The sequence below is a fragment of the Zea mays genome, chromosome 5 (assembly GCF_902167145.1).
Source record: "Zea mays cultivar B73 chromosome 5, Zm-B73-REFERENCE-NAM-5.0, whole genome shotgun sequence".
In the NCBI taxonomy this organism is placed as follows: domain Eukaryota; kingdom Viridiplantae; phylum Streptophyta; class Magnoliopsida; order Poales; family Poaceae; genus Zea; species Zea mays.
In genome coordinates, this window is record NC_050100.1 from 210,835,629 (window position 1) to 210,905,961 (window position 70,333).

General features: G+C 46.1%; 5 protein-coding genes and 1 non-coding gene across 8 annotated transcripts; all 6 read left to right on the top strand.

Annotated features, from left to right (window-relative positions):
* Positions 1-14,525: 14,525 nt before the first annotated feature.
* Positions 14,526-20,308, top strand: LOC109940000 (trafficking protein particle complex subunit 11-like). The gene is given in 10 exon segments (XM_020538673.3): positions 14,526-15,089; positions 15,490-15,551; positions 15,677-15,791; positions 15,908-16,031; positions 16,578-16,658; positions 16,850-17,191; positions 17,284-17,450; positions 17,541-18,373; positions 20,102-20,149; positions 20,152-20,308. Coding segments are annotated over 10 exon segments (2,145 nt in total). The 5' UTR covers positions 14,526-14,742; the 3' UTR covers positions 20,178-20,308.
* Positions 20,309-24,307: 3,999 nt separating this feature from the next.
* LOC100280644 (ribose-phosphate pyrophosphokinase 4) lies at positions 24,308-27,576 on the top strand. 2 transcript variants are annotated; one of them, NM_001153562.2, is made up of 6 exons: positions 24,308-24,522; positions 24,620-25,031; positions 25,123-25,191; positions 25,316-25,444; positions 26,841-26,940; positions 27,009-27,576. In NM_001153562.2, the coding sequence occupies exons 1-6, from the start codon at positions 24,389-24,391 to the stop codon at positions 27,140-27,142; spliced, it is 978 nt and encodes a 325-aa protein (NP_001147034.2). In that variant the 5' UTR covers positions 24,308-24,388; the 3' UTR covers positions 27,143-27,576. The 2 variants fall into 2 exon arrangements, with proteins under 2 accessions (NP_001147034.2, NP_001395025.1); NM_001408096.1 differs by having other exon boundaries at positions 27,018-27,575.
* Positions 27,577-29,374: 1,798 nt separating this feature from the next.
* On the top strand, positions 29,375-31,296 carry LOC103627649 (cysteine protease XCP1). The gene is made up of 5 exons (XM_008647944.4): positions 29,375-30,150; positions 30,275-30,510; positions 30,595-30,615; positions 30,756-30,875; positions 30,995-31,296. Exons 1-5 carry the CDS (start codon positions 29,682-29,684, stop codon positions 31,223-31,225), a joined length of 1,077 nt encoding a protein of 358 aa, XP_008646166.1. The 5' UTR covers positions 29,375-29,681; the 3' UTR covers positions 31,226-31,296.
* Positions 31,297-31,619: 323 nt separating this feature from the next.
* On the top strand, positions 31,620-31,691 carry TRNAQ-CUG (transfer RNA glutamine (anticodon CUG)). Its single transcript has one exon. It is a non-coding gene; the product is annotated as a tRNA-Gln (tRNA).
* Positions 31,692-31,818: 127 nt separating this feature from the next.
* Positions 31,819-36,442, top strand: LOC100193755 (uncharacterized). Of its 2 annotated transcripts, none has more exons than NM_001138841.1 (5): positions 31,819-32,190; positions 32,618-32,960; positions 33,250-33,521; positions 35,136-35,335; positions 35,638-36,341. In NM_001138841.1, exons 1-5 carry the CDS (start codon positions 32,001-32,003, stop codon positions 36,070-36,072), a joined length of 1,440 nt encoding a protein of 479 aa, NP_001132313.1. In that variant the 5' UTR covers positions 31,819-32,000; the 3' UTR covers positions 36,073-36,341. The 2 variants fall into 2 exon arrangements, with proteins under 2 accessions (NP_001132313.1, XP_020408666.1); XM_020553077.3 differs by having other exon boundaries at positions 31,851-32,190; positions 32,604-32,960; positions 35,638-36,442.
* A 1,867-nt stretch (positions 36,443-38,309) lies between these two features.
* On the top strand, positions 38,310-39,406 carry LOC100278506 (uncharacterized). The gene has a single exon (NM_001151762.2). The coding sequence runs from the start codon at positions 38,535-38,537 to the stop codon at positions 39,108-39,110; it is 576 nt and encodes a 191-aa protein (NP_001145234.2). The 5' UTR covers positions 38,310-38,534; the 3' UTR covers positions 39,111-39,406.
* The last annotated feature ends 30,927 nt before the right edge of the window (positions 39,407-70,333 follow it).

The following is a 70,333-nucleotide window of genomic DNA, read 5'->3' on the forward strand; positions in this document are numbered from 1 at the left end:
AAGTCTATCCTCAGGCGAGGCCGATCCGGCAAAAGCTGCGTCGTTTCACGCCCGACAAGAGAGAGGCCATTCGTGCCGAGTTAGCTCGCTTGGTCGCGGCCGGATTTATTAGAGAAGTATTACACCCCGAGTGGTTAGCCAACCCTGTTCTTGTACTCAAAAAGAATAAAGTGGATTGGCGCATGTGCGTCGACTATACTGATCTCAACAAACACTGTCCGAAGGATCCCTTCGGGCTCCCGAGGATAGATCAGGTGGTGGATTCCACCGCTGGATGTTCTGTGCTGTCTTTCTTAGATTGCTATTCCGGGTATCATCAGATTAGTTTGGCAAAAGAAGACGAGGAAAAAAACGGCGTTCATCACCCCGTTTGGTGCTTTCTGTTATACCTCCATGCCGTTCGGCCTCAAAAACGCTGGAGCGACTTATCAGAGAGCCATTCAAACATGCTTAGCCGATCACTGGGGCAAGCGTGTGGAGGCTTACGTAGACGACGTGGTGATTAAAACGGAGAATCCGGAAAACTTCATCGAAGACTTACAGCTGGTTTTCAACAGCCTGAGAAGATATAGATGGAAGCTCAATCCTGAGAAATGCGTCTTCGGGGTACCAGCAGGAAAGTTACTCGGATTTATTGTCAGCCACCGGGGAATTGAAGCTAATCCAGATAAGATTGAAGCTATCATGAAGATGGAAGCCCCTTGGTCGCAAAAGAAGGTTCAGCGACTCACTGGATGTATGGCAGCCCTGAGCAGATTCATATCCAGGCTAGGAGAAAGAGGTCTGCCATTTTACAAACTGCTCAAGAAGGTGGATAAGTTTCAATGGACGACAGAAGCACAAGAAGCTCTAGACGCACTGAAGAAATTCCTGACAACACCACCAGTACTAAAGCCACCCCGGCGAGCTATGCCAACTCAACCAGCTGAAGATTTGCTGCTATATATCTCTTGCACGACTCACGTGGTAAGCACTGCGTTGGTAGTCGAGCGAGTGGAAGAAGGGCATGCTTATCCGGTACAACATCCTGTCTACTTCATCAGTGAGGTTCTGGGTCCATCGAAGAAAAAGTATCCTCAAGTTCAGAAGCTATTATATGCAGTACTTCTAACTGCCCGCAAGCTGCGCCACTACTTTGACGACCACAAAGTCATAGTAGTTACTGGTTTTCCAATAGGGGACATTCTTCACAACAAGGAAGCCATTGGCCGAATAGCCAAGTGGGCTTGCGAGTTGGGATCCCATGATATCGAGTTCCGACCTCGCACAGCCATCAAAACTCAAGCACTGGTTGATTTCGTATCAGAGTGGACAGAACAGCAAGTACCGGATAATCCAGAAACGGCAGAAGTATGGCGAATGTATTTTGATGGCTCGCTGAAGCTGCAGAGAGCAGGAGCAGGAATTCTCTTCACTGCACCTGGAGGCGAGCACCTCAAGTATGCTCTCCAGCTGCTATTCCCGGCCTCTAACAACGCAGCCGAGTATGAAGCTTTGATACACGGATTAAACATCGCCATATCACTGGGTGTCAAGAGACTGATGGTGTATGGAGATTCTCTGGTAGTCATCAGTCAGATAAACAAGGAGTGGGATTGTTCAAGTGATTCAAAGGGAAAATACTGCGCCGTCGTCCGGAAGCTAGAAGATAAATTCGAGGGTCTGGAGTTTCATCATATAGAAAGAGATCGGAACACGGCGGCCGATGTACTATCCAAGCTCGGATCCGGTCGGACTCAGGTCCCGCCCGGGGTCTTCGTGCAAGAAATTCTCCAGCCGAGCATCTCGACGGATCAAATAGAAGAGTGCAACATCATAGATCAACTCGAGTCAGACTCTGATGACTGGAGGCAACTGATTATTAAGTATATAAAGAATGAAGAAGAACCAGATGACAAGAACTCGGCAGAGCGCATTGCTAGACAATCAGCTCACTATACACTCATTGGGGAGGTATTATACAGGAGGGGCGCGTCAGGCGTCCTCATGAAGTGCGTTCTCCCGTCCACCGGAAAGCAACTTCTGGAGGAAGTCCATGCAGGGCAGTGTGGAGTACATGCAACATCCAGAACATTAGTCGGGAAGGTTTTCAGGTCAGGATTCTATTGGCCGACGGCGAAGAACGACGCAGCCGAGTTAGTTCAGAGATGCGAAGCTTGCCAATACCTGTCAAAGCAACAGCACATGCCAGCACAGCAGCTACAGACCATACCAGTAACTTGGCCTTTCGCATGCTGGGGATTGGATATGATTGGACCTTTCAAGAAAGCTCAAGGAGGATACACCCACGTATTGGTAGCAATTGACAAGTTCACTAAATGGATAGAGTTCCAGCCCATTGCCTCTTTAACCTCTGCTAAAGCCGTGGAATTCATACAAAGCATAATATTCAGATTTGGGATACCAAACAGTATCATCACTGACTTGGGATCCAACTTCACCAGTTCAGAATTCTTTGACTTCTGCGAGCAAAAAAGCATTCAGATCAAGTATGCATCTGTAGCCCATCCGAGAGCCAACGGGCAGGTTGAGCGAGCCAACGGAATGATATTGGAGGCACTTAGAAAAAGGGTCTTTGATAAAAACGAAAAATTCGCAGGAAAATGGATAAGAGAATTGTCTTATATTGTTTGGAGCTTGAGAACCCAACCTAGCCGGGCCCTGCATGGAAACACTCCTTTCTTCATGGTCTATGGGTCGGAGGCAGTGCTACCTGCTGATCTCAAGTTTGGGGCGCCAAGATTGATCTTCGAAAGCATAGCAGAAGCCGAAGCCACTAGGCTGGAGGATATTGACGTACTTGAGGAAGAACGACTGAATGCAGTGATTCAATCAGCACGATACCAGCAGACTCTAAGGCGCTACCACGACAAAGCTGTGCGGCGACGTTTCTTTTCGATGGGAGACCTCGTCCTCCACCGAATTCTAACAGGAGAAGGACGGCACAAGTTATCACCCTTATGGGAAGGACCTTTCATAGTAGCAGAGGTCACTCGTCCCGGATCATATCGCCTCACCCAGATGGATGGCACAGAAGTTGGGAACTCCTGGAATATAGAGCACCTCCGAAAGTTTTACCCCTAGCTGTATCTCAAAACAGCCGGGGCGACCATGTATTTTGTATAATGGAAATACGTCATCAATAAAGAGAGATTTCAAAGATACTTGGCTCATTTATGATTGACTTGCATTCTTACTTAATTCGGGGTGACCACTATGCCCTACAAACGGAGCAATCGACTTAAGTCGGCAACGACTTAAGGCGGTGCAACATGCTCACGCTTACTTAACTCGGGGTGACCACTATGCCCTACAAACGGAGCAATCGACTTAAGTCGGCAACGACTTAAGGCGGTGCAACATGCTCACGCTTACTTAACTCGGGGTGACCACTATGCCCTACAAACGGAGCAATCGACTTAAGTCGGCAACGACTTAAGGCGGTGCAACATGCTCACGCTTACTTAACTCGGGGTGACCACTATGCCCTACAAACGGAGCAATCGACTTAAGTCGGCAACGACTTAAGGCGGTGCAACATGCTCACGCTTACTTAACTCGGGGTGACCACTATGCCCTACAAACGGAGCAATCGACTTAAGTCGGCAACGACTTAAGGCGGTGCAACATGCTCACGCTTACTTAACTCGGGGTGACCACTATGCCCTACAAACGGAGCAATTGACTTAAGTCGGCAACGACTTAAGGCGGTGCAACATGCTCACGCTTACTTTACCTAGGGGGACCACTATACCCTACTAACGGAGTTATCGGCTAAAAGTCATTTACGGCTTAAACCGGTATAGCATACTCGCGCTTATGCAGTTCAGGGGATGATTTCCATATCCCACAAACAAACTTCATAATCATCATGTAGCGTTACCACAAATTCGAAATTCGGATACAATAAGAAAATGATGATGTCATTCGAATGATAAGCCGATAACCTCTAACGAGTACTTGATCATGCTAACTGCGCGCTCAGAGCACGCGAACTGTTTCTTTATTTTCCAATGTCTTTCTCAGGAACGACTGACGAAGAAGGGCGATTCGAGGAGTCAGGGGCAGCATTCACATCGGCTCTTATATCTTCAGGGACAACCATGCCAGGTCTTCTCATCAAGATTCGTCCCGCCCGAATGGCCTTGTCCAGGGCCTTATCGCGCTGAGCTTTGAAAGTGACAGCAGCTTCTTCGGCAACTTTAACAGCCTGCTGGGCAGTTTCTAACTCTTGAGCAATGGATTTCTTAGAAGCTCGGAGTCCCTTGATGGTGGTATCCTTTGCTGATAGCAACTGTGTAAGGCGGGTCACTTCGTCCGAAGATTCTTGCAGCTGACGACGCTGATTGTCCAGCTCCTCCATCGTAAAACGGTGGCTCCTCTCCAAGATGGTCAGCGAGTTGCTGGAATCTTGGTACAATCTGTCAAGGTTGTCGCGAGAAGCAGCAAGGATGCGTTTTTCTTCCTACAAGCAAAAAATCAACTCATTCAGAATCCAAGAGCATGATAAGGCGAAGCACGGGTTCGCAAGCTACCTTCTCAGAGTCGAGCTGAGCATGAAGAGAAGAACTCAGAGCGTTGGCATCATCCAAAGCCGCAGAGACCTGACTCAACTCGATCTGACTCTGAGAATACTTCTCCTCGAAGTCAGCGCACCGTTGAGCCATTTCAGCTTGATCTTGGGAATGTTTTTCTTCAAGAACTGAAATCTGCCGAGTCATTCCTATCAAGGGGTAATCAAATGAAATAAGGTCAGAAGGTAAAACAATCCACGAGCAAAGGCAAAGAAGAAGAAGGAAAAGAGCACCGACCAGCATTTGTTGCCTCCAACTCGGACACACGACGTTGAAGCGACACTGGATTCCAGCATGCAAGAGACGAAGCCACTTCTGGGACAGAAGCACCCTGCAATCTCAGCTGGCTGGCCATCCCATTCACTAAAGCCTGATGAGAAGAACAGATGAGTAGAATGGCAACAGTTCATACAATGTAGGGATCAAGCTACAATACAGCACAATTACCTGGAGGTTGGAGAAGAACGAAGATATTCCCAAATCAGGAGAGATCAGTGGATAATCAGGTGCAAGACCACCACCCGAAGCAGCTTGCAGTAGACCAGCAGGAACGAGCTCAGTACATTCAGCAGAGCCTAACGCCAGACCAGTGGGGATGCTGCCCTCTAAAGCGACCCCCTGATCCGGAGTTTGGGCCACCACCATGCCGCCAGAGTGTGGAGGTGAACCCGCGTGAACGTCCATGGAAGTGCATGAAGGAGACCCTGCTCGGGCACCCTCGGGGGCTGGGTCACAGTCGGCACTGCCCACTTGAGCCGGATCATCCCCGGCAACACCCTCGGGGGCTGGGCAGTGGCCTACACTCTTCGCCCGAGCTAAGTCACTCCCGACGACATCCTCGGGGGCTGGGCATATATCAGCGTCGTTCTTGGTACCCAGGCTCTCTGCCGTGACCACCTCTAAGGTTGAAGGGCCTTCAGCTACTTCCATGGGATCAGGACGATCCAGGTCAGCATCCCGACCCTCGAGATCATGCTCTAAGGTCGACGAGGCACGGGATGACCTCAACCCAGCATCTGGCACGGCTGCACAAGTTTCTGTTGCATCAGCATCTGCAGGTTCCAACAACAAGTTCTCAGGGACCATATCCTCTAGAGCTTGATCAAAATTGACCATGGACAGTTCTTGCAGACCAATAAGGGCAGACAAGGCAGGAGAAGGAACTCCACTACTTCCACCGCTAGCGACGAACTGCCGACTGTTTTTCTGAGTTAATGGAGTTTCATTTTCTTCCTCCTCATCCTCCACAGTAACAGCACAAACAGCATCCTCATTGGGGTCAGCAGCAGGCGGAGCGCACCCATTGGGATCAATGTCAGCAAGGCCAGTTGCAGTCATTTTTTCGGCAGCAGGAGCTAAGGTACTGGCATCCTCGTCAAAGCTGGATACTCGTCGGAGGCGTCTTCTCTTCTTCTTCTGCTCATCAGCAGAAGGCTCGGGCTGACTGGTTCGGCTAGGGCGCCTCGGGCGAGTACTGACAGGTTTCGGGACATCCAAGGTCGCATCAACCTCTGGAAGGGGCACCACTGCCAATGTACCATCAGGAGCAACATCAGATGAATCCTCAGCTAGCAGATCGAGCATATCATTTATGTCAGCATCACTGGGGTTCAGAGGCACTTCGAAATAAACCTGTCGTTCATCATCAGGAATTGCCCCGAGCGAAGCAACCAAAGCACTGACTTCCTCGGCAGAAGGTCGCACTCTAAGACCCAAATTGCTATTAGTCACGGGTGGATTGGACACAAAAAGGGTGAAAGCTTTGGGAGAAGGAAGGTTCCAAGCCGAGTAAGCCACTGGAGCACCAACGTTTGAAACTTTACCCCTGAGGATCAGTTCGAGTCGGCTTACCAAATCAACAGAAGGGATTCTTCTATTGGTAACTCGGGTTGAGTCGGCCAACCCTCGGTAAAGATATGCCGGATAGGCCCTGTCTTTCAGCGGCTGAATGTTTTTGAAAACGAAATCTGTGACCACAGCTTCGGCAGTCAGACCTCTCTCTTTCAGTAATCCGACTTCAGTAAGCAACACGCCTGCCTCGGCCACTTCTTGATCCGTGGGAGACTCAGTCCAACTCAGAGTACGAACGTCTGGCTGTCTTCCTGAGCGGGGAGGGAGAGAATTTTCATAATTATCAATTATAAACCACTCCAGACGCCAACCTTTAATGCTGTCCTTGAGGGGTATCTCGAGATACTCGGTCTTCCGCCCACGGCGCATCTCCAAACTGGCACCTCCGACCAACTGATGTTGCCCCCCGGCCATCCCAGGACGGCAGTGATACAGATATTTCCATAAGCCAAAATGCGGCAGCACGCCGAGATAAGCTTCGCAAAGGTGAACGAAAATAGAGATTTGGAGAATGGAATTAGGGTTCAAATGAGTCAGGTTGATGTGATAAAAATCAAGGATGCCACGAAAAAAAGGAGATATGGGAAGGCCGAGGCCGCGAAGAAGGAAAGGAGTGTAAACTACTGACTCGTGGGTATCTTCGGTTGGGACAGTAGTCCCGTGGCAAACCCGCCAAGAACAGAGTTCCCGCGGAGGAAGAACCCCGATGGAGACAAGGCGGAGAAGCTCAGCTTCAGAAATTACAGACATGTGGTTACCTGCGAAGGGTAACTGGCTGTTGGGGTCGATTGCGGGGATCACTGCAGCAGACGAGTTCGCAGTTTTTCTCTTGGGCGCCATCTTGCTTCTCACTGGCGAAACAGAGTAGGAGGCGAGTGGCAGAGAAGATTCAGATGCGGAAATGCAAGAACTAGGGCACGGAAAGCAAAGGCGGCTAAAAGCGCGACTCTTAGGGAATATTCTTGAGCCAGATACCCTTTCAAAAAGGCGCCCAGTCATCACCCGGCGGTCATTTCCGAAATTCCAGCATGCCACGTGGATATCCGACAGTTATTTCCAAGAAAGCCGACGTGCCACCTCATCATTCGGTTATTTTCCTCAAAGTAACTTGAAAAGCTGGCTATCACTCGGCGTTGCCTCTAAATGCCGACCACGTGTTCAATCGCTCGGCATTATTTCTAAAATGCCGACGCCGACCTTCAAATCACTCGGCGTTGCCTCTAAAACGCCGACCACGTGTTCGATCGCTCGGCATTACTTCTAAAATGCCGACGTCGACCTTCAATCACTCGGCGTGTCCTCTAACACGCCGACCACGTGTTCAATCGCTCGGCATTACTTCTAAAATGCCGACGCCGGCCTTCAATCACTCGGCGTTGCCTCTAAAACGCCGACCATGTGTTCAATCGCTCGGCATTACTTCTAAAATGCCGACGCCGGCCTTCAATCACTCGGCGTTGCCTCTAAATGCCAACCACGTGTTCAATCGCTCGGCATTACTTCTAAAAGTGCTGACGCCGACCTTCAATCACTCGGCGTGTCCTCTAAAACGCCGACCACGTGATCAATCGCTCGGCATTACTTCTAAAAGTGCTGACGCCGACCTTCAATCACTCGGCGTGTCCTCTAACACGTCGACCACGTGTTCAATCGATCGGCATTACTTCTAAAAGTGCCGACGCCGACCTTCAATCACTCGGCGTTGTTTCTAAAACGCCGACACCGTATTCTGTCGCTCGGCATTACTTCTAAAATGCCGATGCCGACCTTCTATCATTTGGCATTGCCTCTAAAACGCGGGTCTTGTGTTCGATTGCTTGGTGTTACTTCTAAAACGCTGATGTCAACCTCCACATCGCTCGACGTTGTTTCTACCATGTCAAAAGAATCGGTTCAACACTCAGGAAAGGCAACGACAAGTCATCGAAAAGGGGGGATCAACGACAGTCCTTCGTTAAAGGGAAGTTAACGAGTTTACAAACCAACTCTTCAAGAGTTGGTACTTCCCTACTTCTACTCTACATTACTACTACTACTAAACTACACTAATTACTACTACATTATTCTAGTTATACTAAACTATACTAACATCTAAGAAGACCAGTGGCATCTAGCCACTGGCCCTGCCCCTGCCGCTGCCGCCGCCCTTGGTGCTGCCTTCGCTGCTGTCGCCCTTGGTGCTGCCCCTGCTGCCGTCGCCGCCGCCCCTGCCACTGCCGCCGCCGTCACCGTCGTCGTCGTCGTCGTCATCGTCGTCATCGCCGTCGTCCTCATCCTCGTCGCCGCCGTCCGAGTCCTCCTCATCCGAGGAGCACTCCGACTCATCCGAGCCCTCGAGCCCGGAGCGCTCGACGGCCCGGATGTACGTCCAGACCTCCGCGGCTATCCCCTGGGAGTCGTCCGAGTCATCGGACGACGCCGGGGGAGAGACGGGAGCCGGAGACCCCTCGGACTCGGAGGAGAACTCCTCCTCCGAGTATTCCGAGTCACCGAAATCCTCCGATGGAGGAGTCGGCTCGCGCTTGCGCTTGTTGTTCTTGCCCATGGTGGAAACAGACAAAGGGGAGGAAAAGAAGGCAGTAAGGAGCAGCGAAGAGATGTGAAGAAACCAGAGAAGCAAAGGGGTTATTTATAGAAGGGAAAGGCAACCGCTCACTTCTAACCGCGGTCACTGAACAGTCGCAAGGCATTCAATAAGCACTTCCACTCATCTGAAGACACGTCAGACGGCGGACGCCGTTTCATGCAACACTACACCCATTGGGACTCTAGTCAACAGCGCAAAGGATATGATTACACTAGCCGTCCCATCGCATTACTACTCAGAGGCAACCGGCTAAAACACTCAGCGTACCAAGCCGTCCCTTGCCCACACCCATTGGGGGGGGACGCCCAGGAATTATCAGTATATTTTTCAAAACGGTCACATCCGTGCAGGGCATGCAGTGAATACCTCAAGACAAAAATGAGATATCAGTAAGGATCAGAGGAAAGCCAAATATAGCCAGCAAAGTATAAGATATAGCCGACAGAAGCGACGTGAAGACTAGACAGAGAACGTCTGTCAAACGTCCAATCAATCGCAGAAGCAAATAAATTGCACTACCTAGCAAGATATGGATGGATTGCAAACTCGGCTGCTAAAGACAAAATACACGCTGACCTCTGCAGCAAAATATTGATGACATAATGCTGACCTCCAAAGCATAATGCAAAATAGCTTCATGCCAGTTTCCACAAGCAAAAGGAAGACCTTCGAATGGATTATCCTTAAAAAATCCATTTGAAGGTCGGGGGCTACACCCATTGGGTGCACCTCCGGTGCACCCCATGGAGTATGATTCTAAGCCGATATAACGCCGACTTCTAAGGCGTAGAGCAAGACTGAAAAGACCGATCCTCAACCGAGATGCAGGAGCGCGAATGGAGATAACCTTGGGAAGAAGACCTTCGAGTAGATTATCTTCTAAAATCTACTCAAAGATCGGGGGCTACACCCATTGGGTGCACCTCCGGTGCACCCAATGAAGTCCAGAGTCTTACAATCCAAAATGCCAACCTCTAAGGCACAAGCACAAAATCAAACTTTGGTCAAACGAGTGATCAGAGCTAGAGAAGACAGCAGGAAGTCATTTTTTGGACTTTGGATCTTTGAGTTGATTACCTCTAAATCAACCCAAAGATCGGGGGCTTGTGGGGGATAGATATCCCCTGGGTCCACTAAAGAAGTAAAAGGCCTCACGAAAGGCCCAAGGGCCCAATAATTCGTAAGGTCATTCTTTCGTGGGCCTAGGGAAAGACAACCAACAAAGAAAAGAAGACGTGAGACTGATTAGTGCAAACCCAGACGGCCCACAACGTCGAACGAATGAATCGCAACAGAGACCCGACTTTCCCGCGCTAAAGCCCACATGCAACAGAGCCATGCGAGGATAAGTCGGCAAGGGTTACGTAGGGATAAACTCAAGAGGTTCACTATCTTTTAGCTACTTGTTGTTATCATACTCACATGTACTGCCCCACGGTCGAGTATATAAGACCTAGGGGGCACCCCTTCAGAACGATCGACCCTGTTCTACTTAGCCACCCACATAAACTCTCTGCGTCCTCTATCCGGAGAACCCTCTTGTAACCACGCTCATATACTCACCAGGACGTAGGGTGTTACGCACATCTAAGCGGCCCGAACCTGCAAATCTTGTCCACTGTCCCTCGTGCGACCGGCACGAACCATTTTGCTACAGTCGTTGACACCGTCCTACTCCTAAAAACACCTTGAGGGGCAACCCCGGGTGTGCGGTCGGACCCAAAACACCGACATTGGCCCCCTCTAGGTGCTCTCAATTGGTATCAGAGCTGTTCTCTTCATCAAGGGACTAACCGCCTAAAGAGATGGATCCTAAAGGAAAGACGAAGGTGAGCAAGGAGAAGGAGAAGGAGATCCCCTCTGGCGACACACCCAATGGAGGATAGACTGTCGACTCCGGGTCCAGCAAGAAGAAGGAAGGCAAGAGGAGAAAGCGCATCAAGAAGATAGTGTACTATGACAGCGACTCCTCTTTCTTGCAAAAGGACAACGACAGCTCCTCCTCCATCAAAAAGACGGGCAAGCAAAACTATTCTAAGACCTCTTTTAATTATTCTCGCATATCTTACAATTTGAATGCTTATTTTTTATATATTCCTCTCAGCAAGCCTCCTCATTTTGATGGGGAAGATTATTCTTGATGGAGTCATAAAATGTGTAATCATTTATTCTCTCTTCATCCTAGCATTTGGGACATAGTTGAAATGGAATGCAATGTGTAGATAATGATGATGAGAATTGCAATGCTATTCACATGCAAGCAATGATTCACAAAAATACCCAAGCCACTAGCATGTTTTTAACTTCCTTGTGCATTGATGAATATAACAAAGTTAGTGGCTTAGACAACGCCAAGGAAATATGGGACGCCCTCAAGGTCTCTCATGAGGGCAACGACATCACCATGATCACGAAGATAGAGTTGGTGGAAGGCGAGTTAGGGAGGTTTGCTATGAAGAGAGGGGAAGAGTCAATTGAAACGTACAACAGACTCAAGACCCTTGTGAACAGGATCTGAAGCTACGGGAGTACAAGATGAACGGATCACGACGTCGTGCAACTAATGCTAAGGTCATTTACCGTAATTGATCCTAATCTTGTAAACCTTATTCGTGAGAACCCAACGTACACCAAAACATCGCCCGAAGAAATTCTTGGACAAATTGTGAGCGGGCACCATTCTGAGTAGAATTAGACATTATAGTGAGAATGTGCTTCTACTGGCTTTTGGTGTTGTGTGTGTTCTCGCTCTTTGTGCAACGTTCTCTCTTCCCTCTTGCTTCTATTAGAGTTGTTAGTCCCATCTAATTGTGTACGACTGCACAAGAATTTGATTTGTGGAGAACCTTGTTAGGAGAACACTGTAAGGAAGATCTATGAACTCAAGTTGATCACTAGATCCCTTGAGAGGGGTTGAGTGCAACCTTTGTCCTTTGGGACACCACAACAAGGAGTAGACTCTTTGGAGTCGAACCTTAGTAAAAAATGATGTGTCCTGTGTGCTTTATTTGTGTTTCATTTTGTTCTTTCTCCCTCACCAGAAGTCCTTGCTAGTTTCACAATCAAGTTGGGCATTAAGTGCAAAAACTTCTCTCCTTCCTCACTCTCTTGGATCTAGTTTTGAACTAATCACTGTTTTAGAATCCAATTTTGTTTTGAGTTGTGAATTTTCTAGGTGTCACCTATTCACCCCCTCTAGATGAGTATCATAACTAGACTAATGTGACCACTTTAGAAGAGAAGTGTACATTGGGGACATTAATCAATTTATCCTAGAGCCTAATAGTCGGTTTAGCGAGGCTCATATGTAGTTGCTTTCTTGTATGTCAGCCTTGGACCCTTCCAACTCCTTTACTTCTTTTGATGCACACAAGGCACACAAGCTAGCAGAGTTCTATCCAAATGACATGTGAAGAAGTGACTTGTTAAAACTTGATTTGCAACTTAACAATTATATTGATTGCATGTTTTGGCACCAGAGAAGGTGTTCAGTGGATTCAGGTAGTTGGTGCACCAGACTAAAGTACTAAAGAGCATGTTTTGGCACAAAATCCTTAGGCACGTCAGACTAAGTCCGGTGGTGCACCAAACCAATATTCTAGAGAGCTCTCTTTGGACAAGCAGTTGGATGGAGCACCAGACCAGCAATATACCCAACAGCTGGATGGGATAGACCAACAGTTGGATAACGTGGTGTCGACATGGCGTGATCTAATGGGTCACCAGACTATCCGATGAGTACTGATGGACTGACAACTTTCCACAGTGACTACTGAAAATACAAGATGTTAGAGGTCTAGTGTGCACCGAACTTGGCAATGTTTGAGGTATGGTGCACAAAATTTCAGAGCATATTTTGAATTGGAATTTTAATGGTTATGTGGGGGTTTGAGGGCATATATATGACCCAACTAGTATTTTAGATATCCAAGAGCTGAGCAAACAAGTGCATACACAAGAGCAACACTTCCAAGTGACCAAAGAGTCCCAGATGCCACAAATCGAGTAGACAACTAGTCTTAGCCATTTTTAGTGATAAAAGAGCTATAACACGCGTGTGAGCTAAAGATTGTGAGTGTGTTGTGATCTTGAGCCTTGGAGTTAAGACTCCTATTGATTGTGTAAAGCAGGCAAGAGTCGCCGAGTGTGTGGAGTGCCTTGAGGAGTCTCAGTCTCTCAAACTCATTGAGAAAAGGAAAGGGGACTCAAGATGATCTTTGTGACCACTTGAGTGAGGAAAGGGGACTCACACTGATCTTTGTGACCACTTGAGTGAGGAAAGAGGACTCAAGTTGATCTTTGTGACCATTGAGTGAGGAAAGGGTTGAAAGAGACTCGACCCTTATGGACTCCTCAATAGAGACGTAAGTTTCGTTGAAAAACTGAACTCCACTAAACAAATTGTCGTGTTCTTCTATTCTTTCGACCACGATTTGGTTTCCTCCCTAAGTTCTCTTGCGCTGATCATCATTTAAATCATACTTTGTTGCTCAAGCTAATTCCGTATATTAAACGAAGCACCAGCCACAAGTTGAGAACTTATTCCAACTAACCCATATCTTTGTTCTAACACTAATATCAGATCAATTTTGGATTGGTTTGAGTCAAATTTCAGATTTTGCTTATTCAGCTTCTCTAGGCGACTTTCAACCTCTCACATAAGTTTTTGAAACAAAGAGAATAAGGTGTTTGATATGTTCACTTCTCAAATTGGTATTGCCTTTTGTCGACGACAACAATAAGTGTTGAAAGGACATTTTTCGCAATGATTTTAGTCAAAACTAAATTGTGAAACACGATATGTGATATTTTTTGGATGTTTGTCTTGCTACAAACGTCGAAAGAGATATTTTATTTAAAGTGGATGAAGAAGACATAATTGAGACTTTCATGGAGTTAAGGAAACGTAGGCCAAACATGCATCATCACAATCTCTGTGTATATTTTGTAACATGTTCGAACTATATATATATTTTAATGTATACAAATTTCATGTATAATTGTTGAATGTTAAACTTTATATCTATTTATCGAATTGTTTAACGAATTCACAATGAATTATATATACATTAGATATAATTGTATATGAAAATTTTGTTGGAGCACACCTTATAATTGTATATGAAAAATCCTAGATCTGCATTATAGCCGACTTACTATTAGTTAGGGATATTCTAAACCTAAAACTAAAAGATTGTTCTGATAGGCTAAATATTTTAGAAATAGGCAGGGGCAATTTGGTCATCAACAATCTATTAGTTGATTTTAGCTGGTTGAGACAATTAACAATTAATAATTATTAGATGTATAACTAACATTTAGCCGGTCCATTAGCTGGCCTGTTGTAACCTCTTAGCTACTAATTATTAGATTTAGAGGTTTGAAACATGGTTATAGATGAGTTGGTTGTCCATAAAAAACACTCCAACACTATTTAACGATGCAAGAGTTTAATCATTTGGCCTACGAATTATCTGAACTGAGGTCCTTGCAATCTTTGCCGAAAACACCCATGGGGAACTCAATATTACACACGTTTTGCTTTTACTTCATCGTCCTCGTAGACGCAGACTCGTCCATGTTTCTCTGAAACGAACCAAACAGACACCGTAGATCCGAGCGCTCCTCCGTCCTCCCGGGCCACGGCGATCATCACCGCCGCTGCGCCACCCATATCCACAGCAGAGCCGCTCGCCCTATAGCTTCACCTCGGCCGCGCGTGGGGCGGCCATGGAGGACTACCCGGAGGAGCTGCGGACGCCGCCGGTGTCGCTAGTGTCCATCGTGGGGTGCCCAGAGCTTCACCCCTCGATCTCGACGGCACTCAGCTCCCAGCAGCCTCCCATGAACACACTGGCCCTCCCGGACTTCGCCAAGGCCTCTATTCTGGCCCGCAGCGTTAAGCCCCGCGACCCTCTCGCACCGCCGCAACCCCCCGCGGGAATCCTCAAGAAGGACTGGCTACTTAAGCACCGCACCCGCGTCCCGGCCGCCGTCGCCGCGCTGTTCCGTGCCGACCAGGTCTCCGGCGACCCCGCCCAGTGGCTCCAGGCCTGCTCCGATCTCGAAAACCTCAAGTATGTTGTCTGAATCGTTGCGTTGTTGATCCCAAGTTGACTTTGCACGGTCAGAGATGTAGTTAAGAGTCTTAAGGTGCAAATGGACAACTTATCAACCATTTGGGGCTTAGGATGCACCTCCCACACTTTGGGGGTGTTTGGTTTAAGCTCCATCCAAAATAAGGTTGTGCATCATGGGTCTATTCCTCAAATTTTGTGCGATGATCCCAATCCTCTTATTAGTACTAACTACGAGGAATGAAGTGGTGATGGATCAACTCATTTCATTTCACAAACCAAACAAAAAAGTGAGGAGTGAGAAAATGATGGACTAGATCATTCTTCAAACCAAACATACTATTTATTGACAACAGCTAGTATAACTGAATTCACGGAGTAATTTTCGTTTGTCGCACAGGTCTGCAATTCAGGGGAAAAACACTAAATCAGTGGTGGTCCTTGTGCAGGCTCAAGCTAATGGTAAGTACCGATTTAGATAATTTGTAGCCTTCTCTCAATGCAGTGACTAGTAGGCTGATTATCTCTGGGTAGTTGGATACCAACAGTGGTCAAGATTTTAAGCTGCACCTAATATTTTTTTGCAGATGAGCTGAGTGAGGATGTAATTGTTGCCCTGAGAAAACGTGCTGAAATCGATTCCAAGCACTTGGTTGTGCTAGTTGAGCACGATGAAGCAGAATGGAACAGATCTCTGAACAAGTCTGTAACTTTTATTTTCCTGTGTTTTTATTGTTGCACTTTGTAGAACAATCCTAACCATTTTCTATGTCAAATTCTTTGGAGGTGTGGATGATTGTAATATTCTGTATCTGCAGATTGAAGAATGTCTTTGTGGAGTTATGTGCAGCATTCTATAAAGAGGAAGGGCGAAGGATAAAGGCTCGCATTGAGAAAAAGAACTTTGCTTCTGTTGAGCTGAGCATCCGGTACTGTTTCAAGGTGAGGACCTCTCTCTCCTTCAATTTAGTGCTATTAATCATTCTAGGTGAAGTGTAAAAGCATGGAAGATAGATTATTTTGTTCGTATTTAAGGGTCTGTTTGGAAGCACCCAGTTTTTAAGAAACCGATTTATAGAAACTAGAGTGGTTCCAAACATACTAGTTTATGCCACAGTTTATAGAAACTGGATTCCCAGATTCTTAAAAACCAATAAGCTACTCTCCCCTAGCTAAAACCAGCTTTTGTTTGTTTAATTACATCATGCCCATGTTAGTTTCATGAAATTTACATCTATTGCCACCGTGTTTTAAAAATAGAGGAAGAGTGTCTAGTAATTGTGTACCAAAAAACTAGAAACTGGTTTCTTAGAAACCGAGTTCCAAACATCCCACCCAACTTTTTTTTCATAAACCAGTTTGTAGAAACTGAGGATAGAAACTGTTTTTTTAAAAAACCGGTATGCTTCCAAACAGGTCCTAAATTTCATTAATCTCTTTTCCATATTGTTCTGATATATTCATTTGCTCCATTATTATAATCATCAGGTTGCTATTTATGCGGAGTTCAGAAGGGATTGGCCAGAAGCATTGAAGTTCTATGAGGAAGGTGTTCGTGTTTTGCGTGAGGTCTGATCACATTCCTTTCCTTATCCTTAATCAACAAGTGGCATACTAAATCAATTATCTCATAAATAAAAGACAAACTATGGCTATCATAAATCCAAAAAAAGTTAACTATTTGCTGATCCACCATTGTTTCTTAAGCAGTTTCTATTGGCTTTGCATCATCCAGTGATAATAAATGTGCTTATATTTAGATGATTGGAACTTCGACAAGGTTGCCTCCAACCCAACGCCTGGTTGAGATAAAAGCAGTTGCCGAGCAATTTCACTTTAAGATATCAACCTTGCTACTTCATGCCGGGAAAGTGGTAGAAGCAATCACATGGTTCCGTAAGCATATCAAAAGCTATGAACGGGTTGTTGGAACACCAGAAGTTGCTTTTCTTCACTGGGAATGGTTTAGCAGGCAGTTCCTTGTCTTTGGTGAGCTGATCGAAACAACATCCACAACTATTCCAGATACACTATCTCCTCGATTTGGCACTGCAGACAACACATTGACTGAGTGGGAATTTCAGCCAGCATACTACTATCAGGTTCAATCTACATCTTTGCACAGCACTATGATAGGCACTCCATTTACTGGATTGCACTAACAATTGACTTCTCATACATTTTCTTCTAACAGTTAGCGGCAACTTACTTGAGGGAGAAGAGGTATGCCATCGAATGCTCGTCATCAATGGCTAACCTTACAACAGAAGTTAATGGAGTACCTGAGTCAGTAATGCCTTCTGTATATGTTGGCCAATATGTGCGCTTGTTTGAGCAAGGAGATACAGTTAGTCTACTACCGTAAGCTCCTTGATACTTGTTTTCAAAAAATTATAACACATTTTTTATATGGATATGAATATGAATAGTTATGCCTCAATCTCATTGCAGCCTTTCTGATACTGAATACACCAGCTATGCTTTGTCAGAAGCTGAAAGGTTTCAAGATTCTTATGAGATAATAGCATTGTTCAGAAAAGCTTATGAATCATTTCAGAGCCTAGGTGCTACAAGAATGGCTTCTGCCTGTAGCAGTGGAATGGCCATAGAATATTATGCAGCTGCTGATTTTAGCAACGCAAAACAGCTTTTTGATAGTGTTGCTGGTCTATACCGTCAAGAGGGTTGGACCAGTTTGCTCTGGGAGAACCTAGGATACTTGAGAGAGTGCTCAATGAAACTTAATTCTCCCAAGGATTTTATCAGCTATTCCCTAGAGATGGCTGCATTACCATTATTTTCTGGTAGTGGAGAGGAAAATCGAGAAAACAAAATTAAGAGTGGGCCTGCAGGTTCCCCTACCATTTCCAGGAGAGAGAATATACAGCAGGAAGTTATTAATGTTTTGGAAAGAAAACAGTCATCAGAAGGAACATATGATGGATTTAATAATGCGATAGAAGAAGTTACTCACCTTGATATTGATCAGATAAGTCCGCTAAGAATGGTGCTTACTGCATCTGTTGCTTTTCATGATCAATCTGTAAAACCTGGTTCACCTCTGCTTGTCAGCGTGTCACTCTTATCTCATCTTCCTTCTCCAGTTGTGGTTGATCAGTTGGAGGTTCAGTTCAATCAATCTGACTGTAACTTTGTGATGCATAGTGCACAGGAAGACTCACTCCCTTCATATTCAAATTTGCATGGCCAAGTTATTCAAGATACTTCTTCTCTTACTCTCTTCACCAATAGATGGATGCGGTTGACACATGAAGTAAAATCAGGTACCATCGGTATATATACTTGTCATGATCAGGAACCTTGAGTCATTGACAATACTTTTATACTTCGTTTCATTAAGCGTTCATCCACTCAGTTGTGTTACCGTGCTAATATCTATTGTAAATTAAATTGTGCTGGTTGCCTGGCCCTGTATTTGATGTAATACGTGAGCTAGGAACTCCATGTGGGGGACCTGGATTAGCAAAAGCTAGATACTTTATGTATTTTAGCGCTAAAGAGAATCAGAAAGCCCAGAAATATTATTTTGATTTGTTTTAGCCAAAATCATTTCTTTTAGGATGTTATTGCCATGCCAAGGGAAGGATAAAAATTCTATGGAAATCACCACTAGCCAGGGAATCTGGGAAAGTAAATATAATGTCAAATTGTCAATTGAAGAGAAATATGTAATCCTTAGGTTATCCGTCATCGTCCAATGAGATTTTTCTTGAAATAAAATAGCATGATCCATACCCATGGCATATTATGGATTCATGATAAATACATAGTGATATGATGTTATTGATGTATCCTGTGACATGTATGATAAAAAGATGTATCATCTATATTTTTATCAAACATGCTGGAGAGCTGCACAACTTCGTATTAGAGATAGGAAAGAAAGAACTGGTCTCATACAATCTGCCAAGGGGCAAAGCTCAAAGTCTAGACCACACATACACACACAATGTGTACCACCACTTGGGCGCTCAGCAAAAAGAGCTCAAACAAGTGAGAAATGGCCTCCCAACTTTCTAGCATCTGCATTATCTAGAGCTGCACCTTTTCATAGATTTCTTGTTGAACCGAGCTAATATTTAGAGTGAACATGCGATATGATGTATGCATATACTGATATACATAAGGTAGATCAAAGTTGGGAAAACAAATCCGGTGAGAATAAAGACTTAACATATTGTATAACAATGAAAAATGGAGGAAATAGAGTAACTATTAGCTATTGAGAAACTCCCCCCCCCCCCCCGAAAACGCAGGAGAGCTCCGCATCATTATAGTAACAAGAAAAGAGTTTTGGCCATAGCGATATGTCCCTTATCTGGTTGTGGTAAAAATGGGATACATCCATTTTGAGTAAAAGATGACATTCTCTCAAAAGAATTGTCATGTTATATGCTATCTTAAGCCAAAACTGCAGTGATTGCTTAACATTTCCATCCATGTGTGTTATTACTCTTAGCATTTACATGTACTGTAAGCATGCCATATGACGTATGCATATACTGTTATGCCTAAGGTTGGGAAAAAATCTGGTGAAACAAATGCTTATAATTTTTGGTAAAAGAAAAACACAAACGCTTACCATTTTCTGTTTAAAAAAGGGAATGCTTAACATCAATTGAATAATAGTAATAGTAATAGTAATGATGATGATAGTAACAATAATAATATTTTTTAAGAAACAAAATCAAACTGTTAAGTTATGAAGGAACCAGCCATGTGATATGTTGACTAGTTACCTAGCTGTGGTAAAAATGGGTATAACCATTTTGAGTAATAAGCATCATATAAAGAATTGTCATGTGATGTTCCATCTTGAAAGCTGAAACTACAATTTGTTTTTTAGTTCGCTTAGTTTTTAGAGGGCTTTGCCTATTTGTTACTTGGTATTCGAACATTTGAGCTGAAAGTTTCCTTGGCATACATGTTTGGTGATGGTTTTCCTACCACTAATTCCACAGCGGAGCTAACATTATGAGTACATCCTGCAGGAAAGAGTGGAAAGCTAGAATGTTTGTCTGTGAAGGCGACAATAAGCAAACACCTTGTGATTTGCTGCCATGCTGAAAGCCCTGCTTCCATGGAAGACTTCCCATTATGGAAATTTGAGAACCAAGTGGAGACACTGCCCACAAAGGACACCACTCTTGCCTTCTCTGGACAGAAACTTATTCAAGTTGACGAGCCAGATGCTCAAGTTGACCTTGTCTTAAATTCTGCTGGCCCTGCTTTAGTTGGAGAGTTATTTACTTTACCAGTGATCATAGAGTCAAAAGGACATGCAGTCCATTCTGGTGAACTGAAAATTAACCTCATTGATGCTAGAGGTGGTGGTCTGTTGTTGAGTCCGAGGGAAGCAGAAGATTCTGAAAGTCATCATGTTGAACTTCTTGGTGTCTCAACTGTGTCTGAGGATAAAGAGTCAAAGGAAGAGGCTGATAGCATAAGAAAGATCCAGTATTCATTTGGGGTTGTATCTGTTCCCACATTGAGTGTGGGTGATTCCTGGTCATGCAAATTAGAAATCAAATGGCATCGAGCAAAATCAGTCATGCTTTATGTTTCACTTGGTTACTCCCTAGGCTCAAGTGAAGAAGAAGCATTGCACCGGCTTAACGTCCATAGAAGCTTGCAAATTGAAGGGCAGATCCCCTTATTAGTTAGTCATCAGTTTTTGAGATCATTTAGGCGAGAACCGTTGTTGCTATCAGGGATCAGGTCCTTAGGAAGTGATGATAAAAAATGTTCTCTTGCTATGAATGAGTCTAACATGCTAATTGTGACTGCAAGAAACTGCACTGAAGTGCCTTTGTGTTTGCATTCAATGACCATTCAACCTGATGGTGATTCAGAGCAGCTGTGTTCAGTGCAACAGATCAGTGGAATTTCCAATCGTCATGCAATTGTTGCTCCTAGGGAGGAATATAAAGGAATATTTTCGGTCAATCCACGGGCTATCAGTACAAACTTCAGACTAGGTGAAATTTGCCTGAATTGGTCAAGAGATTCAAGCCTCGGTGAGGATCAAGATAGGCTTATTATCATGAAAGTACAGTTACCTGAGGTCAACATTGAGGAGCCGCCGCTTGTTGTGGGCATGGAGTGCCCTCCCTATGCAATCCTCGGCATCCCTTTCACTATCTATGTGAAGATTCACAATTCAACGTCTTTGCTTCAGGAAATCAAGTACTCCCTTGTTGATTCTCAGAATTTCGTTTTTTCTGGTGCTCACAATCATGCTGCTTTCATTCTACCGAAATCAGAGCACACTGTTAGTCATAAGTTTGTACCGCTTGGTTCTGGCTCTCAGCAGTTGCCAAGGATCACAGTAACTTCAGTGCGGTATTCTGCTGCATTGACTCCTTCAGCCTCAGCAGCGACTGTCTTTGTGTATCCCAGTGAGCCTAAATTCAACTTGGAAACTAGCCATTCAACATCCGATGAGGTCGTGAGTTGAGACCTAAGCAGCCTGAAGTCTCCCCTCTCCTGACACTTAGCTCGACCCGGGCTTCATGTGAGGTAAGGTATGCTACTGGAAAGACCACCAGCTTGACATTTCATGTTGATTGTTGAAGAAACGAATCAGATTCCTGTCGGCGAGAAGGTCGCTGTGCAAAAGTTTTGGCATTATATTTCGAGGTTTCGATTTTGTAGCGCTTCTCGATTAACCACATATGTGTAACTTATGATTACTTCATTGTTTTTGGTTCAATGGTGCAACATACACAGGAAGATAGGCTCTTGTAAATTACCATCCCACCAGTAAAGTGGGGGAACAAACCAGCCCCATGTCAGTTTTTACTCTTTGATGCTTGCCAACTCGTCAATTTGTCATGGTTGTCGTGTTTCTTTGAAGTCTGAACTTCTGCTATTTAAGTAGAGTCCTTAGGAGATCTACAACCCTATTTAATATAGGGTTTTTAGAAGATCAATTGAAAAAGGTATATTGTCTATTAACTGTATTTATGATCTAGAGCCTTAAAATTGCATCACAGTCTCTTAATTGTCACTTAGATTTGGAAAACCGAACCATCGTTTTAGGACTGTACATGCCCTTAATACACATGAGTCATGATGTTTCTCACTAGTCACTTTAGTAATGATGATTTGACGTATACAGGAAAATGAACTTTATGAGTAATGCCATGGCGTATCTATTCTGAGGCATGACGATGGTCGTATCTATTGAGGTATGGCGATGGTCTTAGGACATGTACAGTAGTACTGTAGATGATTTTAAGGTGTTTAAAGGGAGCATTTGTAAAAAAAAATGGAACAAGCAACAGACGCCTTACTTTATGAATTCGTCCAACAGACCTCCTGCTTGGGTTTTAAAAAAAGAAAAGGTATGCGTATGACGATGGCCGATGGCTGCGTGCTTCATGATGGCAGGGCCATGGAGGAGAACCCGTCTGCTCCGTAGCCGTGTTCAGCCGGCGGCGCTTTCCATGCCGATCCGTCTCGGTGTCGGCGTGTCGCATACGACCTATGCCCGTACGGTGTACGCGTAAAACCGGGAAATTCGCATTCTTCCCCCACACTGTTCGCGTCGCCGTATCTTCACATCGCAGGCCGCTTTGATTCTCTAGCGCGGCTGGGGACTGGGGTCTAGGGTTTAGGCTTCCAAAAAGAGTCAATTCCTTTGCGACCATTATAAAAGATCCAAATTCCATATGAACCACTGGAATTTCTACCGTTCGTTCCATGCCATTGTCCAAGATTTTTCATCCCGTTTAAACCACTGCCGTCCCATTTAGTGCTAACGGATGGTAACAGGATTACGAAAGGACCAGTGTGCCCCTGGTTTGGTCCGTGAAAAAGAAATTGGATCTTCCCTTTCTTGCCACAGGAGGCAGACCCTCTGCTCTGGTTTTGGCGCCAAACCTTGGTGCTAGAACCAATGCCCAGTATGGCATAAACAGTATTCAGATGTATGACATAAACAGTATCCACATGTATGGCATAAACAGTGTCCAGATGTATGGCAAAGTAATGCAAATTGAAAACACAAGTGGTTATACAGACCATACATCAATGTTTTGGCCATCCAGACCATAGCATCACAGTTTTGGTCATAGAATGCCACAGTTTTGGTCATATAGACCACAGCACTACATTAACACAATTCTAGTCAAGTAGACCCAAAAAATAGTACAAAAGACTACCTAGTTCCAATTAGACATTGAGCTTTCTTTTGCTTCTAGTTCCCATGGCAGGACTGCCACTGCAACTGGCTTTGCTTCTAGTTCCCATTGCAGGAGATCCGATGACTTCTGGCTCTCTCTTATTTTTCTTCCCATGTCCTGCCACCTCTTTTTTTGTTTCTTGATTCTCTTCCTTGTCTGCAACCTCCATTGATGGCATCATGATAGACAAAGGCATAGGGACTGACAATGCCAATGTTTGGTTGCACCCTTCACCTGACCTTTTCTCCTTGTACTATGGCACTCATGCAAATGTGGGTTCTTCTTCACCTGCACATAAAAACAGAGTCAAACACACTCAATCAGATGAACACAGAGCCCTGCCCCCGAGGCCTACCAGTTGCCGTGGCCCCAACCCCGAGCCCCCGCCGCCGCAGCTCCTGCCTCGAGCCCCCACCGCCGCGGCCGCGACCTCGAGCCCACAGGCCCCGATCCCCGGCGCCTCCCGCCTCCGCCCTCCGCCCCAACCGCTGGTCAGCTGAGGAAGACTGATGAGAGGCACACTTACCCATCTGGAAGCCATGAAGGCCAGTCGTCGGACCTCATCGGTGCCATGTCGCCCGCCAATCCGGACCTTGGTCCTCCACCATGATTCCCCATCCTCGCTTAACCCATCCTTGGTGCTGTGAATCTAGGGTTCGGCGGGGAGAACAGGGGGACACGAACGAGAGAAGAGCCTCACGGGAGAACTGGGAGCGGCGGCGGCCTGAACAACAAGGACTTGACTCAAGTCGCCAAGGGCAAAACGGACCTTCCTCGCTGCTGTTAACGTCCGTTACCACGAAAAGAGACGGCAGTGGTTTAAACGGGATAAAAAATCTTGGACAATGGCATGGGACGAACGGTAGAAATTCCAGTGGTTCATATGGAATTTGGATCTTTTATAATGGTTGCAAAGGAATTGACTCTTCCAAAAATCAAGCAAAGAAAATATTCGCAGTGTTGCGCACTTCGCGTCTCGATAAAGCCGACCGCCCGACCCCCAACTGTTCCGTCAAAGCAGAGTCTGCCCCTCCCCGCGCCGTTCTTTTTGGTTCCCCACTCCCCAGTCCCCGCCGCCGCCGAAACCCGCAGATGGAGGTCGTCGTCGCCGCGAAGCAGAAGGCGAAGAAACACATACACCTCTTCTACTGCTCAGAATGCGAGGAGCTCGCCCTCAAGATCGCCGCCAGCTCCGACGCCATCGAGCTCCAATCCATCAACTGGCGGTACGCCACCCTACCTTTTCTCTCCGCTTCCTCTTCCCGCCTCACCTATCTCGTGGAGCAAGCTGATTCCTCGAGTTATGTGATGCCGCACCACCAGGAGCTTCGACGACGGGTTCCCGAACCTGTTCATCAACAAGGCGCACGACATCCGTGGGCAGCACGTGGCGTTCCTGGCCTCCTTCAGCTCGCCGTCGGTCATATTCGAGCAGATCTCCGTCATCTTCGCGCTGCCCAAGCTATTCATTGCCTCATTCACTCTCGTGCTGCCTTTCTTCCCCACGGGCTCATTCGAGCGCGTTGAGGAGGAGGGCGATGTCGCCACCGCGTTCACCCTCGCGCGCATTCTCTCGATGATCCCCAAGTCGCGCGGCGGGCCTACCAGCGTCGTCATCTACGACATCCACGCGCTCCAGGAGAGGTTCTACTTCGGGGACGACGTCCTGCCATGCTTCGAGACAGGGATCCCGCTCCTGCTGCAGCGCCTCCGCCAGCTCCCGGACGCAGAAAATGTGCGTAGTGGCATACACTAATGTGCGAACAAACTTTTTTTTGAGGGATAAATTCTTACTGCAGTCCTGACCCATGGCATGTTGCGTGCAGATCACCATTGCCTTTCCAGATGACGGTGCGTGGAAGCGGTTCCACAAGCTGTTACAGCACTTTCCAATGGTCAGCGGTTGCCTTCTCTTGCTTGGATGTCATCTTTTGTTTGTTTCACATACCTTGTGTTGTCATGAATTACTCAGTTCTCTTGTCGTAGATTTCATTCATGTTGGTCTGTTTGATTGTATAGATAGTCTGTAACAAGGTTCGGGAAGGTGACAAGAGAATAGTTCGTATAAAGGAAGGACTACCTGAAGGCCGTCATGTTGTTATTGTTGATGATTTAGTGCAATCTGGGGGAACTCTTAGAGAATGCCAGGTATGATGGATGTGTTATTCTATTGCTTCTTCATGGTAGTTCTAGTAGATGGCAATGCTTACTTATCTACTTGTCTTAGCATTTATTCAGTCTGGAAGGAAATACGATATCGTATACTACAGCATGGAAGGAAGAAGGAAATACTATCTATCTCATACATTTGATACAGCAGCAGAGGGGCACATTGTCGTGCCATTCTGGGGGTTATACTCTTTAATGCACATAGGGTCTGACTGGTTGATTGCATAAGGTCCTAGACTCCTAGTGCAGGCTAGGCTAATCCAGCCTAACGTAATGCAACAACGTGGTGTTTGGTTTGGCCTGTATACCTGTCTTTGCACGTGCATAGATCATGTTTGGTAGCCCGCATTGCAAATTGGACTTCATACAGGGAAACATTTAGTGTTTGGTAGCCTGCACAACAAGTGTTTTGTGTACCACTTCATCCAGGGGCGGACCTAGCCCGAAATCCGAGTGGGGTCCGAAATACTGAGTGGGGGCCTAAATAGAGACCTACTAACTAACAACCTTTTGTAGCTACAGTAAATAAGATAGCAAGTCCACTAGAACCAGAAATTTGAGTGGGGGCCGTGCCCCCACTGGCCATAATGTCGGTCCGCCCCTGACTCCATCCGTCGTGGAACGGGAGACGTGGCTATGGCGGTACAGACCGGAGCACGCCAGAGAGGGAGCGAAGGGATTGCATTGGCTCGTGCGGGGCGGGTGCAGGCACTTCACTCGCGCTGCCTGCACAGCCTAGTACAAGCTGAGTTTCCTTTCAGTGGATGCAGCCCAACAAGCGCTTCACGCAGCGTGCTAGCCTGTATAAGGGCCTGTACAACCAACCACAAAAGAGTGTTGCAGCCCACTAGTCTGGATAGCCCCTTATGTAGGCGACCAATCTCTGAGCACCACTTTTCACGGTTTCCACCGTCGTCGTGCTCCCCCACATTTAAATGGTAAAAGAGCTAAAACTGTACACAAATGAGGATTCGAACCATGGTTGTCGGCTCTAAACCCATATTCACACCCATCTAGCCAACATAACACACATGTTTTTATCTTTTATACTTATAAATGGAAACCATAGCAACACACGGGGACTTTGCTAGTAAGAATAAACGAAGAGTCATGATAAGAGCTAAAAGGAACACTAATGCCTTCTTTTGCTCAACCTGTGTTTATTTTTTAGTCCTTCTGAACTCTCACTTTGTTGGTAGACCTGGTTTACTGTTTTTACTACTGTAGTTTATCATACCGCCAGTTGATAAATATGAGTGTTAATAATTCTCAGTTGGACCTTAGTGGCATATATACTCTGTCTTCCAAAGAATCACTTATTCTGCTTACATTACCTGACACTTTTTTTTTAAAAAAAATATGTCTTGTTTTGCAGAAAGTTCTAGCTTTGCATGGCGCTGCAAAAGTCAGTGCTTATGTGACTCATGCTGTGTTTCCTAAGCAGTCATATGAACGTTTCATGGCGTCTAGTTCTGGTAATTGGCAGTTTATCCAACTTAGCAATTCCGAATTTTTCTTGTTGCTTATTATGTGTTAATCACAGCTGGGCCAGGTGACAGATTTGCTTACTTCTGGATCACGGACTCATGCCCACACACAGTAAAAGCTATTGGGCAAAGACCTCCATTTGAGGTTCTGAGCCTCGCTGGCTCAATTGCAGATGCTCTTCAGATATGAGCGTACACTGGTAGATGGGCATGGGCTTGGATTGTTGATGCCCACCAGATTGAAACTTGTACTATGAGGTGGAATGCTCCCGCTTTTCCTAAATGTAAGAGTTGGTTTCCAGTTCCTGGAAAAGCAAATAATGTGTAGTAAGTTAAGTACCTGAAGGTTCCATAAACAGCCCTGTGGTTTGTAATAAAATCAGGCATTGGATACTCAATTGTTGACAGCTGTGTATTTGTCAATGTTCACTTCTGTTTGAAGTGCGCGAGACCAGTGCTTTACTTTCCTGACCCGTCGGAGTATCGGTTTAGCAACTTCAGGTACTGGGCTTTGTTGTGAACAAATAGTGCAATGTAACTGAACATGAACCTAATTGAATTTCTATTAGATTGGATGGTCATATTGCAACCATGACATGTTGGCCTCCTTGAATTTTACTGTTACATGGATGCATCGAGCAAATTGGTTTGTGTTGATACTTGATAGCCTGCGTATGAAGAGCAAGACTGCAAGGGCATGTAGCATCATTGCATTTTAACCCTGCCCTTGCCTATCTTATCCGAGCTGTTCTAAAACAAGCTATTTTTCAAGGATAATGCCGCCGGATGGTAGAGATAGTAGATTCTAGTATCAATGTGGTCGTTTTTTTGGCTGATGCTGCTGGATAGTAGATTTTAGTATCATAGCGGTCTTTTTTTTTTGGTCCTTGGCTCGGAGTTTAGGCTTCAAGGAATTTGAACTTGTCAGTTGGCACATCTAGCATCTCGTCACCAAACTCGAACTCAATAATGCAAGTAGTTGGTTGAGAATAAAATAGTGTGGGGGTTCTTCAGTTTGGTGATGACTAGGCCTGCTAATGGCAAAAAATTCAATCCACTCCCACCCATACCCAAATCTAATTACTTTGATATCCATCCCACACTCAACCAAAAATACTAGAGGGAAGTTAAACCCAACCCATCCAATAGCATTATTGATCCCAAACCAACCCGTAATTGGGTGGAAACCCATGAAAAATCCGTGGGTTTAGCTTATTGTCTCTCACGTCAAGCCAACCGCATACACATTTTAAAAATCACATTTTAAAGCAGTAAATTAATTCAAATGAAAAAGTTTTCAACTACAAATTTGTATAACTCATCATGATGTACATTTTATATTTTGAACATTTCTTCATATGATAAACTAAAAATAAATTTGTTCATAAAATCTATATCTCTCTCATAGTTTATGGAACTACGAGAGATATGTATCGAATTTGTGCATATTGTTAGAACTATCATGTGAGATGAACAAATAATCAAACAACCAAAATAAACTTTGTAGATCTTGAAAAGTTATAGAAGTTTGTAGTTGACAACTTTTTCATTTGAAGTCATATTGTCAACAAAAACTATGCCTGAATTTAAAAAATTTAAATTTTGAATTTTGAAAACAACCTCGAAAGAAAAAACCACCAACGTGAAAGTTGTAGGTATTGAAGAGTTATGAAACTTTGTAGTTGACAATGTTTTGGTTTGAAATCATCTTGCCAGGCAAAACTATGTTTGAATTTTGAATTTTAAATTTTTTAAACTACCTCGGATGGAAAAACCACCAAAATAAAAGTTGTAGGTCTTGAAATGTTATGAAACTTTGTAATTGTCAACTTTTTTATTTGAAATCATCTTATCATTGAAAAATTCGTGTGAAGTTTTCAAATTTAAAATTCAAATTTTGTAAACGGTCTCGGATGTAGAAACTATTAAAATAGAATTTATAGATATCAAAAAGTTATGCAACTTTATAGTTGGTCACATTTTTAAATAAAATGGTACTGATAAAATGGTATAGTATAATGTGCTGTGTGTGACTAAAGAAATCAAAGACTTCTCTAAATATGAAATAAAATGGTACTGATTAAGGTGGTAGTCTGATTGGTGAATACCCATGGAAACCCATACCTATACAAATCCATCTATACCCATGGGTATCCACCATTTTGACCCGCAATATAAAATAAACCCACCCAACCCAACCCGTTAATAATTAAAACCCATCACAACCCACCAAAACAAAACCATTTCTTAAACCCACCTAAAATATCCATTTACACTCACCCCATTTGCAGGCCTAGTGATGACTTGAGCAGGCGAGCAAAAGATACTTGGGTATCCTTCTAAAAAGGCCATCGTGCAGCTGCTTCGCATGGTCGAGCAAGTTACCTCCAACAGGTGCGCAGCAGAGCTGCAAGTGTAAGATACCCTTACTATAATTCATCATACTACCAAAACCAAGATTTAAGCGTCATCTGAGGCATTGGAGAAGCACCGAAAAAGCATCCTTGGACGAAACTTGTGGAACAGAAGCATACGTGCAACTGCAAGGCCGCAGCAACAGCTTCCTGCTAAAGCAAGGCTCTGCCCTTGAGAAGCTTCATCCAGAAGAGCCATAGCTGGTGCAGGGAATTTACTTGCAAGAAACATAGATATTCGCAGTATAAAGGTGTTCCTGGATCCTGCACATGCCATGACAACAAGGGGGCAAAAAATAGCAGCAGGCATTTGACATGGAACCCAAACTCGCGGTCGCGGTGTTCGTCCTGTTCCTAGCGTTTGCAGCCTGTTCCGCGAACCACCACCGAGACCCCTCTGTCGTCGGATACTCCCAGGAAGACCTCGCACTGCCCAGCAGCCTCTTCAGATCCTGGTCCGTGAAGCACGGCAAGCTCTACGCCAGCCCGACGGAGAAGCTGGAGAGGTACGAGATATTCAAGCAGAACCTGATGCACATCGCGGAAACGAACAGGAAGAACGGGAGCTACTGGCTGGGCCTGAACCAGTTCGCCGACGTCGCCCACGAGGAGTTCAAGGCCAGTTATCTGGGACTGAAGCGAGCACTGCCAAGAGCGGGCGCGCCACAGACACGCACCCCGACAGCGTTCAGGTACGCGGCCGCAGCCGCAGGCAGCTTGCCCTGGTCAGTCGACTGGAGGTACAAGGGAGCCGTGACGCCGGTCAAGAACCAGGGAAAATGCGGTGAGTTCCGTCTCTGGACAATACACGAACGCCATCCTCTTCTCAGCGTGTTGCTGTGCCGATTAGATGCCACTAGACGGTGGGAGATGCGATTACAAGGCGAACAAAAAAAAAATGCTTGCAGGGAGCTGCTGGGCCTTCTCGTCGGTGGCAGCAGTCGAAGGGATCAACCAGATCGTGACGGGCAAGCTGGTGTCGCTCTCGGAGCAGGAGCTGGTGGACTGCGACACCACGCTGGATCACGGCTGCGAAGGGGGGACCATGGACTTGGCGTTCGCTTACATGATGGGGAGCCAGGGGATCCACGCCGAGGACGACTACCCGTACCTCATGGAAGAAGGCTACTGCAAAGAGAAACAGGTTCGCACACAAAAATCTTCACATGTGAACTGGATGATACTAGGACGCAGGGTTCTAATCCTTTGCTCTGGCGTGCGTGTTTAGCCCCAAGCTGACGTCGTCACTATAAGGGCTTGTTCGGTTAGCTCTCAATCCATGTGGATTGAGTGGGATTGGATGGGTTTAAATTCCAAACAAGTCAAACTTCTTAAGAATTTTTTCCAATCCCATCCAATCCATGTGTATTGGGAATAACCGAACAAGACCTAACTGGATTCGAGGATGTCCCGGAGAACAGCGAGATCAGCCTGCTGAAAGCGCTGGCCCATCAGCCTGTCAGCGTCGGCATAGCTGCAGGGAGCAGGGACTTCCAGTTCTACAGAGGGGTAAGTATCAACTGACTTGCCTGTAGTATGGTTGGTTTCAGATGGTGTCATCACTAGCTGTCACAGAAGGGAAGTAACATGTGCGTGTATACCTCGTCTGGCTGGCTGCACTGCTGCAGGGGGTGTTTGACGGGGCCTGCAGCGTCGAGCTCGACCATGCGCTGACGGCCGTCGGGTACGGCTCATCGTACGGCCAGAACTACATCACCATGAAGAACTCGTGGGGCAAGAACTGGGGGGAGCAAGGCTACGTCAGGATAAAGATGGGCACCGGGAAGCCGGAGGGTGTCTGCGGAATCTATACCATGGCCTCCTATCCCGTGAAAAATGCAACACGCTGGGGTGCTTAATATTTTTGTAACGAGTTTGTTCGAAACTATTCTTTTAAATATATCCACATGGCAAAATGCCTTTTTTTTTACCATTGCTGTCAAGATCCCATACTTGATTTCACAAAATCCATGTTGCACTCATCACTCCAGCACGATAGGAACAACTATATATTGTGATCTATCTGCACGACTGTCTTGGAAGGCGATATACGATTGCGCGGCCAAGCGGTAACCGAAGTATGGTCAGTTAATCGGAACAACGTGCTCCCAGCCTCCCAATCTCACCGGCAGGTGTTAATCAAGTATTGCTAACGAAGGATTCGTGGAGTTCAGTTTATCTTCTAAAACCATTTACGAGACACAAGTTGTTTTGAGTCATTATATATCATATTGCTAAGACCTCAGCATCAAAGGTCCCATGGTCTAGTGGTTAGGACATTGGACTCTGAATCCAGTAACCCGAGTTCAAATCTCGGTGGGACCTTTTTTGTTCACATTTTGCCTAAGATTTTTTTTTCATGTTTTTATGTTTTTTAGAGGTAATTCATATTCTGATAATAACGATGAATAAAATGCAAATTTGCCTCAGAATTTGTAGTCGTCCTCGTCCACTTCACAAATTTGCAGTAGAGAGTCCAGTCCAGACTCCATCGAGTTGGTCTTTGGTCGTGCATCGTGCTGAACTGCTGACGCTTCGCGCGGGTCCGAGGTCAGGCAGCAGCAGCACGGAGTAGCACCAGGGCGACCGCCCAGGTTATCGTCGGCCGCCGGCGACCTGTACCCCGGCGAGGAGATGCATCTGAGCGCGAACGAGGGGATCGAGGGTCTGCGATTCGCGGTGACGGGCGGGCAGGGCTTCGTCGGAGCTGCCCTCAGCCTCGAGCTGCTCCGCCGCGGTGCCCGCGAGGTCCGGTCCCTCGATCTCCGCGCCTCCTCCTCCTGGTCCCAGCAGCTCCTCGACGCCGGCGTCCGAATCATCCAAGGTCAGTCCCTCCAGTTTACCATCTTCAGTTCAGATCGCTGCAATCCCCACGGTTTTACTTTGCTGTCGCTGTGGCCTGTGGGTAAATAGCTTACTTCATGCGATTTACTGCGCTGTGAGCAGCAGAATTGGATTCCTCTTAGAATAAGACGGTTTGGAGTGCTTGTAGTCCTTCTATGTTGTAGTTTCGGCTTCTCGTACGAGATGCAAATTACTAAATTAGTGTGTCCAAACGGAGGACGTCACTGTACCACTACTATCTTAATATCTGTGTATCTATGTATCTAGGTAAATAGTTGGTGGCTCTTGCATAGTTGTTTTGCCTGCAATCACCGTGTTACCTTCTGTTTCTCTGTGTTTAATGCAACTGGTTACCAATATATAGCTTGTGGAATGATACATCAGTTTCTTAAGGCCCTGTTTTGCAGGGGACATAAGAAAGAAGGATGATGTGCGGAGGGCTTTCCGTGGAGTGGACTGTGTTTTCCACCTTGCTTCTTATGGCATGTCAGGGAAGGAGATGGTGCAGACTGCGAGATCTGATGAGGTTAATATAAATGGGACCTGCAATGTACTGGACGCTTGCCATGAGCAAGGTGTCAGAAGGCTTGTGTATGTAAGCACATACAATGTGGTATTTGGAGGAAAGCCGATTGTCAACGGAAATGAGGCGTTGCCTTATTTTCCGATTGAAGACCATGTTGATGCTTATGGGCGCAGCAAATCAGTTGCTGAACAGCTGGTACTGAAGAGTAACGGGCGGCCAGCTAAGTAAGTTTACCCTTCTCCTTTGCTAGGCTCCAGTACATTGAAAAATATGGCAAATATGCTCAGTTTTTTTTGTGGACCATGCTGTCCTCCAAACCGACGGTTAGAAAGAAATTGTTTAGGCTGATGCTACCCTTTGCACACTTTTTTAGATTGTGATATTGTCTTCTGAAAAAAATTGTCATCCATAATTGCTCTTTAAACAACAACAAGAATTTCATTTCAGCTTGTAAGCCACGGGTGGCATTTGATTGTATGCAGCCTGTCTTACTGATTGGGTGAAATCTTACAGGAGTGATAAAAGTAGTCGTCTTTATACATGTGCAATTCGCCCTGCTGCTATATATGGACCAGGTGAAGAGCGTCATTTTCCAAGAATCCTGTCCCTTGCAAAGTTGGGATTAGCTTTCTTCAAAATTGGGGACCCAGGTGTCAAGACAGATTGGGTTTATATAGATAATCTAGTTCTTGCTCTGATATTGGCAAGCATGGGACTTTTAGATGACATTCCTGACAGGAAGGGAACTCCTGTAGCAGCTGGTCAGGCGTATTTCATATGCGATGGTAATTGCTTTTACTGTTAGCTTCTGTGATGTCATTACTAATTATACTCATGCAGCTGCACCATCTTTGTGTTTTTTTTTTCTGTCCATAGTGATACTGATAATTTCGTTTTAACTTGAATTTGAAAAAAGTCTAGGCTAGGTAGAGAAGACATTTGTGGTTTGTTGTCTTGATTTTGGCAATAAAAGAAACTGGACCTGTGAGGGAATACTGTCCCACGGCATTGCATTTAAGAAGAAGACCTTGTCATGTAGGTCGACAAAACTTCTAAACACCTACCCCACCCATTCACAGCGGCACTAGGCCTTAGATCTATACTTTGACGTGGACAGATGAGGGGATTTTTTTTAACCCAGCTTGAAATTCGCTCACACGGGAGTTGAATTCAGGACCTGAGGAGTGCTACTCAGTCCATCTAACCAACTCAGCTAGTCCATCTAACCAACTCAGCTAGAAGCCCTTTCGCTTTGCTTTTGGCAATAACACCATTGCTAGCAATATTGTCTTCTCTATGGAAGTATGCTCTGAGGTTGGCGATGGTGCTTACACTCTGTCGGACAGTTGGATTCATGGGCAGAGAATTGAAAATATTGCACCCTGCCTTTTACTTTAGTTCCTAAATAAATGTAGAGTTAACAAGTGCACAGCTTCAAAAGCACTCCCTGACCATGCTTGGGTGACTGATTTGCAAGGGGCATCTTCTGTTCATGTTCACCAAGGAACATATTTGCTGCCTGCTGCCTCTGCTGTGTATACAGGTCACTAAATGAGATTCTCAACACTATTAATAGGTCAAAATCTACCGCAAAGTCCAAGACTTCCTCTCCTGGTTTCTATTACGACACCCCAAACCTGCATAAACCGTCTTGAAAGCTGCACTTGTTGTACCTACATGTCTGTCGAGATCTGTTCCTATGAAAAGCTTATCGCTAATAGGTATAGCTCTAACCTGTCATCTAATTCTTCCTAGAAAAGTCTTTTAGCACTCTCATCATAGCCTACTTTGGGGGCACATATACATTAATAAAACAAGGAAAAAAGGAGACAGAAGATAAAAAGGGCATTGTCTTTTTGACTGCCAATGGTTTGGTACTGGTAGTAGTTCATTGGAGCCTTGGAGGTAATTTTTGGTCGCTTATCTTGTAATAAAGGTGCAATTCTGACTTTCATAGGCTGAGTGTTGGTGTTTGTGTTTCCTTGTTTTTTTTTTTGGAAGTGGGGGGGGGGGGGGGGGGGGGGGGGGGGGGGGGGGGGGGGGGGGGTATTTTACCACTTTGTAAGGATACACAGCTCCTCCTGTGTGTTTGAGGAAAAATGTAATTACTAGCTACTTTACACAGTACATTTTTCCATAATTAGGTGTCCCAGGATTCCAATAGCCATTACTTGAATAACAGAACTATTCGCAATACAAGTACAAAGTGTTCCTTGGGTAAGGTTTACACCCAGTAAATACGGAACTTTTGAGAAGGCCAAGAATTTAGACTTTTTCTTCCTTATAATAGAAATGTCCCCTGAAAAATTGGTGTCTCGAGATCTCTGTGACATAGAACACGGTGATTATATATGCAGCTATACATTTCATTGCCTTACTTAGCTATAAGTGTTTTGCAGGATCACCATGCAATACTTTTGAATTTATCATCAAGCCCCTTTTTCAAAGTTTGGGTTATTCCGTTCCTCAAGTGGTGCTGGATACCTCCGTTGCCCTTGCCGTTTCAAGAATATTTTTATTCATATCTACACTGTTCTACCCATGGCTTGATAGTAAATGGATGCCTCAGCCTCTAATTCTCCCCGCTGAAGTTTACAAGGTCAGCATCTGTCATGTGCAATTTTGATGTTCTCCTTTGTGTTGCCACTTAACCTACCCCAGCATAGTTTTGAAATATGCATATAATGGCCAGAAGATGCAAGTGGACCAGTCATGTCAATTTCATTGCTAGTTTATTTTTTTAAAAAAAAAACAGTTCTTTTCAAGGGATCTCTCTACTGAACTACTCCTGACTAGGCCAGCAGACTTGCAAATAACATTTTTGTTTGATGTTGGACAAAGGTTAAGGTACGAATGCCAATATCCAGGCATCTGTAAATAATCATCTGATGTTGCTTGCAGGTTGGTGTCACACACTACTTTTCGTTCTTGAAAGCTAGAGAGGAGCTCGGCTACGTGCCCATTGTGAGGCCCCACGAAGGCTTGGCCGCAACGATCTCGTACTGGCAAGAGCGGAAGAGAATGGAGCTGGATGGCCCGACCATATTTACTTGGCTGGCCGTAACGATCGGGATGCTGGCCGTGTTTTCTGCCGCCTGCCTCCCGCCAGTCGGCCCGTTGAAATGGGTGCTCGACGTCCACATGTTTGTTTTCCGCTCGATGCTCGTGATCCGGCTGGTCTTGGCGGTAGCGATCGCACTGCATGCTGGCGAAGCCGTGTACGCCTGGTTCTTGGCGAGAAGGGTTGACCCGAGGAACGCTGCCGGGTGGTTCTGGCAGACCTTCGCTCTGGGGTACTTCTCCCTCCGGTACCTTCTCAAGAGAGGCAGAGCGTGAATTCGTGTTTGGTTCACATGTACGTACACTGCGGATCCTGTAACAGTGGTTCCAACTTCCAAGCTTCATGCTTGGTTTTTATTGAGGAGGAGGCGTCAGGCGTATGAGCAATCCCCAGATCGTATCCCTCCTGACATCTGCCTGTGGTCGGATCGGATGTACTTTGTGGTGATACTGTGAACTGGTGAAAGTTTAACAGGTCGCTTTCTTGGATGAGCTGTAATGTAACTAGCCATTGTTAGATCCAAATGCAACTGATGCTCCAGCAGAAATTTGGTGGCTGTCGCACATCTAACGCCGTATACGAACCGTATGATATTATTGATATTGATACGTCGAAGCTGAAAAAAAAACCCAGCTCGTTTTCCTTGCCTGCTATGCCAGTTCATCTGCACGTGTCTTTCTTGTGTCTACAGAGAAGTCCAATGGTCAGTGCTCCCCTGGCGTCTGAACCGGAAGTCCTGGAATAGGCATGTTAGGCTGACGACGGACGGAGTAACCGAAACCGGACCTAAAATACTGCCCACGAAAACAATGAGGTCCAAGCTTCAGCTGAGCTCCACCACTCTTCTGATTCTTCCACCAACCTCCCCCCAGTCCCTCCCCAACCTACCATTGCCGTGCATTCAATAAAAATCAGTGTCGGCGGCGAGCGGAAGCAACCGAAAAAGGGAGAGAGGGAAATAGGTGAGGGCCGAGTGCTGGGTCAGGGTCGGAGATGGACCTGCGAACCGCAGCCATGTACATGAGCCGCACGAGCTGCAGAGTTAGCGCCTGTGCCTATGCGGTTCTTCTTCAGTCCTCCTGGGTCGTCCTGACTGCATTCTCTCGGCCAACATCTCTCGTAGGAAAACATCACCGCAAAAACGATGGTAGCCGCAGACATGAAGTGTAACCACCGTGCGGTATAACTTGTACTGTACGTTTTTATGTAGAGAGCTTGCAGTCTTGCACCACCCGGATGTGTTGTGAAGGTAGATTGGCTGTGGAGAAGCATTTGCTGAAAAAGCTCTACCTTAAAGCCTACTAGTCCGTACGATGCGGAGCCCAAACATGACAAAACGTTTCGGTAGCAGGCGGGGACAGACAAGTTTCATTGGCCCAGCGCCTCCTCCCCATGTTCTCATGTGGATCCTTCGGTGCGCCCGCAGCTGCCCAACTTTTTTTAAGTAAACGTTAATCAAATAAACAGATGCAGCTTCGGTTTATTCTTTTTCTCAACCTATCTCCGGCATATTATGCATATGATCACATAAAACACCGTTTCACAATGTAGCCTGCAATGTTGCAGGGTGAATTTTAAAATATGAGATGAGATGTGAGATAAGATGAATAGGCTGCTGGAGACAGCCTTATAACTGCATCCTTCAAAAAAAGAAAGATACATCCATGCCTCATTGTTTGTTCGTTTTAAAAGTGGATTGAAGAAGATTAGATACGATTAAATGTCTTTTAGTTAAAATTAAATAGAAAATGATTTAGTGCCACTCAATCCTCTATCCCCCCGCAAAGATGCAACCGAACAAGGTAGGTCTCGTGAAGAAGTGAAAAAAAACTCACCCGTCACCATTCCACTCTATAGAAGGACGCTACCTATCTTTATCTCTATATTTAAACTGTAATCTGCGAACAAACAGTGTTTTGCACGACGATAAGCTGTTCGATGCAGTCTAACAATTTAAAGCTCATGTTGTTTGAGATGATTTTCAAAATTGTGCCTGTACAGTAGTAATGGATGATTCATTTTTAGGAGAAAATTGAGCAGCAATGCTGAGATAAAAGCGCAGTTTTAAAAATCCCCCAAATAATCAGACAGAGGGCAGCTGTTGACATGAGTTGGTGGCATGAGCTGCTGAAGCTGAACCAACCTACACAGGACCGGACAGCACACCACTTGGTGGACGTCAAAAGCTGCTGCCAGGTGGCCGTATCGAGGCCTGCACCGCACCAGCAGCTGCCGCCACCCATCATTTTTGCCAACACGGCTCCAGTGTGTCTGAGCTGCCTGACTTGGAGGAGTCGCAGGAAGGCAAAAAAAAAAAAGGGGTTTTGGTAATTCATCATTCACGTCGCCTCGCGTTATAGCACGTTCTTGTGTTCACAAAAAAGCTACGAGGAACTTTCAACTGCACACCTCGTTGGTGTCCCCCTCATGCATGAATAAAGCCAGCCTGTCCAGGCGGAGGCAAGCTGCTGTGGCTGCGGCACAAACACCGCGCCAGCACAACGCATACGCATACCTCACCTTCCTTTCCTCCTCCCGTCCTCCATCAAAAGAAGGCAGGGAAAGATCTGATCTGGGGGGTGAGAGAGCAGGAGGAGAAAGCCAAGCCATTGCCCTCCCCTCTTGAAGGCTTGGAGCTTGGTTCTACATCCTCTTCTCTTCCCCTCCGTCTCTCTCTCTCTCTCTCTATTTGGTTTGCTTGCTTGCCTCTACTAGACTCTAGTCGTCGGGTCCGGCCATGGCCACCATCCTGGAGAACATCCAGAAGGCGAGGTTCCTGCCGACCAGGCCGCTCAAGGACGAGCTGCCCACCTTCCAGGGCGGCGGCAAGAGCAAGGAGGAGAGCCACCTCATGGGCCTGAGGAAGCGGCTGTCCAGCTTCTCCGGCAAGATCCAGCCCATCTCCTCCGCGTCGGCCGCCGAGTGGGCGTTCCGCCGCTCCAAGTCGGCGCCCTCCCTCGGCGCCGCCTTCGCCGCGGGGGGCGGCTCCCTGAGGCAGTGGTGGCAGTGGGGCGTCGGCTGGCTCCTGTCCAAGAAGCCCGGGTTCGCGGGCGACCTCGAGATGAACGAGGAGGAGGTCGCCGCGCTGGGCCGCCAGAGCAGGGGCACCTGGGCCCACATCCTGTTCAAGATGCGGTCCGGCGTCCGCCGCCTCGTCGCGTCCGCGCACTCGCTCCCCACCACGCACAAGCAGCAGTCCCTGCCGTCGTCGTCGGCCGCGGCGGCGCACAGCGTCCAGTGCAAGCCGGCGGCGTCGTTCGCCTACGCGCAGCGGCAGAGCTTCCACCACACCGGCCACGCCATGGCGCACTAGGCAGCGTCTCGCGGTTGCCGGTGCCGTCTGCGGCCGGTCTCCTCCAGATCCAGGGATGGAGAGCGCTGAGAGGCGCGGGAAGAAGAAGATTCAGGTTACAGGTGCGTGAGATCGACGGTGAAGATGTCGTTGAATTGATGATGAATGAAATGGAATGTAGGATTACCGTTCTGTGATCTGTGTAGATCTAGTGCCCCTGTAGAGGTGAACAAGTGTTATACTACATGCCCGTTCTTTCTTTATATTATTCTTTTGGGTTCGTTCTTTGGACGATGTAAATGTAAAATGTTTTGTTGATCTTGTACTGTTAAATAAAACTGATGCAAATTGTGCCCCTCGGTTCTTGAGTAGTCTCAGGCTCTCAGCCAGATCTGATGTGTCTTTTCATCGGCTGCCCTGCCCAGCGAACCTGTAACATTCTGCCAGCATGTATGGGTGTCGGTGCACGCGTTTCCTGGAAGCCTGTACTACTCCTGGTCAATGCGACGCAAAAACAGCTGGAAAAATTCACAAGATACCTGTCAACTTGGGAAGCAACTATTCTCAAACGAGAGTTGCCGCCGGTAGACGGTTCATGGAATCAATGGTCACCGGCCGTGAGCGGTATTCTTTCTTTCCAGTGAAGTGAATCGACGTGTTATAGTCGTCTAAAAACGCAAATTACTCGTCTCCAATTTCGTTTCTAGAACGACGACAGGACACATACGATTCTCTCGTGTTCTGTCTACGGCTACCAGTAGCAGGAGTAGTAGGAAACAGCGAAGCACAAGAGAAGGTGAAGCGTCACATGTGAACAGGTAGGCGGTCAATTGTGTCACGTACGCTACAACTACGAGTCCGATGGACCTGCAGTTGCACCACGAGAAAATGGATGGTTCGCTAGCGCGGTCCGATGGAAGGAATGGGTAGGTGGTGCCCGCGAAACAGACGTGAATTCGGCGGCGGTCCATGGAATTTGGAAGGGAAAGCCAACCCAACCTTGCTACTTTTCCTCGTTTAGGACACCGACGTTTTCTTACCAGTGCCACTGGGCCAGGCGAATGAGTGGACGCCCGGCCCAATCCAGTTATGCCAATCTTCTTCGCCGCCTTCGCCAAGTTCAGCCCATGGTCTATCCGGAAGCGGCCGCCGCCTCACTCTACAACTGCCTGCGGTCCAACTCCAGGCCGTCACGTTTTTTAAAATGGTCAGGTCGTCAGGGCTCACTGTTTTTTATTTTAAACCATTTTAAATAGTATATATAAAATAATATTGTTGTTTTTTAAAACTAATCCGTTTAGTCACATTAATCTCTAGCACAGCTAAATTGTTGTACTGTATTATTCCGTCTCATGACATGGTAAGAAAGACAAACATGACCACTATGCCACGTCAATTTGATTGACTTAGCAAGCGGTCCCTCTTCCCTTTCTTATTTTTTTCCTTTTAGGCTGATTTTAACCATTCTCTCTATACTGTTGGGGGTCTTCGTCCTCCGAAGGTCCTCAAAAACATGATTTGACAATGTTTTCCAAGTGGATTATGTGAACAGGTATCTTCGGACTCAGAATTACGAACATGAAGTGCGGTCAGGACGAAGCCTGAACCAGACGAAGGACGGGCTGATTACCAAGCTCCACAAAGGATGGTGCACAGCCGAAGCTGTGTGCAGAGAAGCTTCGTCGCGATAATAGAGGGGGGAACCGACTTAAAGATGAAAAGACTACGTGGACCTTGTCAGATTTCCATAAGTCATTGACAAATGTAATAGACATAAATGTAATTTTACGTGGGCTGCGTCCCGCGTCTATAAATAGATGAACAGTACTCCCGTACTGTTCAGGCTGACTTGGCATTTGCTTTTGCGTCACGCTTGTACTTTCTACCTTCTCTCAGGACCGAAGCATTTGAGAACAAGTCCCCAACATTGGCGCCCACCTCCGGTGAACTCACTTCCACTTCGAGTTTTTTGAACACCTTCGGAAGCTATAGACCCTCGCTATGGCACCGAAGAAAGCTTCAGCGACTGGGGCTGCAGCACTGCAACCGCTGGACCCCAATCAGGAGACCGTCTCTCTCCGGGAGGCCCGAAACCAGAAGAGGAAGGCTGTCAGCCCGACGATTCAGGAGGATGAACTAGACCAAGAAATCAGGGACATGGAGATGCTACATCAACAAGTGCAGAGGAAGAAGGAGAAGATGGCCAGACTAGCTGAGCTGCAGAGGCAGATAGACGAAGCTTCTGAAGAAGTCCGTCATCTTACTCACGATGAGCAGAACCGAAGGCCTCAACAAAAAGACCTTCATCAGGAGGGCTTCTTCAATGAAGATGACTGGTATGATAATTTTCATCATGGAAATTTTGTTTTCGACGATGCTTCTCCTCTGTCCGCTGAGCTGCAGGCTACACCTTGGCCTTCGTCCTATAAGCCACCCCAGCTTCCCATGTTCGATGGCCATTCGGACCCGAAGCAGTTCTTGATGAGTTACGAAGCAACAGTGTCTTCGTATGGTGGCAATGCTGCAGTAATGGCAAAGTCTTTCGTTATGGCCGTCAGGAGTGTTGCTCAGACCTGGTATTCCTCCCTTCGGCCAGGAACGATCACTTCATGGCAGAAGCTGAAGGATATGTTATTGACCAGCTTTCAAGGATTTCAGACGAAGCCGGTCACTGCTCAAGCCTTGTTCCAGTGTACTCAGGATCATGAAGAATACCTTCAGGCGTATGTTAGAAGATTCTTGCGTTTGAGGGCGCAGGCACCAACGGTGCCCAATGAAATTGTCACCGAAGCCATGATCAAGGGACTTCGTCCTGGACCTGCTGCTCAATACTTTGCTAGGAAGCCTCCTCAGACCCTGGAGAAGCTGCTCCAAAAAATGGACGAGTACATTCGTGCTGACAATGACTTTCGCCAAAGAAGGGAGGAGGCCTTCAGATTTTCCGAAATGACCAGGGGCTTCGGAGGAAGATCCTATCCGAGGCATGTCAGGTCCATCCACAACTCCACTCAGAATGATGATAAGGGGAGTCAGCAGAACAGACCGCAGTGCTCTTCACAAGCTTCGGGGCAACAGCAAAGCTCCTTCCGACCACCAGCTCCAAGAGGCAGAGGCGCCAGGGGCTTCGGCGGAAGATTCGGGGATCAACCCAGAAGAATATTTTGCTTATTCTGTGGTGAAAACAAAGGTCATACTACCAGGATGTGTCATGTTACCATTCAGAAGCAAAAAGAGATAGCCGAAGCTGCCGCGCAACAGGCTCAGCCGAAGCAGGTCATGCACACTGCTTCGTATCATTCGCCCTACATCCCAGAATATGTGGGCAACCATCCTGCACTCTCTGCTGCTTCGGCAAGTCAGCCTTCAGCTTCCTGGCAACAGCCCCCGCCTCCACCTCCGTTGCAACAAGGCCAGCAGCCAGAAGGGAGCCAATATGCTCCACATCAAAGGGACTTCAGAGAACAGTCCGAAGCTCGCACGGTCAACAGCACCGTGCCAGAGTCAAAACACATCTATTGACAAATATCCTACCTTAATAGCAATCTTTTTCATTCAGTTTTATTTTTTCTAATAAAGGACATTGTTTAGGTTTCATGTAATTAGTTTCGTTGATTCCTACAAGAAAAATATGTTTTCTTCACAGGTTTGTGATAATAAAAAGGACCTTCGGACTATCGAAAATCCTTCGAAGCAACAAAAAGTCGTTCTAAGGAACGCAGAGTAAGTCTGACGAAGTCACAAAAAGTCGTTCCGAAGGGAGCGCAGTGTAAGTTTTCTGCTCCAAAGTCGTTCCAAAAGGAATGCAGAGCATACAGCGAAAAGTCAACGCTGATACCGCCTAAGTAAAAGACGAAGAAGCTCCAAAGACGTTCCTAAGGGAATGCAGAGCTTATACCGCCTAAGTAAAAGGCGAAGAAGCTCCAAAGACGTTCCTAAGGGAATGCAGAGCTTATTCCGCCTAAGTAAAGGGCGAAGAAGTTCCAAAGACGTTCCTAAGGGGATGCAGAACTTACAGCGAAAAATAAACGCTGATTCCGCTGAAGTAAAAGGCGAAGAAGCTCCTAAGGGAGGCTTATAATGAAAAAGTCAGTATTGATACAAAAGATTGTGCCCCATTGCAGGAATGTGTGTATCTTCGGCACAAAATATCATTTTGCATAGCATAACATCATCACATCATTTTGCATAGCATAATCATCATACATCATGCTGCACGTGGCACGAGAAGGGGGCATGTTATCGATCTTCGGAAAATGCTTTGAAAAGGGGTAAATCATGCCAAGTTACAGGGAGAAACAATATTGATTTTCGAGGTATGGCTTCGGAGATTATTTTTACGAAGCTTGGATATTTCTTATCAGAACACTGGATATTGTCGTGATAAATGATAAATTCTTCACGAAGCATGAAAAGAAGGGAAGGTGTTTTTTCGCCGAAGGCTCAAAAATGGTATGTACTTAATGTTTCATGCATCGTAAAGAATTCAATAATGAAAGGAGACTTGTATATTACATTCAAATGTACAAAGTGTTACATAGATTACACTTTAAATGATTTTTTCAAATAGCATCTAATCTTCTCTCAATACTGCTTCGGCGGCCTCATTTACAAGTTGGTCAACAACCTTGTCCAAGATAGTTTCGGCCATTTGTTTAATTTCTTCGTCGACATTTGATCCAGCAGTTTCTGAGGGAAGAGAACATTTCTTCATTACTTTTACAAACCTAGAGCAAAGATTGGAATAAAAATTACAACACAATAAGAACGACTAATTGGTACCTAATTGCCTTTCGGGTTCTGTACTCCTTTCGGCAGCTTCTGCTACTTTTCTGGCGTCATGAATGCCTTTTTCGCTACTTTGGATGATCTCTTGCGCCATTTCTCGACCGCCGTCGTTCCAGATATCAGTAAAAAATTTGCCACCAACCACGCTTGCTTCGGCCGAGGGGTCCTTGATGTCTTCGGAAGATAAGGTAGCTTCGGATTGAGCTAAAAATTTTACATGCCCGCAACCTTTCTTCTCTAAGACAGAAGCAATTCCTCTGGCGCCCGAAAAAGCGCATATGTCGCCACGACTGTTCAGAATCTCTTCGAAGGCCTCTGCTTCGTGGCTAATCCATTCCAGCGGACCTTCGGGATTGCCTCGAGAGAAATTCTCTTCGCTGGAAAAGGCGCCTACGTTGGCGAAGCTGGATTTAATTTTATTCACACATTCTATAGATTTGACATAGCATTTCCCCTGAGATGTGCGAAGCTCCTTAACTCTTGATTCCAATTTGCTGACCATAAAATCACTAAGTTCTCGTTTCGTCTCCTCAAGCGTGCGCTCCTCTTTAGCTCTAGCCAGCTGTTTCTGAAGATCTTTAATCTCGCATTTTTGAGCTTCGGCCTGGGCTTTTGAAGCAGCTTCGTCTTTTTTCACTTTATCTACCAGTGTAAGCAGAATTTTATCTTTTTCCAAAGCTTCGTTTCTCAGTTTGATAACTTCGGAGCGTAAATTATTAAACGCAATTTCATAGCTTTCATCTTCGGCGCTCTTTTGGGCTCTTAGTGCGTTGCTTAGGATCAGGCCCTATACGAAAGAGAATTCATATAAGAAAAAAGGAATGAGTTGCGTAAAAAGTAAGGGGGTTTTTCAAGCGTTTAATTCCCATACCTTCAGGCTGTTGTACGCAAGACTGTCTGCGAGATCTTCTTTCGTCATGGCGCTTAATCCAGATTCAAGCTTCGGGAAACCAATACTTCTGGCCATTTCTCGGCAGACAGATAGCTCTTTGTTGTCAGGCAGGCAGTATAAGAAGTCATCTTCATTCGTCCCATTGAATATTACTGCCCCCTTCGGGTATTTTAGCTCCTTCGCATAATGGTTAGCTTCATGAGTTTCTTCTTCAGATAGTTTTTTCCCCGAAGCATGTCGAATGATGTAATTACACATGCTGGCAGGCGCTTCGGGGATGGCAGTATCAGTTTCTTCAACTAAAATTGGATCTGATATTTTTATAGCTTCGGCTTCCAAAGTTTGCTCCTTGAAGGGCTCTGAAGGCCCAGCTTCAGCTTCAGCCTGTTGCGTCGAAGCTTCAGTAGAAGCTTCAGCAACTTCAACACTCTTTTTTGGAGTTGTGCTTGAAGACTTAATTGTCTCCAAGACATCTAGTACGTTTACCATTCTTTTCCTTTTTGGGGTCACTGTTGGACCCTTTTGGTTTTTTGCTGTTTCGGCATTTGCTGCAGGACTCAAAACTTCTGATGCTTTTTCCTTAGTCGGTTTTTTCACTTCTTCCATTTTTTCTGTGGATGGTGCTTCGGCCATCACTGCAATTTCTGGCAGCAAGGTTGGCTGTTCAGCTTCAGCGGCCGAAGATGCTTCTCCGGTAAACTCAGGCACCGAAGCTGGTTCAATATAACGTGGCCGATGCGTAAGAGCCTTTATCTTCTTCCTTTTTGGTTCTGGCTCGCTAGGAGCAGCTGCAGTTTCTTCTTTCGTAGAGGTTGTATTTTTTCTCTTCTGCCTTCGAATGGGGTAGCAATAGTCAGGGTAGACAAACCCGATGGCATCAAATACCCGATTCAGTCTTTTCTTTTTTCGGCCTCCGAAGGCTGCTGACATTGCATTATCTTCGGCCTTCGAGTAGGTCCCAAGCAGCTCATCACTTAAATTGTCAATGCTTTTCAACCACTCATCATCTGGCTCAATAAATTTATCTCCAAATTTAAAAGTGTACTTAAACCTGACAAGTTCTCCTTCGTCGGCCTCTTTGATGGTTTCTTGTGGCATCTCCCATTTCTCCGCAAGCGGCCACACCCTGAAGGCAATATGCTCTTGTACTAAGTCCCTTGTTCCTATAAAAGAGCAGACAACGCCGAAGGCTCTTTGGCACTCTTCGGCGACTTCGTTCATTTCAACCTTCGGCCTCCGAAGGCCGAAGCTTTGCCAAATAGGACGCATAATTATACCTTTGATGTCTTCTCGTGCTGATAAGTCATTCTTCACATAAAACCATTCTGTCATCCAATCCCCGGGCCATCTCTTCCGAAAGGTTGGTACGGGACAGCTTGCCCCGGACCGAGAGACGAAGCTGTAGCAGCCAAAGTTGTTATGGTACTGTTCTTTGCCCCAAGGTTTGGTTTCATATAATAATTCATGAATATTACAGAAGCTTCTTGCGTCAGGCTTCAGACCTTGGCTTCTTGTGGCCCACACGAAGATATTTAACCTTATAATCGCCTCTGGAGTAAGTTGATGAAGATAGACTTCGAAGATTTTCAACACCTCCACGACGAAGCTGCTCAAGGGGAATCGCAATCCGGCTTTCAAAAAGCTTCGGTACACCACAACTTCATTTTCTTCAGGGTGTGGACAAGTTTTTTCCCCTTCGTCCGCCCTCACAATGGACAGATCCCGGAAATACCTTCCTCTCATATTAACAAGATGATTCTCTTTGATAGTTGATTTACCATAAACTGAATGGCTTGGTCGCCAGGGGCGATCTTCGGAGTCTTCGCCACCGCTGTCCACATCGTAACTTTCACTGTCACCAGTATCTTCAGACAGCCCTTCCAGAATTTCCCTGGTGATCTTTTCTGTGTTGGTCTTCGACATTGCTATAAGAAACCCTAAGTTCTTCTCTTCATCAAGACTCAGCTTCATTTCAGCAGCAGCCTTCTTGGCAGCTTCAGACATCTTCGGAAACACTAAAAAACTGTTTTCAAAGCCGAAGCTTCAAAGCTAAAAGCTTAGCAGATCACAGTGTGCAAGAGCTAAAAAATGAATGAGCAAGAGTGGTTGGCCAGAAAGCGTGCAAAATAAGTTTGCGGTATGGCCGTATTTATACGTTTGATGCGTTGAAAGTTGAAAGGCCCCACTTGTCATTGAGTGTTGCTATTCTAGCAAAGGGAAGGTGTTTTTTCGGACCTTCGGCATAAAGCCTTCGTTCATATCGCAATCTGAATTTATTATTTCAAACAAATTAATATTGCGAGGGGCTACTGTTGGGGGTCTTCGTCCTCCGAAGGTCCTCAAAAACATGATTTGACAATGTTTTCCAAGTGGATTATGTGAACAGGTATCTTCGGACTCAGAATTACGAACATGAAGTGCGGTCAGGACGAAGCCTGAACCAGACGAAGGACGGGCTGATTACCAAGCTCCACAAAGGATGGTGCACAGCCGAAGCTGTGTGCAGAGAAGCTTCGTCGCGATAATAGAGGGGGAACCGACTTAAAGATGAAAAGACTACGTGGACCTTGTCAGATTTCCATAAGTCATTGACAAATGTAATGGACATAAATGTAATTTTACGTGGGCTGCGTCCCGCGTCTATAAATAGATGAACAGTACTCCCGTACTGTTCAGGCTGACTTGGCATTTGCTTTTGCGTCACGCTTGTACTTTCTACCTTCTCTCAGGACCGAAGCATTTGAGAACAAGTCCCCAACATCTTCTCTTATTTGTACTTAATTCTCTAAGTTCTTTGGACTATAAAAGGAGAAACAGGACAACCCTAAGAGACAGAGCACAACACAACAAATCATAAGCATAGCCACCATATTACTAGATGTAGAGTATTATCTTACAACGAGAGTTTGAAGTTCGAAACAGTCTAAATCTTGTGTATCTTGTACATTCACCTATAGCTTTTGATCACATGACCTACCCCATAAATTCACTATTCGCGGCCGCCAGCCAACTCACCGACCAAAATCAATGGATTTTGGCCAGAATTTTGATGGAGAATCCCCCTCTTTCCTCCTCAGAAATGGGGCAAGGTAGTTCCCACTCCTTTGTTTGTTTCACCACTGGTTTGAAATCTTCTCCTAGGTACCTAGGGTTTGAACAAAGTCCAAACTAGTTTGTAATGGTATGTGAGAGCACCTAGAGGGGGGGTGAATAGGTGATCCTGTAAAAATCAAAAACTAATAGCCACAAAACTTAGTTATAAGTGTTAGTGTGGCTAAGTGGCTTGAAGGGATCTCTTGCGAACACAGACAAACAAAGAGAGCAATCACAAGAGACACGCGATTTTTATCCTGTGGTTCAGCCAAGTGAAACTTGTCTACTTCCACGTTGTGGCGTCCCAATGGACGAGGGTTGCACTCAACCCCTTTCAAGTGATCCAATGATCAACTTGAATACCACGACTTTTTTCCTTAGTCTTTTCTCCCGTTTGCGAGGAATCTCCACAACTTGGAGCCTCTCGCCCTTACAATGATGATCACAAAAGAAGCATAGAAGTAAGGGAGGGGAGAGCAACGCACACAAGACTCAAATCACAGCACAATCACACACACAAGTCACAACTTGAGCTCAAAACGCAACCCACAGAGTTCACAACTCAAATGGAGCTTAAGTCACTATCTCAAAGAATCAAATGCGCGAAGTTGGAGTCTAGAAGTTTAGAATGTTTCTTGAATGTTTGGGTGACTCCTCCATACGCCTAGGGGTCCCTTTTATAGCCCCAAGGCAGCCAGGAGCCGTTGGAGACCAACAAGGAAGGCTAAAGTTGCCTTCTGTCGGGTGGCGCACCGGACAGTCCGGTGCGCCACCGGACAGTCACTGTAGACGGTCCGGTGCCGATCTCCTTCCTATTCTGGCGCAGACGACCGTTGCAGATTCGTGGCAGTTGGCGTACCGAACACTGTCCGGTGCCCCCTGCCGACCGTTGGAGTGGGCCACACGTCGCCCGCGGATTGCGCGGCCAACCGTTGTGCTGCCGGCCGTTGGCTCACCGGACAGTCCGGTGCACCACCGGACAGTCCGGTGGTGTCCGGTGCACCACCGAACAGTCCGGTGAATTATAGCCGTATGCCGCCGATTTTTCTCGAGAGTGGCCTGTGCACTGGAGGCTGGCCTGGCGCACCGGACACTGTCCGGTGTGCCAAGCCGAGCTGGACTTTGGCTGTACCAAGTAGTGGTGGACACTTTTTTACCATAAACCGAAAACCGAACCAAACCGTACCGAACCGAAATTTCGGTTTTTTCGTTAGTTCGGTTCGGTTTCGGTTTTTGTATCTCAAAAGTTCAGTTTTCGGTATCGTAATTGGTTTTCACCGTATACCGAACCGAAATACCAAAAACCGAATTACCAAACTTTATCAATTCTAAAATTTGACTATTTGATTATGTGAACTGTATGTGTGAAGCAATTAAATTGTTATTCACTTATTTATATATGATGTATGATGTATCTCTAAATATTTGTACCTATATAATTTTTACTTTTTAAAATTATGTGTAATTTATCATATAAAATTATTGTATGTGTTATCATGAGTATAAGTTTGGTATTCGGTTTTTACCGAAAAACCAAAGTAAAAAACTGAAACCGAACTTTTCGGTTTTTCATTTTCAAGAAAACCGATCGGTTTCTAATGTCTAGAAAACCGAAGTTTTTTAAAACCAAAAAACCGAACCGAAGTTTCAAAAAAAACCGAATGCCAGCCCTAGTACCAAGCCAAGTCTTTTGCATTTCTTTTCTTCTCTTCTTTTCTCTGTTTCTAGCACTTTAGACAATATATGTTAGTACTCAAAACAACGTACTAAGTCTAGAAACATACCTTGTTACATGATTTGCACTTCTTGCTTGTTTGGCACATAATCAACTCACTTAATATGTGTTGGACACTTAATCACCAAAACATTATAGAAGTGGCCCAAAGGCACATTTCCTTTTCAATCTCCCCCTTTTTGGTGATTTATGCCAACACATCAAAAAGCAACACAAATAAGTGCAACATCGATGCAAATAAGGACCAAATTGTTTTGACTCTAATTTGGCATATTTGGATCATTCTTTGCCACCACTTGGTTTGTTTTTGCAAATAAAATTCATTTTCCTATCTCTAAGTCAAACTCAAATGTTTGGGCATAAAGAGAGATATTCCAATGGAAAAATTTATCAAGAGCCAAAAACTCTCCCTTTTCCCATAATCATAAATTCTCCCCCACAAGAGACCGAATTTTGCAATTAGCGTATTTTGGACAAATAAAAAATTCTAACTCTACTATTTTCAAAATTCTCAAGTGGTAGCTGATCCATTTGCTTTGGCCTTAATTTCTCCCCCTTTGGCATCAAGCACCAAAACGGGATCATTTTTTACCCTTTAACCCCATTGCCTCACCAAAAATTGTCAATTAAGAGCAAAAGGCAATAAGAGCATAAGAATGAACTTGGAGGTGAGTACACTAATACCGGAGTGCAGTGGAAGTCTTTGCATGGTCCAAGTTCACCTTTCCCTTTCAATGCACCTTTGAGACTACATCAAGTAACTCAAACACAAGGATTAGTCTCAAAGGGTCAAGTTGTAGCACTTCTGCCCCTAAATATGTGCATCATTCACACATGGACTTGTGAGGTCCAGAGATCCCTTGCACAACTTGAGCACCATAACTAAGCAACAAATTGCATAAATGTATAAGTAACATGATCAAAGGCATAAAACACATGTATGCTATAGATCAATCCAAGTTACGCGAATCTAAGACATTTAGCTCACTACGTAGCCTGCAAAAGGTTTTCTCATCTAATGGCTTGGTAAAGATATCGGCTAGCTGGTTCTCGGTGCTAATATGGAACACCTCGATATCTCCCTTTTGCTGGTGGTCTCTTAGAAAGTGATGCCAGATGTCTATGTGCTTAGTGTGGCTGTGTTCAACAGGATTATCCGCCATACGGATCGCACTCTCATTGTCACATAGGAGTGGGACTTTGCTCAGATTGTAGCCAAAGTCCCGGAGGGTTTGCCTCATCTAAAGTAGTTGCGCGCAACACTGTCCTACGGCAACATACTCGGCCTCAGCGGTGGATAGGGCAACGGAGGTTTGTTTCTTTGAACTCCAAGACACTAGGGACCTTCCTAAGAATTGGCACGCCCCTGATGTACTCTTCCTATCAACCTTGCATCTAGCATAATCGGAGTCTGAATGTCTAATTAAGTCAAAGCTAGACCCCTTTGGATACCAGATCCCGAAGCAAGGCGTAGCAATTAAATATCTAAGAATCCGCTTAATGGCCACAAGGTGACATTCCCTTGGGTCGGATTGAAATCTAGCACACATGCATACGCTAAGCATAATATCCGGTCTACTAGCACATAAATAAAGTAATGACCCTATCATAGACCGGTATGCCTTTTGATCAACAGACTTACCTCCTTTGTTGAGGTCGACATGTCCATCGGTTCCCATTGGTGTCTTTGCGAGCTTGGCATCCTTCATCCCAAACCGCTTGAGAAGATCTTGAGTGTACTTCGTTTGGGAGATGAAGGTGTCATCCTTGAGTTGCTTCACTTGGAACCTAAGGAAGTAGTTCAACTCGCCCATCATCGACATTTAAAACTTTTGAGTCATCACCCTGCTAAACTCCTCACAAGACTTTTGGTTAGTAGAACCAAATATTATGTCATCGACATAAATTTGGCACACAAAAAGATCACCATCACAAGTCTTAGTGAAAAGAGTAGGATCGGCTTTCCCAACCTTGAAAGCATTAGCAATTAAGAAATCTCTAAGGCATTCATACCATGCTCTTGGGGCTTGCTTAAGTCCATAGAGCGCCTTAGAGAGCTTAAAAACATGGTCGGGATACCTGTCATCCTCAAAGCCAGGGGGTTGTTCCACGTATACCTCCTTGATTGGCCCGTTGAGGAAAGCACTCTTCACATCCATTTGAAATAACCTAAAAGAGTGGTGAGCGGCATAGGCTAACAATATTCGAATAGACTCTAGCCTAGCCACAGGAGCAAAAGTCTCCTCGAAATCCAAACCTGCGACTTGGGCATAACCTTTTGCCATAAGTCGAGCCTTGTTCCTTGTCACCACCTCGTGCTCGTCTTGTTTGTTGCGGAACACCCACTTGGTTCCCACAACATTTTTCTTTGGACGTGGCACCAGGCTCCAAACTTCATTCCTCTTGAAGTTGTTGAGCTCTTCCTGCATGGCCAACACCCAGTCCGGATCTTGCAAGGCCTCTTCTACCCTGAAAGGCTCAATAGAAGAGACAAACAAGTAATGCTCACAAAAGTTAGCTAATCTTGAGTGAGTAGTTACTCCCTTGCTTATGTCACCCAGAATCTGGTCAACGGGGTGATTCCTTTGAATCGTCGCTCGGACTTGAGTTGGAGGGGTCAGTGGTGCTTCTTCCTCCATAACTTGTTCTTCTTGTGCTCCCCCTTGATTACGCGCCTCTTCTTGAGGGACCTATTCATCATCTTGAGTTGGGGGATGCACCATTGTTGAGGAAGAAGGTTGATCTTGCTCTTGTTGTTCCTGTGGTCGCACATCTCCAATCGCCATGGTGTGTATTGCGGCCGTTGGAACATCATCTTCATCTACATCATCAAGATCAACTTGCTCTCTTGGAGAGCCATTAGTCTCATCAAATACAACATCGCTAGAGACTTCAACCAAACCCGATGATTTGTTGAAGACTCTATACGCCCTTGTATTTAAGTCATACCCTAGTAAAAACCCTTCTACTGCCTTGGGAGCAAATTTAGAATTTCTACCTTTCTTCACTAGAATGTAACATTTGCTCCCAAATACATGAAAGTATGAGACGTTGGGTTTGTTACCGGTAAGAAGTTCGTACGAGGTCTTTTTGAGGAGGCGATGTAGGTAGAGCCGGTTTATGGCGTGGCAAGCTGTGTTCACAGCTTCCGACCAAAACCGCTCGGGCATCTTGAATTCTCCAAGCATCGTTCTCACCATGTCGATAAGCGTCCTGGTCTTCCTCTCTACCACACCATTTTGCTGTGGTGTGTAGGGAGCGGAGAACTCGTGCTTGACGCCTTCTTCCTCAAGGTACTCCTCCACTTGCAGATTCTTGAACTCAGACCCATTGTCGCTTCTTATCTTTTTTACCTTGAGCTCAAATTCGTTTTGAGCCCACCTTAGAAAGCGCTTAAGGGTCCCTTGGGTTTCTGATTTATCCTGCAAAAAGAACACCCAAGTGAAGCGGGAAAAATCATCAACAATAACAAGACCATACTTACTTCCCCCGATGCTAAGGTAGGCAACGGGTCCGAAGAGGTCCATATGTAGTAGCTCCAGTGGTCTTGATGTTGTCATCACATTCTTGCTGTGATGAGTGCTCCCCACTTGTTTCCCTGCCTGACAAGCTGCATAAGGTCTATCTTTTTCGAAGCAGACATTGGTTAGTCCTAACACATGTTCTTCCTTTAGAAGTTTGTGAAGGTTCTTCATCCCAGCTTGTGCTAGACGGTGATGCCACAGCCAGCCCATGCTAGTCTTAGCTATTAAGCATGCATCTAGATCGGCCTCCTCTTTCAAAAAATCAACTAAGTAGAGTTAGCCATCTAATACACCCTTAAACGCTAATGAACCATCACTCCTTCTAAAGGCAGAAACATCAACATTTGTAAACAAACAATTGTAACCCATGTGGCACAATTGACTTACAGACAGGAGATTGTAACCAAGCGACTCTACTAGAAATACGTTTGAAATGGAGTGCTCGTTGGTGATGGCTATCTTGCCCAAGCCTTTGACCTTGCCCTGGTTCCCATCTCCGAAGATGATCGTATCCTGGGAATCCTTGTTCTTGATTTAGGAGGTGAACATCTTCTTCTCCCCTGTCATGTGGTTTGTGAATCCGCTGTCGATAATCCAGCTTGAGCCCCCAGATGCATAAACCTGCAAGGTAATTTACACTTGGGTTTTAGGTACCCAACTCTTGTTGGGTCCTACAATGTTAGTCACAATAGCCTTTGGAACCCAAATACAAGTCTTGTCTCCCTTGCATTTGGATCCCAACTTTCTAGCCATTACTTTTTCATTTTTACATAAGAGCGCAAATGAAGTATTGCAAGCATGGTAAATGGTAGAAGGTTCATTACATACTCTCCTAGGCACATGATGCACAACATGGTTTCTCCTTGGCTTACTTCTACCATGCACAAAAGTAGAGCTAGAAGAAAACATAGCATGTGAATTAAACGCATCATAACTCCTATTATAATGAGCATTTCTAGAAAATTTTCTATCATTATAAATGAAAGCATGATTCCTTTGAATGCTACTAGCCATAGGGGCCTTCCCTTTCTCCTTGGCGAGAATGGGAGCCTTTTGGCTTGTTAAGTTCTTGGTTTCCTTTCGAAAACCAAGTCCATCCTTAATAGAGGGGTGTCTACCAACGGTGTAGGCATCCCTAGCAAAATTTACCTTATCAAAATCAACCTTGCAAGTCTTAAGTTGAGCATTAAGACTTGCAACCTCATCATTTAATTTAGCAATGGACGCAAGATGTTCATCACAAGTATCAATATTAAAATCCTTGCATCTATTGCAAATTATAACATGTTCTACACATGAACTAGATTTATTAGCTACCTCTAGTTTAGCATTTAAATCATCATTCAAAGACTTCAAACTAGAGATAGATTCATGGCAAGCAAATAACTCAGAAGATAGCATTTCATTTCTCTTAGTTTCTAAGGCAAGAGATTGTTGCACACTAACAAATTTATCATGCTCCTCATATAAAATATCCTTTTGTTTTTCTAACAATCTATCCTTTTCATTTAGAGCATCAATTAATTCATTGATCTTTTCTACCTCAGCTCTATCTAAACCTTTGAATAAGCTAGAGTAATCTACTTCACCATCACTAGAATCATCATCGCTAGAAGTAGTGTATTTAGGGGTATTACAAACACTTACCTTCTTCTCCTTGGCCATGAGACAAGTGTGTCGTTCGTTGGGGAAGAGAGAAGACTTGTTGAAGGCCGAGGCAGCGAGTCCTTTGTCGTCGAAGTCGGAAGAAGAGCAGTCCGAGTCCCATTCCTTTCCGAGGTGTGCCTCGCCCTTTGCCTTCATGTAGCTCTTTTTCTTCTCCTTATTCCCGCTCTTTTCTTGTCCCTGGTCACCATCATTATTGGGACAATTTGCTATAAAGTGACCAGTCTTACCGCATTTGAAGCAGGAGCGCTTTCCCTTTGCTTTGTTCTTGTTGGGTACTCCTTGCGTCCTTTCAGTGCGGTCTTGAAGCACTTAATGATTAGGGCTATCTCATCTTCGTTTAGCCCGACTGCCTCAACTTGTGCCACCTTGCTAGGTAGCGCCTCCTTGCTGCTTGTTGCTTTGAGAGCAACGGGTTGGGGCTCTTAGATGGGTAGTGGACCATTAAGCGCGTCGTCTACGTACCGTGCTTCTTTCACCATGATGCGCCCACTCATGAATTTTCCGAGTATCTCCTCGTGCGTCATTTTGGTGTACCTGGGATTTTCACGAATGAGATTTGCAAGATGGGAGTCAATTACCGTGAATGACCTTAGCATAAGTTAGACGACGTCGTGGTCCGTCCATCTTGTACTTCCATAGCTCCTAATCTTGTTGACCAAGGTCTTGAGCCTGTTGTATGTTTGTGTTGGCTCCTCTTCCCTGATCATCGCGAACCTTCCCAGCTCGCCTTCCACCAACTCCATTTTGGTGATCATGGTGGCGTCGTTTCCCTCATGCGATATCTTGAGGGTATCCCAAATTTGCTTGGCGTTGTCCAAGCCGCTCACCTTGTTGTATTCATCCCTCCACAAGGATGCTAGCAAAACAGTGGTAGCTTGTGCATTCTTATAAATTTGCTCATTAATAAACACAGGGTTATCCGTACTATCAAAGTGCATTCCATTTTCAACTATCTCCCAAATACTAGGATGGAGAGAAAATAAGTGACTACGCACACTACAGGAAACACATAAATTTTTGTGGGCCGAAATATTTTCGTCGGCCGGCCCACAAAATATGGCAGTTATTTTCGTCGGCCTCTGGACCGATGAAAATGTGGAATATTTTCATGGGCCGGGCCCTTGCCGACGAACATAACCTCTTGACCAACCACTATATTCGTCGGCCTCAGTTCGGCCGACGAAAATAAAGGGACCGGGCCCCTAAATCGTCCCCTACCCGGTCGCTCAATTTGAATCCCACGCCCGCCACCGCCGTGCCCACATGCCCACCGCCGCCCACACGCCCGCCGTCGTGCCATCGCCGTGCCGCTGCCCACACGCCCCTACGCCGTCCCTGCGCCGTGCCCACACGTCGCCGTGCCCCTCGCCGCGCCGCCCAACGCCGCGCCCGCCCCTCGCTGCGCCCACCCCTCGAGCTCGCGGCCGTGCTCAGACGTCCCGCCGCTGTCCCTGCACCGTCCCTGCGCCCGCCCCTCGCCACACCCGCCCCTCGAGCTCACGGTCGTGCTCACACGTCCGCACAACCCACACGCCCCTGCGCCGTCCCTACACCGTGCCCACACGTCGCCGTGCCCCTCGCCGCGCTGCCCAACGCCGCACCCGCCCAACGCCGCCTGCCCCTCACCGCACCCGCCCCTCGAGCTCGCGGCCACGCTCGTCTCAGGTAACCCAGCCACCGCTTGATTCAAAGCTCCTGAACACGCTTTCTACCTATTCATGCACAAAGAATTTTTTAGGTTTGTTTGTCAACAATGTTTCTCGAAGCCATGAGTTTAAATACTATACTTTGTTAATTGTCATGATAATAACATACCTTTGGCTAGCTTAAAACACTGGCTATTGTTTAGATAAGGAAAACCAACAGAGATATGCACTACAGTGGAGTGGAGTTTGCCTTTGCTAATTGTCTTTCGTTTGAGGGCAAGAGTAGATTAGATATGGTAGTTCATGAATTTGGAGATACATATAGCTATGTTGTCTATTTGATTGGATGGATGGAATAAATTAGTAGTATGTTTTGTTAAATAAGAGTAGATGAGATAAAATTACTTGTTAGACAATTTGTTTGGTAGAAAGGATATCTAGCATCTAGGCGTTCTGTCAAGATATTCATATCCAACTCACTCGTGAACCAAATACTATTTGTTCGTAGACGCCATATCCCAAATGCATCCTAAGTGGAACATCATGTACGTACAGATATTTGATTTTGTAGGTACATAAATTTTGTTATGCACTTGCAAATTCAATTTTGTATAAAAATACTAAAATGCCTAGTAATTTGGAACACAGGAATAACTTCTTAAAATTTGGTGTGTTTAGTTCCATGTGCCGATGAAATGATGTAATAACATGTAGCGATTATTCTTTGTGACCTACGGGCCTAGTTTGAGATGGCTCTCAAATAGGCTTCGGCTTCTGTAGAAGTTCTTCCAAACGGTCTTAAAAATGAGCTTCTAACAAAGAACACTATAAGTCGGAGCTAATTTTATAGAGAGAAGTCGGAGTAAAAAACTAGCTCAGTGGCTTCTAGCGGCTCCTCTCCTCATTCCCCAACTTGCTCTTCTCTTGCGCTAAGAGGAGCCGTTTTACCAAATGATTTGTTAAAAAATATTAGAGAAGCTGCTTTTGAAGAGAAGCCAAAGCCATGCCAAACAATCTACATGTTTTGGTGTGAGTAAGACTTACAATAAAGACTATGAGCAGTTCACAGACTAAAAAACCTATTTGGCCCAGACAATAATCTAAGACGTCTGATTTTGGATTCTTGGGCTAGATTGAGCTGCCTATCTGCTCTAGGCCAGGCGTCAACCAAATGAGCCCTATGTACTAGAACATTATGATAGATATAGACTGCAAATGGTGTACTAGAGTCCCATGTGTCGCGTGTGTACGTGCTGCATACGCAGAGTCTGTAGAAGCATATAGTGTTGCTAGCGTGTGCCTGTTTACTTGGCTTTAATCCGTACCCATTTTATTATTTCTACGGTATTTTATCTCTATAAATTATAACTGCAGCAATTCAAATAACTGGTTTTAATTCGAAGCGAACAACCTGTGCTTCTCAGTTGGCATGCACGGTCATGGTTGAGTCGTAGCTCGTTAGGCTCTCTCTCCAACCGTGCCCGACCCCCTCTCCTATCAGGCATGGGGTGCCCCGGCTGCTCCCCCTCGGTTCCATGGCTCCCCTTCGGGGGCCCTCTCGCGGGGGTGAGAGAAACGTTCCCCCTGCAGAGGGGAGCACTAATCTTCCCCTCTCCACTAATCAATGAGAATAATTACGAAAATAACTGTTGATTGCTTTAATTCAAATTCATATTTATCTCTGAGTTATTTTTTAATGTTTAGAGTTTAGTTTTAATCGTTAATCATAGCAAACCGTATGCGTCACCCGTTCGGGAACGGCGAACGTCACATTGGCTTGTGAGGTTCGCCGTTCCGGAATTGTCCACGCATTTTGGATAGCCTGAGAGTTAGGCCGATGCTTGTGATTTGTGACATGTGCCTTATGATTGACGCGAAATTTTGGTTGTGTAACCCAGTTGTTCTCCAACACACCATGTTCAGGCGTGTGCTTGGAGAGCAGCGGGGTTATGCTACCAAAATTTCGCGGCAATCGTAGGCTACACGTCACAAATCACATGCATCGGCCTACACTCTTGGGTGGGTTTAGGGCCTTTACCTAATAGGGAGTTCACCTAAGCCACGGACGATCGTTGATGTTCTTTGTCTTTTGTTTAGCCTTTGAAATGGACGGTGATCGGAGGGTGATGTATGACGGGTGGAGAAAGGATGGGGCACATTCGAATGAATGGATGGTTGTAACAAAGGCTTTTCTTGAGCACGCTTTCAAAGATGCAACTGGTCGTCTAGTGAAGTGTCCTTGCAATCGCTGCGAGAACAAGTGGCCTTAGAAGAAGGAAGAAATGGAGAAACACCTTTGCAAAAGTGGGTTTATGTCGAACTACCTTGTATGGTACCGGCATGGAGAGTCTATTGGACATGTTGACGCGGAGGTGGAACTTGATGACGATCATGATAGGATGGACAACATGTTGCATGATCTTGGTAGGGAGGTTGAAATGAACGCTGAGGAGCTGGGACAGCTTCCACGCGATGCTCAGGAATTCTTCCGGCTACTTGCCACGGGAGAAGAGAGACTGCACGAGCACACTCAGATGTCAGTTCTTGGGACTCTCACAAGACTAATGGCGATAAAGTCGAAGCACAACATTTCAAACAGTGCTTACAATGACATCGTCCAACTGATGGGCGAGGTTCTCCCGGAGAATCATAAGTTGCCAAAGAATATGTACTTCACAAAGAAGATGTTGGCTGGTCTTGGGATGACATATGAGAAGATCAACGTGTGTCCCAACAGTTGCATGCTATTCTTTGAGGAGGATGACAAGCTAGACCGTTGTAAGCATTGCGAAGCTTCTAGATATGTCGAGGTGACAATTGATGAGGGTGAATTGGTAGTTATGAAGGTCGCAGCTAAGCAACTTCGTCGGTTGCCCATCATTCCTCGGCTTTCAAGGTTGTTCCTCAACAAGGAAATAGCTCTGCATATGATGTGGCCAAAGAATGGTGTATGTCTCGTCACTGATCCAGACATAATGGTCCATCCATCGGACGGTGATGCGTGGAAGGCATTTGACGAGTTTGATCCTGAATTTGCAAACGACCCTAGGAGTGTATGGCTTGGTCTATCGACGAACGGATTCACACCTTTCAATAGCAGGGCAAGCCCTTACTCGTGTTGGCCTGTCTTCATTGTGCCATATAATCTTCCTCCTGAGTTGGTCAATAAAGAAGAGTTCATGTTCCTTGCACTAGTCATCCCAGGCCCCGAGCATCTAGGGCCAAAGCTGAATATGTTTGTTCGCCCTTTAATTGAAGAGCTGAAACAATTGTGGAGAGGTGTGAAGGCTTATGACAGCCATACTGAAAAGGAGTTTACCATGCGCGCTGCTTATTTGTGGTCAGTGCATGATCTGCTGGCGTATGGAGATTGGTATGGATCGGATGGTGTGTTCATGGTCGGTTGTGCTGTCTCATATGTATGAATGATACGGATGCATTCAGATTGAAGCGTGGTGGGAAAGTGTCATTCTTTGATGCTCATCGACGTTGGACTCCAATTAGAAAATCTTCGACGTGATGGGTTGAAAGGTGGCCCAAACTTCGTGCAGTGGTTTCGTAATTATGTTAGTAATTGTCGTTCTCTCATTGTCCATACTTAATCTTTGAATTTTGGACTTGGAAGATATAATGCATATACTAATTCCTTGTATAGGTTTCCAAAAACTCTGTGCACCCAGACCTGCAGCAAATGGCACATACCTCTGTGTCCGTCAGGAACTATACTCGCTATGATGTAAATGGATATCGCTTCCGAACCGCGAAATTGGAGAAGAGTCGACCATTGGCAGCCACCACCAATAGTGGTGTGTTGGCAAGTTCATATGTTGACGATGACAAAGTAGTGGACTATTATGGTGTTCTTCAAAACATTGTAGAGTTGATTTTCGATGGCCCCAAGGAACTTAAAGTCGTGTTTTTCGAGTGCGACTGGTTTGATGCTCATAGTGGGACTCATGTCGACAAGTATGGTAATGTCGAGGTGAAGCATAGCTCTAGGATTTTGAGCAGTATGAGCGATGTTGTCCTTGCAAATCAGGCAAAACAGGTGTACTACCTGCCATATCCTCACCCAAGCCTTAGGGCTTGGTGGGTTGCAATCAAAGTCAACCCACAAGTCTTCGCTCCTGAGAGTGCTGACTACGTGAGTACGAGCAGGGACAACGATGATGATGTTTTCAACCAGAAGCAGCGTCGAATCATGACATAGCTCACCGATTCCATGTGACCAATGGAGAAGGCCTTGAAAATCTCTATAGCAATTCAAGCGACTTAATTGAAGAACCTAGCTCAAAGCGCAAACGACCTGTCGTCATTAGAAGATCAGTAAGGATCCAACGAAATCAAGAGCGTATGAATAAACAACGAGCCGAAGAAGCATCATCGGATGCAGATGACTTTTGATTAGTATGTTTCTTTTAGTCAATCAATTAAGCTATGTATTGCAATTTTCACATTATTAATTTTCATATTATTTGTTTCATATACTGTGGTTTGACATTAATTTATCTACAGTTGAACATGTTCAAGCATAGGAGATCGAGGAGGAGTGGGGGCAGCGCGGCCAGCGAGGACAACTCGGGCAGTGGGCTTTTTCAGGGCACCTCACAGAGCCGACAGAGGCAGCAGCAACTTCTCGACTGTCTAGACGAAGTGCAGGGTGAGGAGGGTGAGCAGGAGGCTCCTCAGCAGGATGCTCATGTGTAGGGTGAGGAGGGTGAGCAGGAGGCTCCTCAGCAGGATGCTCATATGCAGGGTGAGCAGGAGGCTCATGTGCAGGATGAGGAGGTTGACCCTATGGGGGCAGGCGGCGCGGGCGACGCGTCAGATGGTTCTTTTTCTACATCCTTCAAGTATTATTAATTAATGTTGATTGTTATTTCATAATAATTTAACCTACTTATGCATATTAGTTTTTAATCATTTCATCATATTGAATTGACTTGTATACTTAGGTATAAGAAGAGCAATGCGCTTGGTCCGAGACCTGCCGAGAGGAGGCTCATTCGACCGCATGGAGAATGGTGGGGCTTATTTCTGTTGTGTTAATTTGAACATGATTGCACTGGTTTACTTATTTTATTAATGTTTGTAGGTCATGGGAAGACTTGACTTAGGACGGTACAGCCAGACGTCCCAAGGTGAACGTGGTGTTGGGTAGCCTCTGTCGCTTCTACTACCCTGGCATGGTGGAGCTCAATGGCGAGAGGTTCACGGTTATGCAGTGGGCCGACTGGGGTCTAAAAGACTATGTCCAGCCAAGGGAGCCAGAGGAAAGCAGTAGCGGAGGGGGAACTTCGGAACAAAGACAAAGGACTTGTCAGGTGGCTGTGTGGGATGAGTTCTGGGTGAGTTTACTTTCGTATATAAGCAATTCACTGAATTATTGCTTCTCATAATCTTACTTTAACTTAACATCTCCGTTGATATGTAGGAGAGGTTTCAATTGGAGAATGAGGAGGATCAGGCTCAGTGGGCACGTGTGAAGAGGCACTTTCGGAAGTGCGCTGATAAGGTCATCAAGGATGCCATGTACAATGCGCGCATCGCGGCCGTCAACTACTACTACAAGAAGATAAAGGGGCAGAACATGAGCAAATCAAAAGGGGCCAATGAGATCTACCTCACAGAGGAGCAGTACCTGGAGAGCGTTGTGGATTGGCTTGCGAAGGACATGGAAGCCTGGAGGTGGTTGGCTAAGAGATGGGCGTCGCCTGAGTGGATTGCAGAGTCCCAGAAGCACCGTGCCAACCGTGGCACTGAAGGACCGGGGCACAGGTATGGCGCCGATGGACACCTTGGTACCGCACGCCGCATGGTAAGTATATAAATCAAACTTGTATGTTACATCTATGAAAATTCTATGGTTTAACTCTTCTTTTTCATGTAGGAAGCTTGTCGGAGAGGAAATTCTCCGGCCGGGTGGCGGAGTGCACCTGCCCTAAGTCCTAAGATGCGGAGGGGGCTTAAGCGTTTTGCCTGTTGGAGATTAGAGGGATGAACACAAGAACACACAAGGGTTTAGAGTGGTTCGGGCCGCCAGAGCGTAATACCCTACTCCACTGTGTGATGTATTGAGCTTGAAAGCTCGTATGAACTTGTGAGCCTGAGCTGGGTCTAAGTGTGTCTGTCTTGTTCACGTCGCATGCCTCCCCTTTTATAGCTCAAGGGGGGCATGTACAAGGGTTCTGAGCCCCGACACATGGGCCCAGGGACAAATGGAAGGGTGGAACTACTGCTTGCCATGCCCGTGTAATCTTCGTGTGCCCTGACATCCAAGATCCGTGTCGACTCGGCGCGCAGGGGGAAGCTTCTCGTATAAGGGATGAATATAGTGCACCGCGTAGCACGGGTGCACTGTTTCATCAACGGACTAGACAGGCACGCTGTCTGCAGGGTGGCCCTGGCGCCGCCTGCCAGCGGAATGGATAGGACGCAATAAATGTCGTGGAGGCACATCATCTGTCAGAAGGGTGGTCAGGCGACGCGTCCTCTCCGCAATAAATGCAGAGGCTGCACGGCCTAGAGCTCTTACATCATGCTCTGCCCATCGGCCTACGTCACGGACAACAAGCCGTATGGCTGCATTAGATCCTTGGCCGAGCAGGGGGGCGGAGGAGCCACAGATAGAGCCAGGACACGTGTCAACCCTAGACCTATGCCCAGGTCTTGACACTTTCTTTTCCGGGACCTTGTTATGGGTGGTCCGGAGCTCACTTGGTGAGGTCCGAACCTTATCAAATGGTTTCGGGCTGCTTTATCTCGGGGGTCCGGGTTGTGCGCACAGGGGTCCCGAGCCTACTGGGCCTGAGGGCGTTGTCTCTGAGAGCGCCACCTTAACTACCCACGAAACACCCCTGGGGCTGTTCTTCGTGCGGCTAAGGGTAGCCGCACAGGCATCGAGCCTTCATACCGCAGTAAGGGGTACCCCTAATCCAGGGTACCGACAAAGCTGAAAGTGGAGTTGCTCCAAGTTTTATGGAGGTTTACGTCCGTGGTCACTGTGGCCCTGATCCGGCAAACCCTAATGTGCTATGCAGCGAGGCGGCAAGGGAGAAAATGGTAAACAAGTTTGTATTTACGAATTAAATTGCATGTTTTGTGTCTAACTCCAACTCCAACTTTCTTTGCAGAATGCATATGGGGAGGAAATGACTCAACGCCATGGGCCTGACTTCGACTGGATGCATTTGGACTTAGATGCCTCGGCGTTGTACCACAGTGGTGGGGGTAGAAAGCATGGCAGGTGAGGTGTTTGTGTTTGATTCGACAATTTCATTAACAAGAATGTGTCCACTTAATGGCTCAACTATGAGTATCATGCAGGTTTGCTTTTGGCACCAGTGTTGTGGAGTATAACAGGACAATAGGTCAAGGGAAGGCATCGTCTTCGGTAAGGAGTTCTCGCTTCTCCAAGTCTGCTCGAGAGGCTCAACTAGAGGAGGAGACTCGAGCAGCACAGGAGCAGGCTCGAGCAGCACAGCAGCAGGCTCGAGCAGCGCAGGAGCAGGTCGGATAGCTAACGCAGTATATGGCTTCTTATTTTCAGGTAATTCGTCTATCTCATCACGTGTCATTGAATTTAAAGTATAATGTTGCAATTCTAACGTTTCATCCATTTGCAGGAAATGACTTCTCGACTCGGCCCTGATATGAACTTGCCCGCTTTTCGCCCTCCCCAGGTAACACTATCTTAACACTTCAATTGTCACACCCGGCTTTAAGGAACAAAGCCAGGTGCATCTCATACATGCGCCAAAAAGACAACATATAAAATAACAGAGAGTATAGAGATAAATATCAATAACATCAGAGTATTTATTACATAGCGGAAGTCTTATTACAAAATAAAAGATAAATATAAAACGAACTAAGGATCGTCGTTGGCACCAATGTCAACTGAGAAACGCCACCTAGATTAGATCAAACTCCTCGCCTTGTGGCTCCTCCTAAACCACCTGCTCTTCTCCTGTGGGGGGGTGTGAGATAGCAAGGGTGAGCACACACATGATCATAGCTCAACAAGTTGTGGGGAACCAGTGGACATGAACTCACAAAGGTGGGAGTTCATGTGATGTGTAAGGCTAATCAATGACAGGGGTTAAAGCTGAGCATTTCTTTTAAGTAGTTGGTCAAAATTTTATTAGCAGTTACTAAGTGTTAGTAAATACCAAACCTTAATAAAGTAATAGAACAAAATTAATAATAAACCCATGCAATGCAAATGACAAATTGAATTTAAGATCCATAAATTAATCATCAGAGATTCCTGAGCTGCTCATGACCGTGAGCTTGGCTAGTATACCAGTTTTACACTCTGCAGAGGTTGTACCCTTTACCCACAAGTCATGTTACCCATCTGCCAAGGGATCGCGACTCCCATACACCTCTACCTAGGAAGCGAGGCAGGGCAACACTACGAGGCCTTTACAAAGTTCCACTAGCTTCCGAAAACCCGCTATAGTTTATGGGAAGAGCACTTGCAAGAATCCCCCGTCTGACCGCCATCGCAGCAGAATCAACCCGAGAACCTCCTTGCATGCAACTCCCCTACTGCCCTTGCCCCTTTCGGGTAAGGTAGTCTTTCACTAGCTTTCCTAATTAGTCAGCCAAGGGCGTCCCATTAAACCCTTGTGGTGGCACGTGTTTCTCAAGTTAAGCTCTATGTTCTAATTAACATCAATGATCTTGACATGAACATAAATAGAAGAACAAAAGAATTGGAACATAGATATAATAAATGATTATCCCAAAACCATGTAAAGCAATAGCAAACTACCCAAGTGATTCAGGGGTAAACAAGGTAATGAGATAATCAATCTAGGGTGACCTATTGGGTCCCATCAAAATTAACCTATGCATGAGTAAATGATATTAAAGAATATTATTGGGTAAAAAGTGGTCAAGGGCACAACTTGCCTTCAATGAGCTCCTGCTCAACTACTTCTATCTGCTGCTCACCAGGATCCTCGGTCACGGGCTCTTCTACTCGCCACAATACAAACAAGCACAGGATATAGAGAAAATTAACATCACACCAAACATGTAAACAAAATACACAATAATAATCTACACATTAAAATAAAATCCTAGGAAAAGGAATCATATTTTTTGGAGTTATAGATTTTAAGATATGAATTTCTAAAGGTTTTATGTGTTTAAAATAGGATTAGTGAGAGATTATTTTTCTTACTGTTGTCATGACAAAACAGAGACTCTAAGTGATAGAGAATAAAATTACAAAATTTTAGAAAGTGGGATGGATTAATTTGGACTAGAGATGAATTTTCTATGAATTTTATAAGTTGTAGCAATTCTTTTTCTCATTAAAATCATTTTCAGATTTTATTTATCCATTTATTATGAACTCTGGACTGGGCACACTATTACAGAGGAAGGCAGGGGCCTCGGGGTAAATTATCCAAGACCCAGTGCATAGCACTCTCTGGATGGCGGGTTGATTGGCATTTTTCCCATGGGCTCTTAGTGAAATGGCTACGCGAAGGGGTATCCAACGACCCTGGCCGTTGGATCGGAGTTCTACAGTCGTGATTAGATCATCCATTACAGCGAAGCGGTATGCTATGCCAGCCTTACGATCTGCGATCAACGGACCGCGTTCAACATAACCGAGATCAACGCGCCACCCTCAGATCACGGATCTACATTCGCGCGCGCTCGGCCGAAACGATATGCTCAGCATCTAATCTACGCCGTCGATTATGAATCTAGCGTCCCTGCTTCATTCTTCCCCCGCGCACCCGAGGATGGCGGCACCGCCAGGTGCGCACGGTGGTGCGCCAACCGGAGCCAGGCCATCCACAGCCCGCCATGCTATTTACTACTCCGACCACGCGTACACGAAGCTGGGACCAAAGCACACAGGTATATGGCCATCATACCTGAGTTTAAGGCGTCGAAGTGCTCAGCCCACGGCGCGGTGCGGAAATGGGCGCGGCAGCGAGGTACGACGAACAATTGTCGTCGCCCCGTGGTCCGACCCACCCAATTGCGTGCGCAGAAAGCTTCCAGGGACGAGTACAGTTCTCCACGATCGAATTCCGAGAGCTAAGATCCCCCAGCGGCGGCTTTTCCCGGCGGCGGCCTCCCCTCTCTCGGTTTGTGCTCGTCGCGGTGCTGCGCTTGCTTTGGCTCACGCGTAGAGGAAAGCAGAGAAGGGAAGGAGGTCACGAGGATGGTCCGAGGTACCCGCGGCTGTCACACCCGGTTTTAGAAGGTAAACCGAATGCGAACCATGTACGTGCCAGGATCAGCAATTCATGTACACAACAGTTACATAACATGGACATCATCACACAGTGCTCAAATAGTATTAAAAAGGGAAATAATAGTCGATTACATCATATGTCTGAGACATCCACATAGTCTTTACAATAAATCAAAGTGCGGAAAAGAAACGTAGATAAACGCGGCCTTCAGAGGCAGCCGACTGGGGGTTGCCGCTAACCCACACCTAGAACTCGTCGTAGTCTTGGAACTCATGGAAGTCTCCTTCCACGGCTTCATCTTCTCCTGAGCAGTGGTTGCAATGCGAACAACCTGGGGGGGGGGTTTGGTGTGTAGAGCAAGGGTGAGTACACATCAACATACTCAGCAAGTATCCTATTTGGCTGTAGTGGACTAGCTTTATGTGGGGGTAAGTCAAGCAATTGCTTTTAGTTGGTCAGATTATTATTACTAGTAGAGAAAGCCAAGTTTTAGATTTAACCCACGTTATTAACCCAAATGTACTCCTTTCCAAACGGAAAGAGTACCACTTACCATTACCAGAGTCAATACCAGAAACCATCGATCTCATTGCCACCTGCAAATCCGAACATCTCTGATCAAGTACCACTAATCACTGGAGCTCCCTTGGCCGCTCATAACCGCGAGCATGGTTGATATATCAGTTTTCAAACACTCTGCAGAGGTTGTGCACTTTACCCACAAGCCGTGATTTCCCTTTCTGCCCAGAGGTCATGACTCTCCATTGATCACTACCAAGGTGACCCAGCAGGGTATCACTACGTAGCCTTTACAAAGATTCCCTGAGGCTGTAGCCGCCCGTTAGGTTTCCTAAATGTACCGCACTCCTCCCCAAGGGACAAATCAACCTTGGCAGAGCGAGCCGCATACACCGAGCCCCATTGACGGCACAACGGCTAAGCGAACTACACCCTGGTTCCTCTAATTATTCAGCTAAGGGCGTCCCACTCCACCCTCATGGTTGCACTGTTTTCCCGGGCGGTCATCCAACGAACAGGTCCTTACGGAGAGGCACTCGAGAAACCGCTCGAGCCCCCTTAAAGGCCACAAGTATAACATCATAATAAGAAGGGGGAAAACAGCGTATCATTGATAATTCTCATCATGTTCATTGATTAGAGTTGAGCAATAGCACAAGACTAAGCAATAATAATCCGACCCAAATAGGTAAACAAGGACATGGACAACAAAAGCTAGTCAATCCTTAGGTATAAATGTGTAATGCGGGAGGTGAATTAAAGAATGTATAGGACAGAGATAGGTCAAGGGACACTTGCCTCCACCAACCGACTGCTGCTCAGGGGCTTCTCCTGCGAGTTCTTCGGGTTCTTCAACCAGATCGTTCTCTATGCGAGCGCAAACATACATACATCCATATATTTAATACAAAAGAACAGTACACCATACAATAGAATGCAGTAAGTAAACAGACGTTCCACGCGGGCTCGCAATTACGGTTAAGAGAGAAAGAGGAAAAGACAGTCGAGAAACGATCACGTTACATTATTATGAATTAAATCACTCGCTCAATTGAAAGGCATTAATGTAGACACTACGTTTAGCATAAAGTAAAGTCATGTTTCATGTCTAATCATTATAAGAAGATGAAGACAAATTAAAAGGATTGTCGCGCGGCGAGACGCGCGACATAGCACTTTAAATTGAATTAAGGAAATCAACGACTCGTCGCGCGACCGAGCGCACAACGAGACACTTTGCATTAATTATAAAGAGACGTTAAGCTTCGCGCGATGAAACGCACGACGACATACGTCAACTGGACTGAGTCTAAAGTGGAACGTCGCGTGAATACATGCGCGATGTTACACATTAAACAACCTGAAATTAAAATAGATCGTCGCGCGACGAAGCGCGCGACACAACACTTTAATGAATATAAACTAAAAGAATCATCGCACGATGAAGCGCGCGACACAGCACATTAATAAACACAAATTTAAATTGAGTCGTCACGCGACGAAGCGCGTGACACAACACATTAATAGAATCTGAAATTAGACAAACTCGTCGCGTGACCGAGCGCACGACGCAGCACACTAACTAACGGAGTTTGAAACTAACTAAAAATCAAGAATAATCACCGTGCGCGTGGGGTTGCGCACGCGGAAACGTGTTAGGGGTAAACGGGGGAGCGCGAGGCCATGCCAAGCCCACGCGAGCCACGCCGAGGGCCGGGACGCCGCGCGCAGGGGGCTGCGCGTCGGGGGCAGGGGAGGCCGCGCCGGGGCGCCGAGCCATGCCGAGGGCAAGGGCGGGCGGACCACGCCAGGGCCGGGGGCGCCGCCGCGGGGCCAAGACGGGGGCGGGCGCCGCCGCGCAGGTGTCGGGACGGGGGCGGGGGGGGGGGGGGGGGTGGGGAGCGAGCGCCGCCGCGGGGGAGGTCGGGGCGGGCGCCGCCGCGCCAGGGGAGGGGGCGAGCGCCGCCGCGGGGGAGGGGTAGAGGGCGGGCGCCGCCGCGGGCAGGGGCACGCGCGCAGGGGAGAGATAGGGGGGGGGTGCGCAGGGAAGAGAAGGGGAGGGAGAGGGAGAGAGAGAGAAGAAGGGAAGGGGAGGGGAGCTCACCTCGGGATCCAACTCCGGTGATCACCGTCTCCAAAACCTAGGGCACCACGGGGAGAGAGAGGTGGAAGAAGGAGAGGGAGGTTGCTGCGCGGGAAATCCAAATGAGAGAGAGAGAGGAGAGGAGGGGGCGCATGGGGGGGGGGTGTGGGGCGCCAGGGGCGCGCAGGGCCGGGCCGGGCCGGACCGGGCAGGGCTAGGCTGAGTCACATCGCGGATCGAAACCCACGACACGAACGACCATCAAACTGAATTAAATCGCAAACCGAAAACCAAAACGAAACGAGACGAACACGCGACATTAAACAAAGAAATGTGCTTCGGCATGATGCAACACCCATGACACCTGTCACTATACTGGTTTGAAATTAGGAAGAAGGAGCGAAAAAGGAAGAGAAAAGAGAGTAACGCCCGAATTTGGTGAGAGAAAAGAAGAAAAAATTCTACCCCCAAATTCAGGGCATTACAAACCTATCCCCCTTAAAAGAATCTCACCCTCGAGATTCAGGGTTGGCTAGCAAAGAGCTCAGGGTATTTGGCCATCAGATCATCTTCGCGCTCCCAGGTTGCTTCTTCCTCAGAGTGATGATTGAAAGCTCTCTTGTGAGTTTTGGTGTTTGGATGACTACTCAATTAAAGGACTAACAAGTGTACTAAGTGTTGAACAGGTGCTTAAGGTAAAGCTAACAGGGTTCAACACAAGTGAACAAATGTGATGGTCCAAGAATTGGATTATGGATACATAATGGACATCACAAGTAAGATGGACATTGCATAAAGTGAGACTCAGGTGCGTAGCTCGGAGACAACTGATCAAGCCAAGGACGGAGGCAAGAAAAGCTTCAAGGTACCAAGTGCACGGGAGAAGGTCAAAGAGGTTGAGGAACCCAAAGCCAAGGGTGAAGAAGAAGGCTTGCAAAGTCAAGGGTGATCAAGTTGAGAACAGCTACGGCACATCAAGGATCACTACATAAGGACGTGACTTACAACCAATGAGGAAATGTCTATAGTTATGTGGTGTATGTCATAAGGCTCAAGACCAAGCTCTAAGA

Excerpts from the sequence above, each read along its gene's own strand:
- LOC100278506 (NM_001151762.2), top strand. The coding sequence starts at position 38,535 with ATGGCCACCATCCTGGAGAACATCCAGAAGGCGAGGTTCCTGCCGACC.
- LOC100193755 (NM_001138841.1), top strand. The coding sequence starts at position 32,001 with ATGCATCTGAGCGCGAACGAGGGGATCGAGGGTCTGCGATTCGCGGTG. Across the intron at positions 33,522-35,135 it reads GGCGTATTTCATATGCGATG|GATCACCATGCAATACTTTT; the intron begins GTAATTGCTTTT and ends AGTGTTTTGCAG. Across the intron at positions 35,336-35,637 it reads TCCCCGCTGAAGTTTACAAG|GTTGGTGTCACACACTACTT; the intron begins GTCAGCATCTGT and ends TGTTGCTTGCAG.
- LOC100280644 (NM_001153562.2), top strand. The coding sequence starts at position 24,389 with ATGGAGGTCGTCGTCGCCGCGAAGCAGAAGGCGAAGAAACACATACAC. Across the intron at positions 24,523-24,619 it reads CTCCAATCCATCAACTGGCG|GAGCTTCGACGACGGGTTCC; the intron begins GTACGCCACCCT and ends CCGCACCACCAG. Across the intron at positions 25,192-25,315 it reads TGTTACAGCACTTTCCAATG|ATAGTCTGTAACAAGGTTCG; the intron begins GTCAGCGGTTGC and ends TTGATTGTATAG.
- LOC103627649 (XM_008647944.4), top strand. The coding sequence starts at position 29,682 with ATGGAACCCAAACTCGCGGTCGCGGTGTTCGTCCTGTTCCTAGCGTTT. Across the intron at positions 30,511-30,594 it reads GCTACTGCAAAGAGAAACAG|CCCCAAGCTGACGTCGTCAC; the intron begins GTTCGCACACAA and ends GTGCGTGTTTAG. Across the intron at positions 30,616-30,755 it reads CCCAAGCTGACGTCGTCACT|CTAACTGGATTCGAGGATGT; the intron begins ATAAGGGCTTGT and ends ACCGAACAAGAC.